Source organism: Pelophylax lessonae (assembly GCF_965119305.1).
Source record: "Pelophylax lessonae genome assembly, chromosome: 11".
Classification (NCBI taxonomy): domain Eukaryota; kingdom Metazoa; phylum Chordata; class Amphibia; order Anura; family Ranidae; genus Pelophylax; species Pelophylax lessonae.
The window spans coordinates 22,411,014-22,483,102 of NC_138778.1; positions in this window are offsets into that span (position 1 = coordinate 22,411,014).

The following is a 72,089-nucleotide window of genomic DNA, read 5'->3' on the forward strand; positions in this document are numbered from 1 at the left end:
CCCACATTTGCACAAATCAGTTCTGATCAGTTCCGTGCACATTGTTAGAAAATTTCATTTTGGGTTTTAGGTCTTCTGTGACTTTTTTTCATGTTTGTGTCTTGTACGCACTTTGTAACCTTTTGAGGTTGCGTTATTGAGATGGGTGGGTCGCATTCAGCGCACTACATACCAAGATCAATGACAGGAACAGGAGAAGAATTTTTTTTTTCCTACAACAAAACATCTGAAGTTTTAATGCAATTAGACTCTGACACAGCGATGCATAGACACGGGGAATGTGAGCGCGCTCAGTGTGAGCCCCACTATGTATAGAGGAGATGGAGCCAGATGTGTGTTCAGGCCGAGCGTCTTCTATTAAAATGTGAAAATATGAAACGTGTTATATGTGCAAGGCAAAATGTATATCAAATCTGTAGACAAAGAGAACCTGTCACCAGATAAAAACACAGAAAAATGAAATATTGTACATTTTGGTTTTTCCTTTCCATAAAAAATTTTGTTCACTTGCCATGTGCTTTTGAATCTGTAGGGGGGCACAAATGAGAATCTCTTTAACTTTTAAGTGGACTGTTAATGCAGCTTCAGTAACTTTAAGGGCCTGTTCAACCCCCCTGGAGGTATGAGGGAGTCCAAGAACCACTGCAGGTGTCACCGTAGAAGTAGTTTCCCATAGTCCCTGGCTCCCAGGAAGAATGAGAAAGCTCGGGAAACACTGCGGGTGCCACCATAGAAGCTGTTTCCTGTGGCCCCGGGCTCCCCAGAGGAACAAGAGAGCCCAGGAACCACTGTGGATGCCACCATAGAAGCTGTTTCCTGTGGCCCCGGCCTCCCCAGAGGAACAAGAGAGCCCAGGAACCACTGTGGGTGCCACCATAGAAGCTGTTTCCCGTGGCCCCGGGGTCCCCAGAGGAACAAGAGAGCCCAGGAACCACTGTGGGTGCCACCATAGAAGCTGTTTCCCATAATCTCAGGCTCCCTGGAGGACCAAGGGAGCCCAGGAACAACTGTGGGTGCCACCATAGAAGCTGTTTCCTGTGGCCCCGGGCTCCCCAGAGGAACAAGAGAGCCCAGGAACCACTGTGGGTGCCACCATAGAAGCTGTTTCCTGTGGCCCCGGGCTCCCCAGAGGAACAAGAGAGCCCAGGAACCACTGTGGGTGCCACCATAGAAGCTGTTTCCTGTGGCCCCGGGGTCCCCAGAGGAACAAGAGAGCCCCGGAACCACTGTAGGTGCCACCATGGAAGCTGTTTCCCATACTCTTAGGCTCCCTGGAGGACCAAGGGAGCCCAGGAACAACTGTGGGTGCCACCATAGAAGCTGTTTCCTGTGGCCCCGGGCTCCCCAGAGGAACAAGAGAGCCCAGGAACCACTGTGGGTGCCACCATAGAAGCTGTTTCCTGTGGCCCCGGGGTCCCCAGAGGAACAAGAGAGCCCCGGAACCACTGTAGGTGCCACCATGGAAGCTGTTTCCCATACTCTTAGGCTCCCTGGAGGAACAAGAGAGCCCTTGAACCACTGTGGGTGCCACCATAGAAGCTGTTTCCCATAGTCTTAGGCTCCCTGGAGGAACGAGAGAGCCCAGGAACCACTGCAGGTGCTGCCATAGAAGCTGTTTCTCGTGGCCGTGGGCTACCTGGAGGAACGAAAGGCACACTTTGGCACCCCATAAAAGTGACTGGAAAGCCCTTTGTGGTTAAAAGAGACTAAGCTTTCACAATGACACTAAGGACCCCTTTAAATTCTTGCGTATGCGTAGAGGTACCTTTTTTGCAGCATCGGGCAGGTGCATTGTCACACGTCAACGTGCTTTCCCTTTGTGCGTTGGCATACATTTTTATATTTAGAATTAGGAGTGGATAGAACTATCAGTCATTGACCAAGACTTTTAGCATTAAAAAATATTTATTCCCATACATTGCCGATGGCTTTAATGGGCTTCCGAACGCAATAAAATGCAGAAAAAATTTTGTATTTTTCAAAACGTGCTGCAGCCATGAGATGGGAACAGACATTATTTTCATTAAGGGGAAGCTGGACGCGCTGTGACGCCGGCGTTGAAACAGAATGGTGTAAATGGGCCCACAGCCGTAGGAAAGCTCGTCATATGGCCGCAGGCAGCCACTCAATGTTTCCCGCCGGGCTCAGCTGGCGATTCGAGAGCTCCTCCGGCACCCCCGGCTGGAGTTTTCACGTAAAATGGCCAAACAGATGTCGGGATGAATTTTCACACTCCCATTAACCCTTCGCATCCAGGGCAGTTACAACGCAGGCCCCTTCTGCTTTCTTTACTGGCAGCGGTTAAGGCTAGCGCTCCTCGAGGAATATTAGATTTCAAGCGCATTCATAAAACTGTCAAAGCGTTCCATAAATCCCGGTTATGGGACAATTTCTTAGAACACAGAAGTAGAATTGATTGTGTTCCCAAAAATCGTTTGTATTACAGCACTACTCTAAAATACACAAGCTGTGGACCGTCTCCCGCCAGGACCTGCCGATCGGTAGTTCAAAGAATGGAGATGAGCGCCTGTTACGTCTCTTTCGTCTTTCTGATGAGCATATGAAACTCAGCCTGTCATTTAAACTAGAAGACCCTTAATACATAATTGCAGAATTTTAAGAATTATTACCTCTTGATCCTTGTAGTTGCATCAAGTCTGCTGCTGGAGAGAGCGAGAAGACCTAACCCTTCCATACAAGTGGCAGTATGGTTAAAGCAGTGTGACTGCTTCCACAAATTACCTGGTCAGCCAAGTGAGAGTTTTCCTTATCAACTGTAAATAGTTTAGGTTGGAGTATCCTACTATTTCCTTCTCCCATCCAAGTTCCACAATAAATACCAAAAACCAAAACCCCTGGACTGTTTTTTGAGTAACGAGCTATTGAGAGTAAGGATGAATGTGTGAACTGTCCCTAAGTGACTGTCTGTAGGTAATCAGAGGAGGCCCAACAAGTCATCATACAGCAAGCCCTACGGGAACAGTGCTACATATATACAGTATCTCACAAAAGTGAGTACACCCCTCACATTTTTTGTAAATATTTTATTATATCTTTTCATGTGACAACACTGAAGAAATTACACTTTGCTACAATGTAAAGTAGTGAGTGTACAGCTTGTATAACAGTGTAAATTTTCTGTCCCCTCAAAATAACTCAACACACAGCCATTAACGTCTAAACCGCTGGCAACAAAAGTGAGTGCACCCCTAAGTGTAAATGTCTGAATTGAGCCCAAAATTTCAGTATTTTGTGTGGCCACCCTTCTTTTCCAGCACTGCCTTAACCCTCTTGGGCATGGAGTTCACCAGAGCTTCACAGGTTGCCACTGGAGTCCTCTTCCACTCCTTGATGATGACATCATGGACCTGGGGCTCCTCCACCTTCCATTTGAGGATGTCCCACAGATGCTCAATAGGGTTTAAGTCTGGAGACATGCTTGGCCAGTCCATCACCTTTACCCTCAGCTTCTTTAGCAAGGCAGTGGTCGTCTTAGAGGTGTGTTTGGGGTCGTTATAATGTTTGCATACTGCCCTGCAGCCCAGTCTCCGAAGTGAGGGGATCATGCTCTGCTTCATTATGTCACAGAACATGTTGGCATTCATGGTTCCCTCAATGAACTGTAGCTCCCCAGTGCCGGCAGCACTCATGCAGCCCCAGACCATGACACTCCCACCACCATGCTTGACTGTAGGCAAGACACACTTGTCTTTGTACTCCTCACCTGGTGGCCGCCACACACGCTTGAAACAATCTGAACCAAATAGGTTTATCTTGGTCTCATCAGACCACATGACATGGTGAGACCCTAGCCTTGAAAGTTTTTTTACAGTTACAAAAAAAGTGTACAAAAAAGTTACGAAAAAATGTAAAAAAATGTAAAAATAAAAAAGCCAAAAATGGTTGTCATTTTATTGAGTTAATTAATCTGTTCTTACTCTACTTTTCTACTCTTTCTACTTTTACAGTACTTTATAATATACTGTTATACTGTAATGTTTTATTGTTACTGTTTTTCATTGTTAACCATTGTTTGCTTTGCAGGTACACCCATCAGCCGCAGCACTGATTTGTTTAATCTGACAGCAACAGCGTTTGCTCTCAGCATATACGTAAATCAATGATTGCAGCGCTGTAGGAGGTGATTTCACTGCCGCAGTTAAAAAAAAGAGCATATATGGCAAAGCATAGGGGATGGGTTGGACACAGAGGGCGGATCTCCTCTATGCTTCCCCATATATTTTTTAACACTGTTCTTGGCAGAGATTTCTTCATCCACATTCATCGATGCAAATGGAGGAACCTGCTATGTTCTTTTTTCTTCCTTGGGCTGAAGGAAAAAAAAGATTATTGCATGCATGCCCATCATTAGAAGTGGGTGGATGCTAGGAGGTCTAATGGTAGGCATGTCACATGCTTTCTGGCAGAGATATCTTCATCCACATCGATCAATGGAATCTGTTAGGTTCTCTTTTTTTTTGTTTTTCCCCACTGGCTCCTGTGAGAGGCTTCTCATAAGGCAGTGTGGGAAGCTCAATCAGAGAACACATCCCAGCTTGTAACTACCCCAGAAAGCAGATTAGGCAGCAAAGGATTCTGGGAGTGGGTATAAGTTTGGGGGGAAGTGCGTGGCACGGTGTCTTTGGCTGGAGCCAAAGGAAGCAGAGTGCGGCTGTCTCTCCTCCTGTCTGAGGAAGGTGGATGTCTCAGGGTGTAGTCTGAGTGTCCAGAGAGTGCTGAGTTGAGCTGAGGGGATCCGGTGTGCCAAGAACCTGCGGAGAGAGAGAGGGGTCCAGTCCCAGGAAAGCCTCCACAGGTCGTGAGTACTGAGGATTGCCCCTGGGGGTCTGCCTGAAGTTAGAGGTGACCACTCCGGAAGAGGTTCTGGGATTCAGTGTCAGCTAGCTGTAAAGGGGATACCTAGGTTGAGGACCCTGAAGCTACAGAGGGGGTACATAGTCAGTGGACCCTGAAGAGTTCAAGGTTAAAGGGGGCACCTGCAGTTTGGGCCCTGAATTGCGCAGAGCGTACCCGTTAAAGTGACAGCTATACAGAGTTATACTATATACTACCTCAAGCTGTGCCAGACGGGGGAAAGTATTCAGTGACTTTCATAGTACAACAGTCTCAGGAGTTCTACAGTTCTCAGTCTTGGATCTTCTGGACTATAAGTCGAGGATTCATCACTGTTCTACAGAGGGTTCTCAGTGTTAGTGAGCGTTGGCTGGCGCCGGCTGGCGTCGAGGAAGCACCAACGGGCATTTCAGAAGTAAAGTCCCAATTGTAATTAGTTTAAGCCTCAAGGAGTATCCCACTCATTACCTTCTCCCATCCCCTAAGTGTCGGTTCACACTAGGGCGACACCACTTCGGGCGAGTTATGCCGTCGCCCATGCACCGCGACTTCGGCGCGGTTTGCAACGACTTCACATAGAGGAAGTCAATGCAAGTCGCTCCGATGTCGCCCCGAAGTAGTGCAGGAACCTTTTTCTAAGTCGGAGCGACTTGAGTCGCTCCTATTAGAACGGTTCCAATTGCACAGCACGGTCCGCTACTTGTCAGGCGACCAAGTTGCCTGACAAGTCGGAACAGTGTGAATCGGCACTAATTCCAATACAAACCACAAGCAAAGATGCCGGAGTTGTCGCTGCTTCAGTTGTCACACCCAGGGTCATGCTCACATGGGCTGGAGAGATTAGCGGTACTAATGGCAGACCCACAGCAGGCCATAGGCCTCGAAATCTTTCTACAAGTGGTTTTGCAGTGTACTAGTGGTGTAAAAATGTAGTAGCGATGTAGCAGTGTAGTAGTAGTGTAGTTATAGTGGTTTCTACTTCAGCGATTTTCATCTTCCAGGGTCATCAGCCAGGTATGGTATATACAGAACATAGCTACATTGGTCCAAGCTAGAACTGGAATTATGTAAAAATATACCATGCCTTGAATTAATCTTTTATGACTGCTGAGATCAGCTAAAAAAACATTCTATTGTTTTCACATCTGGGCCATAGACTTGCACTGAGAGAAGGAAGCAGGACCTGCCTATGTAACAAGCACAAATGCCTGCCCTGCGTATATTTACAAATAATCCAATCAAAAAAGAATATTATGACATGCACCTATTAGTAAGATAGTTAACACTGAGACGATCGCATTGACATGTGTATCTTACTAACAGCATAAATATTATATTTCCCCTTTAAAATAACCTCCTTTGGATCCCTGTAAATGATATCTGTTCCATCTCGGCGATCCTTGTTCTAATTAAAGCTTAGTCATCGACATAGTTGGGGTTTTTCAATATTGTTTTTTTTTTTTTTTTTTTGCCGGTGCCAGTATGAGCGTACAATTAAAATGTAAAATATGTAGGAATCGGGCCAACGCTTCTTACTCCAGCACATAAAAAATTTCCCAACAACACCCGAGGATTGGCATGTTTAGGTGGAGAACGGCTCCATCAACAGGAAGAGGTGGCTGGAGGAAGAGAGTGATTCAGCTTTGAGGACATTTTTTTGGGAATGTTTCTTCATTGGTTAAATGTCGTTGTTATTGCCAACACATGGAAGAAAAAAACCTCCACCAAAGAAGCGAAAAATTAAAGAAGAAACTGGAAACTGAAACTCTGGAATCTGAGGCCACCGGAGGATCTCAGTGAAGGCTGAGGACTATCTCTGATTTTAGCTGGAACCTCTGCCGTTGGTGGCAACATTTAGCTCTGTCTGAATCAAGGCCGATATTGGTAGATGGATTGGGTCAACGACTGAGTTAACGTTCCGTGGTGGGGAAGGAGCTCCAACAAGATCTGCCGTTTACTGATCAATTCTTACCTATAACCATGAGCTATAGATAATGATAAGTCCAGGGGTGTCCAACTCAAATTCATCGCGGGCCACATCAGCGTTTTGTTTGCCCTAAAAGGGTCAGTTTTATCTGTAAGACTAGATGTCCAGAGCACGCAGGGTCCTTACATCAGGTGTCAGCCCCCCACCATTAGAAGTCAAGAGTCCCCCACCCTCCCTTACATCAAAGTGCACCTCCCTTAAATTGTGCTGCTGCTGGGAGGAAGCTGGGGGTGTAGCTGGGAAGTAGAAAGAGCAGGGCCTGGAGGAGGATCAGAGGAGGGCTGGGGTCAGCTGCCGGAGTGTGGTAAATGCTGAGACCAGGGGAGGAGACGAGGGGGTGCTGTGGCTCCACAGAGAGATGGAGGATCTGTAGGAGGAATTCTGTCCTCCTCTCCGCTGCCAATTGCTGAGATGAGGAGGAGGGGCTGGCAGAGACAAACCTCTCCACACCTGTAGTGTTCTGTCCTCCTTTCTGCTGCTGATTGCTGAGACAAGGTGGAGACTAATGCCCCGTACACACGTACCGATCGTCGGCAGAACGATCGGCCGTCTTTTTCCAGGGCTGTCGGTGTCTGTTGAAAAGTGCAAAAGACTGCACAAGAATTTTGTCTGCCGACTACAGCCGACTGCAGAAGTGATGTCATGTAATGGTTAACTTTCCCTGTGTTTTTCCTTTTCTGAGCATGCCCAGTCTTGCAAATCTGCGGTCTGTCGGCCGAATTCTGTACTGACTGGCGAACAATCGGCCGTTCTGGTGTCGGCATACAAAAATTTTCATGCTTGCAAGACAGATTCTTTTCGGCCGAATGTGCGCTGTCGGCTGTCGGAGGCATCATACTAACAAGCCTACAATCGGCAGATCGGTCCTCGGCCGAAGCTTTTCTGCCGAAGGCCTGTACACACGTACCGATTGTCGGCCGTAAATATTCGGCCGACGACCGATCGGCCGATTGTAAGCTTGTTAGTATGATGCTTCCGACAGCCGACAGCGCACTTTCGGCCGAAAAGAATCTGATGTGCATGCTTTAAAATTTTTGTAGGCCAACACCAGAACAGCCGATTGTTCGCCAGTCAGAACAGAATTCGGCCGACAATCAGCAGATTTGCAAGACTGGGCATGCTCAGAAAAGACAAAACACACGGAAAGTTAACCATCACATGACATCACTTCTGCAGTCAGCTGCTGTTGGCCGACAAAATTTGTGTGCAGTCTTTTGCAGTTTTCAACAGACACGACAGCCCTGGACAAAAGACGGCCGATCGTTCGGCCGACGATCGGTACGTGTGTACGGGGCTATAAACAAGTGGATTGCCAGATCTGCAAGGGAGGCGGAGGGCCACATGAAATGGCCTGGAGGCTAGAGGTTTATAGAACATCCTAAAAGCAGAAGCTGCCTCAAACCTCAGACTCATTCGATCTCCGGTTAATTGAGACAGTAAGTAAATTTGCTCCATTCTACTTACTAAGAGTTTGCTATTGCAGTGCAGATCAACTTACTAGGTATAGAGGGCCTCTTCAAGATGTAGGAGGCCAAGGAGTTGCTCCTTAATATTCTCTGAATGTAATGCTACTGTGGACATAGTGACTGCGAGCTTGCTACAGGAGATGGTCAGAGACTGCATATATACTACAGGAGATGGTCAGAGACTGCATATATACTACAGGAGATGGTCAGAGACTGCAGACATACAACAGGAGATGGTCAGAGACTGCAAACATACTACAGGAGATGGTCAGAGACTGCAGACATACAACAGGAGATGGTCAGAGACTGCAGACATACTACAGGAGATGGTCAGAGACTGCAGACATACAACAGGAGATGGTCAGAGACTGCAGACATATTGTAGGAAATGGTTAGAGACTGCAAACATACTACAGGATTTTGCCAGAGACTGCAGACATATTGTAGGAGATGGAAAAACCTCATTAGTGTTTAAATACCACCAAAGGAAAGCTCTATCTGTGTGAAACAAATGATATAAATTTTGTTTGGGTACAGTGTTGCATGACTGCACAGTCATTAGCTAGCACGGTGCTGAATAGCAAACAATGGCCTGGTCATGAAGGGGGTACAACCTTGTTGAAGTGGTTATGAAGAAAGATTAGAGTATTTATTTTCAAAATTTTATAACAGAACCGAAGAAAAACTAATTATTTTTTTTTAATTGTTCATTTATTTAGCAAAAAAATAAAAAACCCCAGTAGTGATTAAAGTGGAGTTCCACCCTAAAATTTAACTTCGGTCCATCTTCTTGCTCCGGGTCACCTGAAAAACAAATGGATAATCGCAATTTTTTTTTTTTTGTTTACTTACCTTGTTTTAGAAGAAAATATACTCACATTACTTCCTCTTCCTCCATCTGCGGCAACGGCGATTCGTCACTACCTGGCTGGCAATGATTCCTGGGAGCTGAACGTCATCGCTCCCAAGAATCAATGCGCCTGCACCGGCCCCGACGTCAGTTCCGGTGCAGGCGCCGTCATACCTTGCTAAACAGCTACTGGGCATGCCCAGAAGCTGTGCAGGGATGACGCTGCAGCCCCGGAAGTGACGGCGGGGCGGGTGCAGTGCATCGTGGGACCGAAGAGGACGGAAGAGGACGCAGAAGAGGATCGCGCTGGCTTCAGCTGCCCACATCTGAGATGGCAGCGCTGGACAATACATTTTCAAGGTAAGTATTTCTTCTAAAAGGTAAGTGCAACCTGGGACAGTTCAGAGGCTATCCATTGTGGAATGCACTAGCCCTGACTGTCCCGGGGGCAGTGTTGGGGGAAACTAGTTACAAAGTAACTGATTAAAGTAACTACATTACTTTTTTTGGTAACGAAGTAAAGTAACTAGTTACAATACTAATATTGGTAACTACACTACTTTACTAGGCTATAGGAAAGCACTTTCCTGCGTTACCCAAGCCGTGCGATACAATCGTTATTTCGAAGAATAGAGAGGGATGAAGTTTATGACTTTTTGTTGCACTTTATGTTTTATTCTGTTTTTTTCAGGTTTTGTTCTCATGTTTCCCAAAGCCTGTGTTTATACAATAAACTCTATGTAGAAAGAGCGTCATGTATCTTCTTCTACACGGTCAATTAAAGCGGAGTTCCGGGCACAAAATCGACCTAATCGATTTTGTGCCCATCCACTGGATCTTCTTCACCTAAAAAGGAATTGGATAGTTAGGTATATTTTTTTTTTTACTCACCTTGTAATTCTAGATAGAAAATACTCACCTATTCTGCACTTCCTCCCTCTGTGCCGCGACTCCGCCGTCGCTTCCTGTCTTGCGATGATTCCTGGGAGCTGAACGTCATCGCTCCCAGGAATCAATGCGATGGCACCGGCCCCGCTCGTCACTTCCAGGGCGACGCCGCATTCCCTGCTAAACAGCTTCTGGGCATGCCCAGAAGCTGTGGAGGAATGCGGCGCCGCACCGGAAGTGACGAGAAGGGCCGGTGCAGGCGAATTCTGGGAGAAGAAGACACGGAAGAGGACGCAGAAGAGGATCGCACCGGCTTCAGCTGCCCACAACAGAGATGGCAACGCTGGAGAAGAAATTTTATAAGTGAGTATTTCTTCTTGCAGGTAAGTGCGAACCGGGACCGATCAGAGGCTAGCCATTGTGGAATGTACTAGCCCTGACTGTCCCAGGGGTATGTTTAGTGAAAAAACGTTTTCATGCCCGGAACTCCGCTTTAAGAAAGAGGAAAGTAAAGTAATAAGTAGTGAAGTTACTTTTCAAATGCAGTAACTAGTAAAGTAATCTCGTTACAATTTACAGAAGTAACTAGTAACTAGTTAAATTTTTTGAGTAACTAGCCCAACACTGCCATGGGGTATTTTTATGTATTTTTTTTTTTTGTTTAGGGTGGAACTCCGCTTTAAATATCACCAACAGAAAGCTCTATCTGTCTGAAAAAAGTGATAAAAATGTCATATGGGTACAGTGTTGCATGACCGCGCAATTGTCTTTTAGAGTGTGACAGCGCTGGAAGGTGGTGAAAGTGCCCGGCATTGAAGTGGTTAATTATTTCCTATGGTCGGTGTCATATATGGAGAATAACATAGACAATACTAGAAGGTCGTGTCAGTCAACCACTTCCTCTCTTGGCCAAACTTTGCTTCCTCTACAGAAGCCAACCAACATAAGAGGAATAATTCCATTATGGCCAAGGGAAGTCCATCCTCTCTTGTTGTGTCTAGGCTTGTCTTCCCACAACGTTCATCAGATGTTCCTCATAGGCTGCAAAAACCCCATATCCTCCGATTTTTATTATCTTCCTTGGAAGGGCAAAAGGCAAAGAAAGCATGAATGAATGTTTATCCTGTCATGTGCCAGGGACATCCAATAACGTCTCGAATGCTTTTCATACCGTGAACATGCCGCAGACATGAACACACCATCAAGGCCACAATTAGCAGTCTTTTCTTTGGCTCGGAAACGTTGAGTCGAACTGAACTGAACACGATCAGAAACAAATGAACAGCGAGGTGTTTTTTGGGTTTTTTTTCGCTCTCGACTGTCCCGGTCATGAGACCTCGGCTACCGCTGAGAAGCGCAGAAATCGCTCTGGGGCGTCCGTAGACACTTCGGTTATTAGCCCCAACTTAACCGCCTCTTAAACAACTTCCGAAAGGAACTCACCAGCTTTATTGTCCATCCAGAAAAGTTTTCCGAGGAAGGGGAGACTCTCCACACCCAAATTCCTGCAGGTTAGAGGACGGAAAATTCATCTTTCACTGCTGATTTTGGAAAAGCTCTTTTACAGCCTACAAAAATAGACGCTTTTCTTTGGTTGAGAGCTCCTCTGCTCTTCGCTCAGGGCTGGCCGCGCTGGAAATATTTAGAAAAGCGAGGAGACGGCTTTTCATCAAAGGGGTTTGTTGATAATCATCATATTAACAAAGCAGATAAAGCCGTTCCTCATCGAATTCAGATTTCTTTGTCTGGACCCAAACCTCAGAACCTTCCTGAACTTTTCTTTTTTACTAGCAGCTGAAAGCAGAAATAATATTATGGCGGCTATGAGTGTGCCGGAGGACACAAAGAGGTCAGAGCAGGCAGAATCAATAACAGACAAATACAGTCTCATATATTACATTATATTAGAGTACAGATTGTAAAGTGCAGAGACCAATCACATTGGATGGTTGGTGGCTTCTGGTCATGTTGTTGCTTCAAAGTTACAGCAAATGACCCCATGGCCCACAATGCACGGACTGGGATGTAATTTAAAGGATCATTCCACCCAGTGCTGAAATTCAGTGCCTGGGTGATGCTGGGAAGTTAAAGCTCCCAACAGTCTCATCTAGTTCTTGGGGTTTCTATTGGTGAGATCTCTGTGATGAGTTCCCGTGTCAGTCAGGGCCGGTGCTACTACTAGGAGAACTAGGCAGCCGCCTAGGGCGCACTGCTGCCTAGGGCGCATCCGTGGCCAGGAGGACTCTGAAGGCCCTGATGTAAGGTGGGGCTATGGAGACCCTGATGTAAGGGGGGACTTTGGGGATTCTAATGTAAGGAAAATTAAAGTGGGGTCTCTGTTGTAAGGGTGAACTCTGGGGACTCTGATGTAAGAGGGGGGGACGCTGAGGACCCTGATTAAAGAAGAGGGGACTCTTGGGACCCAAATGTAAGGGGGAGGACTTTGGAAATCCTAATGAAAGGAGGTCAGGCCTGGGGGGAACAGGCCTAAAGCTGTAAGGGGCCCCAAAATTTCTGATAACTGCTCTGTTCCCCATACACTGCGCCGACGTTCCGCATACCACTGCAGGGTTGGGTGATGATACCTGGAGACAAAGCCATCTCCTGCAAACTTCAGCCAATCCATGAAGAAGAGGTATCCTGCCACTGAGGTGCCATGCTGTGCTCAACATTACTACCTCCCAGCTCCCTAGTCATTCTGCACATGGAGCTAACATTGACAAGGAGGGAAAGAAAGAATTCCTGTACAGGCTGCATTTGGAGCCCTTATTTTTATTTATTATTTTTGGGGGCGGGGCGGGGGGGGGGGGGTAGGGTGCCAGTAGCTGGTCTTTCCTAGGGCGTAAAATATTCTAGCACCGGCCCTGGGGTCAGTACACCTGCTCTGCACATTATGAGGGGTTCCCACCATCCCTGTGATGCCTTTCTGAGTCTTTACACCTTCTGTGCCTATTATGAGGAGTTCCCACCTTTCCTGTGCTGAATTTCCGGGTCTGTACACCTGTCGTGCCTAATACGAGAGGTTCCCACCATCCCTGTGCTGAGTTCCCAGGTCTGTATACATGCTGTGCCCATTATGAGGGGTTCCCACCATCCATGTGCTGAGTTTCTGGGTCTGTACACCTGGTATGCCAAATATGAGGGGTTCCTACCATTCCTGTGCTGAGTTACTGGGCTACACCTGCTGGTCCCATTGCGGCCACTGACACCAATGATATAGCTTTTTTCTTCTTTCACTTTCTCAGTGCCATTGAAAGGTCTGAAACCACCACCTCTGCATTGATGTCAACCTGGACTATAGACTACTAGACTATAAACTATGAACTATGGACTGTACACTTTGGATTATGGACTATAGATTTTAGACTATGAACTATAGACTAGACTGTGGACTATGGATTAGACTATGGACTATAGCTTTGACTATGCTGTGGACTATGGACAATGGAGTATGGACCATAGACTGGACTATCAACTATAGACTGGACTATGCTGTGGACAATGGACAATGGATTATGGACCATAGACTGGCATATGCTGTGGACAGCGGATTATAGACCATAGACTGGACTTTGGAAAATTGATTATGGACCATAGACTGGACTATGGAAAATGGATTATGGACTATAGACTGGACTTTGCTGTAGACAATGGATAATGGACCATAGATTGGACTATGGAAAATGGATTATGGACCATAGATTGGACTTTGCTGTAGACAATGGATAATGGACTATAGACTAAACTTTGCTGTAGACAATGGATAATGGACCATAGACTGGACTTTGCTGTAGACAATAGATAATGGACTATAGATTGGACTATGGAAAATGGATTATGGACTATAGACTGGACTTTGCTGTAGACAATGGATAATGGACCATAGATTGGACTTTCCTGTAGACAATGGATAATGGACCATAGACTGGACTTTGCTGTAGACAATGGATAATGGACCATAGACTGGACTTTGTTGTAGACAATGGATAATGGACCATAGATTGGACTTTCCTGTAGACAATGGATAATGGACCATAGACTGGACTTTGCTGTAGACAATGGATAATGGACCATAGACTGGACTTTGTTGTAGACAATGGATAATGGACCATAGACTGGACTTTGCTGTAGACAATGGATAATGAACCATAGACTGGACTTTGCTGTGGACAATGGATAATGGACCATAGATTGGACTATGGACTTTGAAGTGTACATAGATCAGTGCACACGTCCACAACTAACGTGCAATGCTCGTTCCAAACAAATGGAGGTAAGAGGGAAAAATTAGAGGTTCCTGAGCTCACAGAGAATGTTACAAGGAGGCAGAAAAACACAGTAAGAAATTATTTATTGAGAAAGAGATTTACAGGACCATTAAGTATTGGACATGTATGGATGATTTTTGAAGAATAAGGATTTTGTCACTTCAATATAAACTTTTGAGTTGGGGGTCACACCTTCATATTGCTGGATTTAACTCCAGGTGACCCCGGCACCATCCAACAAATTTCACACACTACCTGGACGAAGGTTAAAGAATCTTGACTTTTCCTGGTGGAAATCCACGAAATTCCTCATCAAGAACTAATCTTCTGTTCCATCGGATTTCAGGGTCTTTCATGTTCCGCCAGTACAGGAAGGGAGGCAGGTCTGCTGCGCTGGAACTACCACAAGACAACAAAAGGTTTTCGCTTCACAATCACAGCTGAATTTCTCTGCATGTCACCTTATAAAATAACGATATTCTCCCATTTAGAATTTATGATGTAACTGCAATTTGAAAAGTTAGTGGTAATATTTGTAAATCTGCATGCAAGAGGGTCTTCAAGGTTAGATGTATTTGGTGCTACGAGCACAAGTCCCCATCTCTGCTCCTGGTCCCACACTATCCCTCCTGCTAAGGGTGAACCCTCCACCATCTTGTGCCCCACTCCATGCCAGAGACCTCCGCACAACATTCCTGGCTTTTGACCTTCATACAGTGCCTTGCGAAAGTATTCGGCCCCCTTGAACTTTTCGACCTTTTGCCACATTTCAGGCCTCAAACATAAAGATAAAAAACTGTAATTTTTTGTGAAGAATCAACAACAAGTGGGACACAATGATGAAGTGGAACGAAATTTATTTGATATTTCAAACTTTTTTAACAAAAAAAAAACTGAAAATTGGGCGTGCAAAATTATTCAGCCCCCTTAAGTTAATACTTTGTAGCGCCACCTTTTGCTGCGATTACAGCTGTAAGTCGTTTGGGGTATGTCTCTATCAATTTTGCACATCGAGAGACTGAAATTTTTGCCCATTCATCCTTGTAAAACAGCTCGAGCTCAGTGAGGTTGGATGGAGAGCAGTTTTCAGTTCTTTCCACAGATTCTCGATTGGATTCAGGTCTGGACTTTGACTTGGCCATTCTAACACCTGGATATGTTTATTTGTGAACCATTCCATTGTAGATTTTGCTTTATGTTTTGGATCATTGTCTTGTTGGAAGACAAATCTCTGTCCCAGTCTCAGGTCTTTTGCAGACTCCATCAGGTTTTCTTCCAGAATGGTCCTGTATTTGGCTCCATCCATCTTCCCATCAATTTTAACCATCTTCCCTCTCCCAGCTGAAGAAAAGCAGGCCCAAACCATGATGCTGCCACCACCATGTTTAACAGTGGGGATGGTGTGTTCAGGGTGATGAGCTGTGTTGCTTTTACGCCAAACATAACGTTTTGCATTGTTGCCAAAAAGTTTGATTTTGGTTTTATTTGACCAGCGCACCTTCTTCCACATGTTTGGTGTCTCCCAGGTGGCTTGTGGCAAACTTTAAACAACACTTTTTATGGATATCTTTAAGAAATGCCTTTCTTTTTGCCACTCTTCCATAAAGGCCAGATTTGTGCAGTATACGACTGATTGTTGTCCTATGGACAGAGTCTCCCACCTCAGCTGTAGATCTCTGCAGTTCATCCAGAGTGATCATGGGCCTCTTGGCTGCATCTCTGGAAATTCAGGAAATGGCATAACAGTCCCACTCCCATCACTAGAAAACACATTCCAGAGTCACGTGACATTACATAGTCAATCATATTTAGTGGACGGTCTGCAGTAATCACTTGTGAAAGCATATGCAGAACCTTGACAGCCACCTCCCCTACAGTCTCTCCTCTACCCGGGGTCATTAGTACTCACCAGTTACCTCTTCTTTACGTACACCTCTCCCGATTCCCTCCAAGGAAGCGGCCTCATGCAGGGATCTCACAACCTGGTCTAAAAGGCCTTTTGCAAGCCCCCACCTCCATAAAGGGCAGAAACTGACTCCTCCTGAGTACAATCCCACTCCTCCTGGCCTCCTGCCCTATACAAGGCCTCCACAAACTGGTTACATCCACATAGCTGTGGGGTATTTATCTCCTGTGCCCCAAGTCCTGCTGCCCCCCCCCCCCCCCAACCTGGACTTATAACAGGGTACTAACTCACCTATGACATCACAGCAAGAGGGCTCTACCTAAATAGGGCCTAGCAGCTGATGATCCTACGTATTGTAACCAGACACTATTTTGGTATAGAGCAACCTAGCGGCAAATAAGCTTACTGAACCTACCTACATGCAGATTTTGTTTAGAAGAGTGCCTGGTGATCCTGCCATGAAAGTCCTTTTTCAGGCACTTCACGTTATAGGGTGACAATTGTCTTTCACTTTGTCACACGCACCATTGGTGGAGAATATAAGTGGCTGTGTCAACACACATTGCCCAGGCATGTTCTACCATTATCATCATCAAGGAGCCGGCCCAGACAAGTGGTGTGCAGTCAAAAAGCCGCCCTAAATTAGATCTAAAGCCGAACACTCAAATCTCATACACTATATTACCAAAAGTATTGGGACGCCTGCCTTTACACGCACATGAACTTTAATGGAAACCCAGTCTTATTCTGTAGGGTTCAATATTAGTTGGCCCACCCTTTGCTGCTATAACAGCTTCAACTCTTCTGGGAAGGCTGACCGCAAGGTTTAGGAGTGTGTCTATGGGAATGTTTGACCATTCTTCCAGAAGCGCATTTTTGAGGTCAGGCACTGATGTTGGAGAGAAGGTCTGGCTCGCAGTCTGCACTGAGGTCAGGACTCTGTGCAGATGAATCAAGTTCCTCCACCTCAAACTCGCTCATCCTTGTCTTTATGGACCTGGCTTTGTGCACTGGTCCAAATCTTTTGGTGGAGGGGGGATTATGGTGTGGGGTTGTTTTTCAGGGGTTGGGAAGGCTGTCCACAAGGTTTAGGATCTGGCTATGGGAATGTTTGACCATTTTCCCAGAAGTGTATTTGTGAGGTCAGGCACTAATGTTTGATGAGAAGGCCTGGCTCGCAGTCTGCACTCTAATTCATCCCAAAGGTGTTCTATCAGGTTGAGGTCAGGACTCTGTGCAGGCCAAGCAAGTTCCTCCACCCCAAACTCACTCATCCATGTCTTTATGGACCTTGCTTTGTGCAGTGGTGCGCAGTCATGTTGGAACAGGAAGGGGCCATCCCCAAACTGTTCCCACAAAGTTGGGAGCAAGAAATTGTCCAAAATGTCTTGGTATGCTGACACCTTCACTGGAACTAAGGGGCCAAGCCCAATCCCTGAAAACCAACCCCACACCATACTCCCCCCTCCTCCAAATTATTTGGACCAGTGCACCAAGCAAGGTGAATAAAGACATGGATGAGCGAGTTTAGGGTGGAGAAACTTGACTGGCACAAGTCAGTAAGCAGGTCCCAGCCAATGATTTATGGATGGGACCTGCTGATCGGTTTAGGAAATGAGAGTACAGAGCCCTGTGTTTACTAACAACATAGAACTCTGTACACGGAGCTGAGATGTGGCTGTTTTTTTGCAGGGAGAAAAATCAGCCAACATGGATTGGGAAAAGCATCACACAGTACACATATTACACAATGGGGTTGATTTACTAAAGGCAAATAGACTGTGCACTTTGCAAAGTACAGTTGTTGCAGAGCTTAGTAAATGAGGTAAAACTTTGCAAAGAATATCCAATCACGTGCTCATTTACTAAGCTGGGCCCAAGATGGCAGGAAGGGGGCCCACTGCAGAACTTGTGAAAGGGTCCTGCTGCAGGACCGTAATAAAGGGCCCCACAATGAGAGTAAAGGGCCCCAGGATCAATGGGAAGAGTCCCAGGCTTGAAGGAAAGCCCCCAGCCAGGGGTCCAGGGGACCCTTCATGGTTTCTTGCACCGGGGCCCTGAAGGTTCTAGTTACGCCTCTGTCTGGAGCTGAAGTGGTTAAGGCAGCCTATTGAAATGTATAAGAAGAACCAAAAAGGAATATGCCTGTGGGGGCTTTTTCTGGATAAAATGGTACAACAGGATATTTAAAAAATTACAAAATTGATTTTGAAGTACATAAAAAACACATACAATTCAATTTTGGTAGCATGTTCAATATTGACAGCTCAAACATGTATATATACAAAGTACCACCTATAGTTGGTAGAGCATGTAATTCCTTATTCATAAGGGCTGTGATCTCTACGCATTTCATGGGGACAGCGCCCCCTCCTTCAGTAGACAGCCAAGATTTAATTTTGCGTCATAACAAAAGTAATGATAATTTAAGAAATTTTTAATTCATGCCTTTGCATTATATAGGTCACAGTGTGCAAAAATAAATATACTCACACAAAAGTTGTTGAAGTAAAGCTAAACAAAAATGGTGCAAACACACAGAACAGATTTATTAGCACCAGGATCCCAATACTGTGGAAAAGATATCACAGGAGAGGTTTAAAACTGATAGCTGATGATGGTGGATGGACTCAGGGCCAGGCACTACAAGGAGGGGAGGTCAAAAAATACAATACCCTTGAAAAGAGGGGGAAAAAGGTAGGGCTCACACAATGAAGTAAAAATAGAAAACTGGGTGGTGACAGGGCATGCAAGATACATTGCCCTTTGTTGCAGGGTGTAATGGATCGGAACCTCCACCTCAACCTCAACCTCAAAAAAGTGTTCATTACATTCCTTCACAAGGGCACTGCATTTTCTTAGTGCTTTGGTTTGCCATTCAGAATGAACAACACCACAATGCAGCAATGAATGTAATGGACCATATACAGAATGTAAATTTCTTGTTTATTCAAAATCTTACAAACATACAACATAAGAGCGGCCATTTATCGGGCATTTTTTGGGCGTCTTTGGAGGCAGGCATGCCTCCAAAGACGCCCAAAAAATGCCCGATAAATGGCAGCAAAAAAACCGCCCAGGTGGAGAGGAGCCACTACCCTGCCCTATTAATAATTCTAAGAAAAATTATCTTTTTTTTCTGGTTCTGGACATGCTACAGAGATGAAACTTCACAGGTAAACTTTTTAGACCCCCCAGACACTAAATCCAAAAAAAAGTAATGCCTGCCTCCAAAAACGCCCGATAAATGCCTGCAAGAAAAACGCCCAGGTGGAGAGAAGCCATATGCCTGTGCTACTAAAAATTATAAGAAAAATTATCTTTTTTTTCTGGTTCTGGACATGCTACAGAGATGAAACTTCTCAGGTACACTTTTTAGACCCCCCAGACACTAAATCCCAAAAAAGTCATGCCTGCCTCCAAAAATGCCCCATAAATGCCTGCAAGAAAAACGCCCAGGTGGAGAGAAGCCATATGCCTGTGCTACTAAAAATTATAAGAAAAATGATCTTTTTTTCTTGTTGAGAACCATTTTAATGGAAAGTCGGATCACAAGTCGCTTCAAATAAGATAAGGAGGCGACTCCCATTGAAGTCTATGGGACAAGTCGGAAACAAGTCATCTCAAAGTAGTACAGGACCCTTTTGGGAAGTCGGAGCGACTTCAGTAGTGCCAATTAAGACGGCACTGATTGATTAACATTGCTTTTGTTATGTCAAGCGACTTGGGGCGACTTGAGGGCACACAAGTCGCCTCACAAGTCGCAGCAGTGTGAATGGACTCTAAAAAAAACATATTTACATATATAAAAAATAAATAAAATTATATATAATCAAACAAAAATAGCTTAAATTTTAAAAGTGCAGCGCTTAATAAATCTGTAATGAAAAATAGGTGCATATAACTGTGATAAGTCAAATAAAAAACAGTGCATCTATATCACAAAAAATGAGCCAATAGTTCACACAACATGGTGAAAAAAATACTGGAAAACCAAAATGTGAAGCTGAAGTGTTCAGATGTCCAAACTCGTCGGTGAGGAAGAACCCAGCACCAACATGAAAGGCATATGCGCTCACCAGAAAATATGGACCCAGGTACTTTACAGTAAATGGGTCAAACAGGTCAAGTAATCCTCATAGAAGAAAGTGGCTCGATCGTGAGTGATGATCATTAAATGGATCAGTATACTCCTGGATTATGGTGACTTGGTCTCCCGGGAGCACACAGATATAAAAAAATAAGCCAAAGTACACGTACATAGTGTAAAACTGCTTCAATTAAAATGTATTCCAATGGTAAAAATTAACACTTGCAGAAATCCGCAGGTAACCAGCATGAATTCAACAGAGTAATTACTGACAAGAAATAATGGGCTGACGCGTTTCGTCATAGATTACTTTTTCAAAGAGATTACCAGTCAAACTGATCACTTTTAATATATATATATATATATATATATATATATATATATATATATAACAGAACTAAATGTACAAACCAAGACATATGTTATTATTATTATTATTATCATCATTATTATTATAACAATAACGCATCACAAAAGAGCCCTAATCTAAACCTAAACACACCCTCAGGCTAAGAAACGATTACACATATAACCCATGCATGCAGCCTTTTTCCAAAAATCTGACTTTCTAAAAATCTAGGGGATGTAAAAGGACAGAAAGAAAATTTGCACACCCAGAGACTGACAGACAGCAGCTATGGGGACCTGAGATTCCTCCATGTCTTTGTCCAGGCCCCTGACCACCACCTGTCTTTCTCAAGACCTAAATCTTCCCAACCTCACCCAGAATGTTGCACACCACCACCTCGACAGGTAGGACTTTTTTTTCGAGTGGAAACCTGACATCATGCATTCCATGTGAAGTAACGGACTACTAAGCTGACGAGAAAAAGTGTCCCAAAATCAAAATCCCGATGCATCTCAAAAGACCCGTACGACCACTCCGCATAACTCAAGCTGGAAAAAAGGGATACCCAGAGCCCCACCCACCTGCTTATAGACTTCTATATTGAAGGGGCACTGAAGCAGGAAATGGTCCATCATCTCCTTCACCCCACCACACTCACTCCACTCTTGGACAGCCACGGTTCTCCGCAGAGCAATGCTTCAAGTTGCCCTTCACATATAGTCTGCCGTGGAATAAGAGCCAGACCAAATCCTGAAACTTTAAAGGGATTCTCTCCAGATTATTGAAACACAGACCCTCCCTCATAACAGGGCCTGGGCAATCCCTCAAGGCTAGTGGCTCGCTAAAGGCAGAATCAACAACTCTCCTCTCCAGGGCCTTCCTAGGAAGAGACCTAATTTCCTCCACCATTACTCACCATTGCCGAAGAATTTTCGGGCATGGGGCAACGTAAGCCAGGAGCTTGCCATGTCGGACCCTCAGGCTACTGGCCCACCATTCTCCCAGCTTCGCAGAAAAGACCTAAACCAGGATTAAAAAAATACCAACCTACCCAGGCGGTTTCTCTGCCAGCATGTTACCAAAATTTTGTTTCAAAAACATCAGAGAAAAGAATACCAACTGGTTGACCATACCTAGGCCACCCATCCGCCCGGGAAGGTAGGTTATAGACCTCTTAATGAGGTTCAGAATGTATTCTCCTGTTAATGTGCTCTGGATACACTCGTCATAGATCAGCTTGGAATTACTGTGTATTCATGTGATAAATGAATGTATTTCTTCTACATGACATTTGCAGTGATGTATGAACAGCCGTATTTGTTTATTGCATTTGCACATTCTGTATCCTGCTTTCCAATGCTACACAAAAGTTGTTCTCTTCTCACAATGCAAAGTCCCATTGAATGCTCTTTATGTGTGGCTGACACCTCAATGGTTTTTAAGAAATAAGCAGAGTAATTGAACTGAACCAATGAGAGCTGCCTCCAGTGACGAATCTACAAATCTCTATATTTAAACCTGACGTTTAACCTGCTTAAATTTTATACCATCTGGTCTCCTCTCCTCTCTCAACAACATGATAATTACATTTTTAATAAAACCTTTTCATTTTCATTACATACCTTATTTTAGCCCCAGAGATATCCTCATTGGGTCTCTGTGATTCCCTATGTAATACAGGCAGATCGTGGCTGGTGGGAGGGGCCAGCAGGGTGCTGTACATAACAAGAGCCCTTAGTCCCAATGCAAGCAGTGTGCCAGCTTTTGGGAGTGATGATGCTGGTTGAAAAATGAGGCTGGCTCTATCTGACTTGATGCAGCTTCTAATGCACATTGTGAGAAGCTCACAGTGTGCAGTGAACTCAAAGGAAGCCATTTCAGTGAGAGGAGAAGAGCTAGTACAACTGTGGAAGACTGAAGAGAAGGCCAGAGGTCAGATTTAAATGTAATGTAAAAAAAAATTGAAAGTCAACTAAAAGTAAGAGCAACATATGTGCTCACTGAAATGCATTTCAATTTCCATTAAATGTAATTACTGGCTGTGTGCAGGAAGAATTCCTCCCAGCAAGATAAAGAGTAACCCCATCGACCAAGCAAACTGGTCAACTGCTTAGGTTGTCATAATCAGTAAATCTATCTAATTTATCTGGAATTTTCCATATAGTCTCAAGGCAGGATGGCTGCCTCTGGTTCTGTGCCGTGCAATCTCACTCTCACCATTGTGCATGTTCGAAGAGAGGGTATACTGGACCCATAAGACACCCTTGACCCTCATATTCATGACCATGAGGATGCCATCAGAACAACTTTTTTCCCCTGTACATGCCTCGCTCTTGATATGTTGTCCATAGGTGTGCGCACAGGGTGTGCCAGGTGTGCCCAGGCACACCCCAATCACCCTGTGCAGCACAGATTCTCCCTACTGCCCTGGCTCCCCTCCCCCTTACCCCCACAGCTCTTCCGGCTTCCCTCCTCTCCTCTCCAGCCGGCTGCTGCGGGGATGTTTTAGGATGAGTGGGGAAAGGGGCCAGTAAATATATAATTCACCGGCCCCCTCCCTTTCTGAATGAACATCGTGAGTGATCGGTAGTGTGTGTTTGAGCTTTGGTGTGCACACCCAAATACATTAGGCTGCGCACACCTATGATGTTGTCCATTGTTGACCTGTCCCCCTCTTGACATAGTTACATAGTTAGTCTGATTGAAAAAAGACACAAGTCCATTTAGTTCAACCAATAAGTCAACTTTCCATTTTGACATGTTGCTCACTGTTGACCACTGCCCCTTTTGACATGTTGCCCACTGCTCCTCTTTACATGTTGGTTACTACCATTCTTGACCTGTTGTCCACTGTTGACCACTGCCCCTCTTGACCTCTTGTCTACTGTTGGCCACAGCCCCTCTTGACAACCTATTCACTGTTGGCCACTGCTCCTCTTGACCTGTTGTCCACTGCTGGTCACTGCACCTTTGGCATGTTGCCCACTGTTGGCCACTGCTCCTCTTGACATGTTTCCCACTGTTGGCCACGGCCCCTTTTGACCTGTTGCCTACTTCGGCCACTGCCCCTCTTGGCATGTTGTATACTGTTGGCCACTGCCCCTCTTGACATGTTCCACACTGTTGATCATGGCTCCTCTTGACATGTTGTCCACTGTTGGCCACTGCCCCTCTTGACATGTTGCCCACTGTTGATCACTTCTCCTCTTGACATGATGACCACTGTTGGCCAATGCCCCTTCTGACCTGTTGCCCACTGTTGGCCACTACACCTCTTGACATGTTGCCCACTGTTGATCACTGCTCCTCTTGACATGTTGTCCACTGTTGTCCACTGCCCCTTTTTGACCTGTTGCTTACCGTTGGCCACTGCCCCTCTTGGCATGTTGGCCACTGTTGGCCACTGCCCTCTTGATATGTTGCTTACTGTTGTCCACTGCCTTTCTTGACATGTTGCCCACTGTTGGCCACTGCCCCTCTTGACATGTTGACCACTGACCTCTCTACATGTTGCTCACTGTTGGCTACTGCTCCTCTTGAAATGTTGCCCACTGCTGGCCACTGCCCCTTTTAACATGTTGCCTACTGTTAACCACTGACCCGTTGCCCACTGTTGGTCACTGCCCCTCTTGACATGTTGCCCACTGTTGATCACTGCTCCTCTTGACATGTTGGCCACTGTTGGCCACTGCCCCTTTTTGACCTGTTGCTTACTGTTGGCCACTGCCCCTCTTGGCATGTTGGCCACTGTTGTCCACTGTCCTCTTGACATGTTGCTTACTGTTGTCCACTGCCCTTCTTGACATGTTGCCCACTGTTGGCCACTGCCCCTCTTGACTTGTTGACCACTGACCTCTCTACATGTTGCTCACTGTTGACTACTGCTCCTCTTGGCATGTTGCCCACTTTTGACCACCGCCCCTCTTAACATGTTGCCCACCACCCCTTTTGACATGTTGACCATTGTTAACCACTGTCCCCTTTGACATTTTGCCCACTGCCTTTCTTGACATGTTGCCCACAGTTGGCCACTGACCCTCTTGACATGTTGTCCACTGTTGGCCACTGCCCCACTTGACATGTTTCCTGGTGACCTCATGAGATTCAAACAAAGTAACAGTAAAGTAACAAAATAACAAGAAGTGTGATCTCCATTGTGTTATTTTACTTTCAGGTTGGACACATTGTGATGGGTCGTATTCGCACAGAAGGCCTTCGGGGGCCTTCAGCATGCTATAGGAGTATACCTGTGTCGGCTTGTATATTCGTTATCCTCATTGGCCGATATTAGTCTTTAAAAGTGGCTACAAATAGCATGATGTCACTGAGTCCTGAGCAGTCTTTTGTATCCTGATCACTGTCCATGGTACTGACAGGTCAGAGGACAGTTCACAAGTCATACGAGCTCCACAATGCCAAAGTCTCCTCATTTCTAATCATAAATGTAATTTCCAGCCAATCAGAAAAGTGCTTTATACAATTGTTTTCTTATAGCAGGCCAACCTTTTCTGCAAAATCCTGTTGTAACCATTTTGACACCTTGTTCTGATTTCTTAAACATACTCCCCCATAGTTATAGTGAAAGCGTAATATGATACATTTACATATATAGGTAGTGGCTGCATTCATTTTCACTTTTCAGGATAAGCTGTTCACTTGTTGGTTGTGTTCACAAATGTCTGACACAGATCAGACCCATCTGCAGCCTCTCACTTTGTAACTGCTACAAAGATATAATGTTGCAGATCAGCCCTTCTTTGCACTTTGTGTCTAGCTGCTAAGTTACAATGTTGCTGTCTGATCACCAGCTGAAGAGATGATACTTCCAGCTGAAGAGATGATAAGGTAATACTTCCTTCTGTCTGCAACAGACTGGTGTCATCCACTGAGCCTAGACAAAGTCACCAACTGAAGCTCAAGGACAGCTTTTTAATTATAAACAGTAGACATTATATGTCTGACACAGGCCAGTCCCTGCTGCAGCTTCTTACCCTGTGACTTAGTACAATATTGCAGTCTGATCACTGGGGAGAGAAGAGACTAAAGAAATATTTCCTTCTGCCTGCAGCAGACCGATGACATCATCTGAGCCTAGGCAAAAGCACTGACTGGAGCTCAATGATAAAAGGTGGAGGTTTTCTGAACAATGATCCTGAGGCTGTATGAAGCATCCTCCTAGTTTAGAGTAGGCTGCTAGACAAATTTAGTTTAGCTCCTCTGTAAGCGGTGGAGCAGTGGATGATTGCTTTGGGCTGCTCATTGTTTCACAGGCGGCTGTTCTGCAGCTTCTCCCCTGTCTTCTGGAGACTACAAGCATAGTGGGAGGGGGAGCAGAGCAGGCAGCCTGAACGTTTATGGAACTCCAGCCAATCCCTGGGGAGGTGTGCCCAGAAGGTGGAGAGAGAGCCCATAAGTAGTCAGGACCTGAGCAGCAAGGTGCAGTGTTCCTGGGTCCAGTTCTGAAGGAGGAGAGCCCTGTGCAGGGGCTCTGCCCGCTGGTGTAGAAATTCTGTGAGGAAACCAGCCGAAAGACATTGAGGTCCCAGCTATGCCTAGTTGGGGGGGGGGGGCTATTTGCAAGACCTAGTACAAGGACCTAGTTGGGTCAGGAGGAAGCTCATGGAAGAGAGCTGGGAGGAAGTTGTGGGAGAAAGCCCAAGCTGTCCAGAGGCTCTGAGGGTCTACATTTCCAACACTGGGAAGAGCCTCGTAAATATTGACAGTAGGCAACCGATGATCCTGGAGCAAAGTGAGTGCAAGACCTCACTGTTGGCCACTGCTCCTCTTGACATGTTGCCCACTGCCCCTTTTGACATGTTGCCCACTGTTAACCACTGCTCTTCTTGACATGTTGCCCACTGTTAACCACTGCTCTTCTTGACATGTTGTCCACTGTTGACCACTGCTCTTCTTGACATGTTGTCCGCTTTTGACCACCACCCCTCTTAACATGTTGCTCACCACCCCTTTTGACATGTCCTAGTATAAGGATCTGGTTGGGTCAGGAGGAAGCTCACGAGAGAGAGCCAGGAGGAGGTTGTGGGAGAGAGCCCAATCTTTCCAGAGGCTGTGATGGTAGGCAACCAATGATCCTGTGGTTAAGTGAGTGCAAGACCCCTTTAAACTCTGGAAAGAGCAGGGTTGTGGATAAAGGGGTGCAATCAGTCCTCCTGTACAGGGCCTGGTCAGCAAAGGGGCCCAAGCAGCAGGGAGAATTGGATGTTGGCAGGGAGGGTGATCATTACTCGTGCGGGGGGCTAATACTGGAACCAACCCTCTGCATGGGGCACTCTCTGCAGCAGATGAAAGCTGGCTTCTCCTCCTTTCCCTCCCTTTGGGTTTTAGCTCCTGCAGAGAGAGCCATATAGGACATCTGATTCAGTAAATGCCCCCCCACTGCCACACCAATCACCCTCCCTGTTCACAATATGTTTTTCCATGCTGCCCAGGCCCCCTGTGTGCCCCCCCCCCCCCCTCCAACCCGGCAATGCTGCCAGGCTTCCCTACTCTCCTTCGCACCTGCAGTTGCAAGCACACAACAGGATCCTTCAAGATGGAGTGGAGTAGAAGGGTCTGTTAAATACAGTATGTCATATTCACCAGCCCCCTCCATTCCTGAATAAACACAATGAGTGAACGGTACCGATTATCACTGTGTTCAATCATTCCTTAAGCATTGACTGTATGGGGCCCTGTGTCAGCTTGTCTGTATGGGGCCCCATGGTTTCTAACAGCAGCCCTTGGAAGGATTAAAGGAGTACAGGTCACAGTCAGCCTAGAGATCCAGTGGGACTTTTCTTTTGTTCAAGTGCAGCCAGAAGTGTGTGCAGCGCAGCCAGAAGTTGGAGAGTCCTCAAGTTTCTCAGCCATATCGGTTGTCATTACAAGACAGCCGATGGATGGACGCCGGTACCGGGGTGATGCCTCTAGCTGCAGGTATCACTCCGGTACATGTACTTTCCCAAAATATCGGCAATATTGGTAACCTCCGGGGCTGATTCTGATATATCGGGGAAAGTGCATATCGGACCTCTATATATCAGCATTGCCGATAATCAGTCGATCCCTACTAACAAGGTGTACCTAATAAAGTGGCCGGTGAGTTTATACGCCAGGACATATTTATGCGCACAGACAGGTCCACTTTGTTAAATACAAAACCAGAAAGATTGCCCCCATGACCTCTGTGTTTCTATTGGTTATTAGCTGTACTGGTCGCTCGGTGCTAATTTGATGCGATCGCGGTTCTGCGGCGAGAGGAAAGGCAGACACCGTCTATAAATCTCTGTACGTACATCTGGTCGGAAATGTATAAAACATCCTTGAGTCTGTAGGAAAAAAAAAAATCTGAGCAGGCCGAGCGATCGCTCTCTACTCCCCCTCAAATCGTTTTCTTAGAAAGCAAACGTAATCGCCAATATCGCTGTTTGTACGTCTTCACAATAAAATAAAGGAATCGAAGGCTGTTGGTGAAAGGTTGTAAATTCTAATAGCAAACAGATTCCATACTTAGCAATAGACTAAGCACAATTAGGCATCGCATTCCTCCATTGGCTATAAATAACTTGGCGTTTCCTATTCGTGTCTGCAAATTTCATTAAAGGGGGCCGCAGAGCGCCGGCAGACCCAATCACTCCATCAGCAACTTTGTTCAGCTTGGGGGGTGCGAAGCAGGAAAACGCTCCCCCTTCTCCCATCCCCCCCCCCCTTTACTTTTCTCACAGCCATGTGCGTTTTCTGCACTGTGCAAATCTTCAACAGATGTGAGTGGAATTCACCTGCTGAGCAAAGACATTAGACGCGGCCACTCACGCTATACTGCCGAGCCTAAAGGGCGACTCTGGAGAAAAGAAAAGCGATTTAGGATGGCGTCTGTCACAGCTTCAATGGCTATTTCCAGGTCTGCAGCCATATTGGGATATAAGACTTTATATTTTTTACATTTCCCCATTCGCGTGGCTTGTGGCTCCGTTCACACTCTGCAGGTGCGACAGAGCGCGCACGGAAACGGCAGCACTTTGAGATTTCACACGCGCGAAAATGCACACGTTAGCCAAAGCATGGGGTGTTTGGGAATAAAGCCTCAGTTCACATTAGAATGCGTTGCGGGAAACCCCTGATCTGTGTGCGTTTCCCGCACTGCAATCGAATTACACTGCCCTTGCGATCCTGCAGCAGGTGTCAGTGCTATCTTCTTAACGACACCCTAAACGTGGGTCGCAAGGTCGCAGTGTATTTGCCTGCACCAGATAGCACAATACAAAACGACCATGCGATCCGAGTTTCCGTGCGATTTCTGCGCATTTCATTTCAATGGGCATGAAAAATGTGCACAGGAAGTCCCTGACCCTTTTGCAAAATCGCGCCGCACCAAAATGCATGGAGCTGCGGCACTATGAGATTTGACACACGCGAAAATGCGCACGTTAGCCAATGCATGGGGTGCTTAACCACTTCTGGACCTGAAGATTTCCCCCCTCAATGAACAGGCCATTTTTTGCGATTCCTCACTGCGTTACTTTAACAGACAATTGTGTGTTTGTGTGACACTTACTTAAGTAAAATTGATTTCCTTTTTTCCCCACAAATTGAGCTTTCTTTTGGTGGTATTTGATCACCTCTGCGATTTTTATTTTTTGTGCTATAAACAAAAAAAGAGCAACAATTCTGAAAAAAAAAAACTATATTTTTCACATTCTGCTATATGACAATCTCAAAAAAAAAATAAACAAATAAAAAATCTAAATTTTTTAACATTTTAGGCCAATTTGTTTTCTGCTACATACTTTTGGTAAAAATAAAAATCGCAATAAGAGTATTTTGATTGGTTTGCGCAAAAGTTATCGCGTCTACTAACTACGGGAAAGATTTATATCATTTTTATTGTTTTTATTTTTTTTTTACTAGTAATGGCGGCGATCTGCGATTTTTAGCGGGACTGCGACATTGCGGCGGACAGATCGGACCCCTAACTGACATTTTTAACACTTTTGGGGGGACCAGTGACATTACTACAGTAATCAGTGCTAAAAATATGCACTGTTACTGTAATAATGACACTGGCAGGGAAGGGGTTAACCCAGGGGTGATCAAGGGGTTAAATGTGAGCCTAGGGGAGTGATTCTAACTGTGGGGGGGCGTGGATTGTGAAATGATCATAGAGACCTGTGATCCTAGATAGAAGGATCACAGGAGCTTTGTGATCATTCCAGGGAGAAGAACGGTCAGCTGTGTTTACAACAGCCAACCGTCCTTCTCTCTCAGCGGGGAACGATCGCGGGTGTCAGGCAGCAATCGGAGCTACCTGCCCGCTGCATCGTCTTCCCCGATGCTAAGTGAGGGTGGGAGCGCGCCTCCAGGCGGCGCCCGCTTGCCCCCTAGTTGTCACCAAGTGACCAACGTATGACCGATACGCAATAAGCGTATTTTGATTGGTTTGCACAAAAGTTATCTCGTCTACAAACTACGAGAAAGATTTATGTAATTTTTATTGTTTTTTTTTTTACTAGTAATGGCGGCGATCTGCGATTTTTTGCAGGACTGCAACATTTCGGCGGACAGATCGGACCTCTGACTGACATTTTTGACACTTTTGGGGGGACCAGTGACATTACTACAGTAATCAGTGCTAAAAATATTCACTGTTACTGTAATAATGACACTGGCAGGGAGGGGGGGTTAGCATTATGGGGGATCAAGGGGTTAAATGTGAGCCTAGGGGAGTGATTCTAACTGTGGGGGGGCGTGGCTTCTGAGATGACCATAGAGACATGTGATCCTATATAGAAGGATCACATGGGCTCTGTGATCATCCGAGGGAGAAGAACGGTCAGCTGTGTTTACAACAGCCGACCGTCCTTCTCTCTCAGCGGGGAGAGATCGAGAGTGTCAGGCAGCAATCGGAGCCGCCTGACACACGCGCCAGCTTCCCCGCTGATGATCGGGGGCAGGAGCGCGCCGCCGGTGGCACATGCTCGCCCTCTAGCTCCTCCCAGGCGAGCGACGTAGATCTACGTTGTTTTGCCTGTACGAGCCAGCCTGCCACAGTAAATATACTGTAAGCGGTTCGGAACTGGTTAAGAAGATCTATCATTACATTTTTATTTCTGTCTACAGATTGTATGGCTGAATTCGCATCGCATTTAGACCAAAGTCGCACAGGACCCTTTTTTTTGGTCTGCACCAGAATCAGATTGCATGGGTGTTCATGCGATCCGATTCCTGCCTGAACTGACAGTTCGTACTGCGATATGCAAACTGATCTGGGGGTGTCGTTAACTCTGTATTGACACCCCCAACGATTCCCATATGGCAGTGTGAACTGCCTGAGAGTCTAGCGCAATGCGGGAACCCACAGTAGATTTCGCAAAAGGTTCCCGCATCGCATATATGTGTACCGGGACTTAAAGGGTAACCCCACTTATGTGGGGAAAAAAATCAGCAAATTAAGAAAAAACAATATATTGTATACAATTGTGACACAAATCATATTGTAATTGAATGTTATTGAAAATTTCCTTTTCAATCTGCAGCTGTTGTAATTTTCTGAAAATGCAATACAATATGGCCGCCTGTAGCTGTTCTGTACACAGAATGTATACTGACCACACCCCCAGAAACATCATTTCCTGCTTGTGTGATTGGCTCACCAATTTTCCCAGAAGTCTGCACTAAGATACAAGTCAGATTTATGGCATCCCCTGCAACAAAAATGTCATTTTTGGTGAGATTCTCCCAAAAGGAACACATCTAAAGGGATGCAGAGCCAGCAGATTTCCTCATTAGAGCCCTGCAGCTGCCACAGCTGATTATGAAACCCCTCCCATTAGACCCACTCAGCACAGAGGAACAAACAATGATTTCTTCACAATAACAAAAGGTAGGAATCTGCAATAAAGTTTGTTACAATACCTGCAATGTACAGAGATCACCCAGAGGGGAATGTTTTTTCTCAACAAAAGCGGAGTTACGCTTCAGTGCCGGTTCACATTTGTGCGATCACAGAGATCGCATGTAATTCGGAGCGCACTGCTCCTAAATTACATGGGATCTCTGTGCGGTGCGAATTCAGCCATACAGTTTGTATGGCTGAATTCGCACCGCAATCGCACCTAACTCGCACAGGACCCTTTTTTTGGTCCGCAACAGAATCGAATCGTATAGTGGTTCACACCAGTGCGATTCGATTCATGTGCAAACTTTCAATATGCGATCTGATCTGGGGGTGCCGTTAACTTTTAATTGACACCCTCAGCGTATCGCATATGGCAGTGTGAACTGCCAGCAGGGGTGCGGATGCGATGCGGGAACACGCTGTATATTCGCAGTGTTCCCGCATTGCAGAAATGTGAACCGGCACTTAACCCCTTGCCGACCACCGCACGACTATATACGGCGGCGGTCAGCCCCTCCTGGGCAAAGTGACGTATATATATGTCACTCGCCCATGAGCCAATAGGGGGTGAGCGCGCGCCGCCGGAGGCGCGCTCCCGCCCCCACTTGTTCATGGACATTCCAGCGCGAGTGACCGGTGGCTCGGATGTCCACCGGCCACCCGTGATCGTCCGCTGCAGAGGGAGAAAGGCAGGCGGCTGATGTAAACAAAGCCGCCTGTCATTCTCCCTGGTGTAACTGCAGAGATCATACGATCCTGCTATTTAGGATCGTATGTCTCTGTGCTTACATCAAAAGCCACACCCCTTTACAGTAAGAAGCACGCCCCTAGGGACACATTTAACCCCTGCCTCTCCAATAAAGTTAACCCCTTCCCTCCCCGTTTAATTTTTACAGTAACAGTGCATATGTATAGCACTGATTACTGTAGTAATGTCACTGGTACCCCCAAAAATGTCAGTCAAGGGTCCGATCTGTCCGCTGCAATGTTGCAGTCCCACAAAAAAATCGCAGATCGCCGCCATTACTCGTTAAAAAAAACACACCAAAAAATGACAGAAATCCTTCCCTCAGTTAGTAAACGCAATAACTTTTGCGCAAACCAATCAAAATACGCTTATTGCAATTTTTTTTTACCAAACATAGGTAGCAGAAAACAAATTGGCCAAAAATGTTAAAAAAAAATTTATTTTTCCATTTTTTTGGGGGGAATTTCATATAAAAAAAAATGAAAAATATTGTTATTTTTTCAGAATTGTCGCTCTTTTTTTGTTTATAGCGCAAAAAGTAAAAATTGCAGAGGTGATCAAATACCACCAAAAGAAAGCTTTGTTTGTGGGGAAAAAAAAGGACATCAATTTTATTTGGGTACAGCGTCGCAAGACCGTGCAATTGTCCGTTAAAGTCACGCAGTGCCGAATCGCAAAATAGGCCCTGGTCAGGAAGGGGGTAAAATCTTCCGGGGCTTAAGTGGTTAAGGTGGGTTTTAGAATCCTCTGTTATACATAAAGTGGATCCCCCCCCCATGTAAAATAATACTGCGGTGACATTTGGAAGCTCTGCTCCTGGAAGGCGATGGCGAGGGATATCTCTGGGATGGTAATCCTGAGGAAATGAAATTGATTTTCTCCATCAGATTTGGCGGTGAGCGAACGTCTCTACAACTATCTGACTCCCTCTCAGGTTTCCGCGTTTTTTCTTTTTTTTTTCCCCCAATTTGTCTTCAGCATTCGGTATCATGACACCTCCGCTGAGTCGCCTTTTGTCTTCACTCCCCGAAATATCCTCTTTATTAATCTTTTGGGATAGTTTCTGGCGCAGATGCTCTAGATTTTTTTTTTTCTCATCATCTTTTTTTTTTTTTTTTTTTTTAGCTTAGCGCCATCGTGGCCGAGGATATTCGTGATTCTGCCGGGGGAAAGATCACGTTTTTTAAAAATATTTATTTGTACAATGGTATCATAGAATGCCATACTTGGCAACTGTCCCGTTTTTGCCGGGACAGTCCTGGCATATAGGAGCCTGTCCCAGGTAATTTAAATTGTCCCTGGAAGCGCCCGTTAATCATAAATGTTACACAGAAGTAGTGCAGCTGAATGGGAGAATTATTCCAACTCTGCTACTTTGGCCTTAAGTTTGAAATTCCCTTTTTAATTTCCTGTAATTCTCTCTAAATTGAGTAGACCCTATAATCTGATGATAAGTAGGCGGAGATATATTATGTGGAGTGGGCGGAGCTTCAGGGAAGTGGGTGTGGTAAGTAATTGATAGCTGTGCTGCAAAGTGACCCTGGAAATTTTTTTCAAATGTTGGCAACTATGGAATGCATTGGTGGTCATTATAGATCTGCCCCCTGACAGTAGGGGGAGGGGTGATTTTATGATAAGTCTTATACAAGTCATCCAATACCATAGATTTTCGGCACCAAAAACCCAACAAAGACCCTTATTTTAAAAGTACACGATATTACCAAAAGTATTGGGACGCCTGCCTTTACACACACATGAACTTTAATGGCATCCCAGTCTTATGCCTCGTACACACGCACCGATTGTTGGCCGTGAATTTTCGGCCAACGTCTGATCGGCCGATTGTCGGCTTGTTAGTATGATGATTCCGACAACCGACTGCGACTTTTCGGCCAAACAAAATCTCCTGTGCATGCTATAAAATTTTTGTTGGCCGTCAACAGAACGGCTGATTGTTCATCAGTCAGTACAGATTTCGGCAGACAAACATCAGATGAGCAACACTGGGCATGCTCAGAGAAGAAAAAACACAGGGAAAGTTAACCATCACATGACATCACTTCTGAAATTGGTTGTTGTTGGCCGAAAAAATTTGTGTGCAGTCTAGAGCACATTTCAACCAACACAACAACACTGGACAATCGGTCGGCCAACAATCGGTGCGTGTGTACGAGGCATTAGTCCGTAAGGTTCAATATTGAGTTGGCCCACCCTTTGCAGCTATAACAGCTTCAACTCTTCTGGGAAGGCTGACCAGGTCTACGGTCTACTGTATGATCATCACCGATCCTGCACATGCACCAACTTCATATACACTATATTGTCAAAAGTATTGGGACGCCTGCCTTTACACGCACATCAACTTTAATGGCATCCCAGTCTTAGCCCGTAGGGTTCAATATTGAGTTGGCCCACTCTTTGCAGCTATAACAGCTTCAACTCTTCTGGGAAGGCTGTCCACAAGGTTTAGGAGTGTGTCTATGGGAATGTTTGACCATTCTTCCAAAATCGCATTTGTGAGGTCAGACACTGATGTTGGACAAGAAAACCTTTGTGTTCTGTCTATTGAAACGCATAGCGGCCATGTTGAAACGCATAGCGCATGCGTAATTAGCAATTTTGTTCGCAACGCCACTTCCGTTGCATTTTCTGATGGGTAGCGGTATTCTGATAGAATATCGTCATCTACAAACAGAAGTAGAAGAGGAAGTTTGTGTTTAGTATCACTTTTATTTTACTTTGTAACTTTTTCATCCTAAGTAAATTTTCATATTTATTTACCATGAAGTGAGGTTGTTGTTTTCCTTATTTACTCCCCCAGTCACTGCACACTTACATAAGAATTGCTGAGGTTGACTCACCGGTCTCTCTTCAGCTGGAGATTCTGTGACTGCGAGGACGCGTCTTTGTCCATGTTATAGATCCGTGCCCTTCATCATCTTCATCGCCTCTCAGTGCTCATTGATTTCATACAAAGTAGGTTAGTAGAACACTGACTCATCCGATGCATAGTACACCTCCTGAATACGAATCTTCCACCCACACAAACATCTCTATTATTACATATGATGTCTGATATCACATCAATGTCATGTGACGATCACATATTGTCCTATTTCTCAGCTCCAGAATTTTCTTTGTACATTTTCTTCTTTAACCACTTCCATATCGCACGATTTCCGGCACTCCGCTCCTACATGTAAAAATCATAATTTTTTTGCTAGAAAATTACTCAGAACCCCCAAACATTATATATTTTTTTTTTTTTTAGCAGAGACCCTAGAGAATAAAATGGTTGTCATTGCATCTTTTTATGTTCAAGAAAACAAGCAGTGGCGGCTGGTGCTCCATGGCCCGTGGGGGGGTGGCAGACGAACAACACCAAACCCCCCCCCCCCTCGGACCACACCAGCTCCAGTCCACACACCTAAGCCCCCGGTCACCCGCTCACTCACCCTGGGCAGGCAGCAGCAGCTTCCCCCTCAGTCTACAAAGTGGGCTTCCCCTTCGTCTCCTCCCCCTCCTTCTCGGCCAATAGCATGGCCTCTCCTTTCGGCCAATCGGGTCCCAGGACCCACTTCCTGATTGGCCAGGAGGAGAATCAGTGTGGCAAAAGCGAATATTCATTCGCTATTGTCACACAACTGGGTGGGCTCAGGGCGCAGTGCTATGCGCCCAGAGCCCACCATTTTTTGAAGCCTATTAGAGCCTTCAAAACCCCTTTGGAATCCATGCGTTGGGGGCCCTGCATGTAGATTAGGGGGACGCATGGATAGGGGGGGCAGCACCCCTGCGCGCCCAATGGACGGGCCGCCACTGAAAACAAGGCACCTCTAAGTGCAGTATATACCATTTAATGAATCATAAAAAGTTAAAAACACTTACAAGAAGTAGTACACTAAAATCCAAGAGACAAGCTGGAGTTGCAACTTTTTATGGCACACGGTACTTGTGCAGAAATTTTTCAAACACGTTTCGTTTTATGAATTAAAAAAAAAAAACACTAAAGTTAGCCCAATTTTTTTGTATAACGTGAAAGATGATGTTACGCCGAGAAAATAGATACCTAACATGTCACACTTTAAAATTGCGCACGCTCGTGGAATGACGCCAAACTTCGGTACTTAAAAATCTCTATAGGCGACGCTTTACAGGTTACCAGTTTAGAGTTACAGTAGAGATCTTGGGCTAGAATTGTTGCTCTCACTCTGACGTTTGCGGCGACACCACGCATGTATGGATTGAACGCCGTTTGCATATGTGGCCGCGACGAACGCATGCGTTCTCTTCCGCGCGCGAGACGGTGGAGAGACGGGGGACACTTTACATTTTTTTTTTGTTTTATCTTTTATTTTATTTTTTTATTTTTACACTTTCCCTTTCATTTTTTTTTATTTTTGATCACTTTTATTCCTATTACAAGGAATGTAAACATCCCTTGAAATACAGTGGGAATAGTGAATGACAGGTCCTCTTTATAGGGAGATGTGGGGTCAATAAGACCTCAGATCTCTCCTACAGGCTAGAAAGCCTGAAATAAAAAAAATAAAAAAAATAAAAAAAAAAAACAATCTCAGTTATTCAGCCGAGATCAGTGCAGTATTGAAAACTACCATGCCGGGCGTGACTTCATCACGTCGCGCCCAGGCCTTCGAGAGTCATAGAGACTGCAGGCTGAGTCGCGGCTCGCGCAGTGACTGATGTCGCCTTCATGACATTGTCAAAAAGGGGCAGAGCATGAGTAACCTTAAAATGATGCCCCCCCCCCCACCCCCCGCCTTCCCCCCTGAACATCATTCGGCGGACGCCAATGCCTGAAATACAGTTCCTTTTTCCCATAAGGATCCTCTGTATGCAAAATCTTCCTCCCATCGGGGTGTCTCTCATATCATAAAAGAAACAGGGTCATAGCATAATTCCATCCTAAAATGTATTAAGTACAACCCCCCCCCCCCCCCCCCTTTATAAATGCACTTACAAGAAGCAAGTACAAACAAAGCATGTACTCGTAACATCCAACTACTCAGCTAGGGAGTTTTACTCTCACCGCTCCTGCAGTCATGTTGGGACAGGAAGGGGCCATCACCAAACTGCTCCCACAATTGGGAGCACCAAATTGTCCAAAATGTCTTGGTATGCTGACGCCTTAAGATTTCTCTTCACTGGAACTAAGGGGCCAAGCCCAAGCTCTAAAAAAACACCCCCACACCATAATCCCCCCTCCACCAAATGATTTTGACCAGTGCACAAACAAGGTCCATAAAGACATGGATGAGCGAGTTTGGGGTGGAGGAACTTGACTGGCCTGCACAGAGTCCTGACCTCAACCGGATAGAACATGTTTGGGATGAATTAGAGCGGAGACTGCGAGCCAGGCCTTCTCGTCAAACATTAGTGCCTGACCTCACAAATGCACTTCTGGAAGAATGGTCAAACATTCCCATAGACACACTCCTAAACCTCGTGGACAGCCTTCCCAGAAGAGTTGAAGCTGTTATAACTGGGGTGGGCCAACTCATTACAGTATTGAACCCTACTGACTAAGACTGGGAAGCCAGTAGCTCATTAGCACTGGACCCCATTTGGCCACATAAACTCGATAGAATATATTAAGAAGAACTTTAGTAAAGGGGAGTTCCACAAAGTGTTTCTTGGGTACCATAAGACCAACTTCTTTAGGTGCAGTTAAACTATTCACCAAAAATCAATATTTGCTTCAAAAAGTTTTAACATTCACATATACTTACTTTTCTTTGTTAGCTATCATATATGGAATTGGAGGGATGATGGTGTCCTCAATAACCAACATTGCCAGTATTTATCAGTACAGAATAGTAACCTGGAGGACTTTTTCCAACTAAATTTGGAATTGAATCAAAAAATCACCACCTTGTTCTCTCCCCAGCTGGGGATAACCTTATTAACTCACCATATACTTACAAATTAATTAATGGGATATATTAGCCTTTCTCAACTTTTTCAACACAGAGAAATCTTTCAAAAAACATTCCAATCTTAGGGAACACCTGCTAAGAATGACTATACCTACAACTCATGATGCATTAGTTGGGTGGTCAGTGGGAAGAATGCACCTTACGCTTCTGATCACTGGGAGGAATTACTTCCTTACAGATAGCTAAAAAGCTTATTAGTGTCAGTGGGAACTTATCTGAGTGGCAGAATTTGCTCATTGCTCAAGGAACCCCCTAACAACCTTTGGAAGAACCCTAGGATTCCATTAAAGCCTGGTTGAGAAGTACAGATTGACCAATTATCGACAAAGCCGATATATCGAGGGCTGATCTGCACTTTCCCCAAGGTGACCGATATTGCCGATATTTCGGGAAAGTGCATGTACCAGAGTGATGCCTGCAGCTAGAGGGATCACCCCGGTACCGGCGTCCATAGCCAACGGTCGGCTGTCTTGTAATGACAACCAATGCGGCTGAGAAGCCACTCAGCTGTCATTACAAGGACATCCCCCCACCCTCCCGCCACCTTCTGCAGCTCGACCGGGTCTCCTGTCCCACCGGGAGACCCGAGCAACCAGCCTGCACAGCCACCGAAGACCCGATCAAAGCTGCATTCGGCTCTGATTGGGTCTCCATGCAAAAACCCGGAAGTGATGTCATGAGTAACATCACTTCCGGGTGCTGTCTGGCACCAGATTCCAAAAAAATGACAGCATTCAAAACAGCCAAACTTAGCGTTTTGAATGCTTTTAAGTGCAGAGGAGGGGTTTGGGGTCTTTTAGATCCCCAGATCCCTCCACAAGAAGTACCTGTAAAAAAAAAAAAAATTTAAATGTACAAAATATCGGCTGATACCGATATGCATTGACCAAAATATCGGTATCGCAACTAAAAACCGATATCAGTCGATCCCTATTGGGAAGCCCTGGGATAGACCATTAAAAAAGAGAAGAAAGAGGATATTGTAGGCACATAAGGGACAAATATCAATAGTGCAGCAGGCAAACTTCTATACAATAGAAATCTACAGTATATAATGAAAGTTAGTCCAGAAAAAGTCCTTAAACATTCATTGGAGTTTGGTTGAAAAGCCCATCCACTTAGGGTCAGCTCATCCAAGAGGAAGTCAACTCACTGAAGAAAGAGAGAGAGCCTCTAAGTGCAATAGATCATTGGTTTATGGAGAAAATAAAAAAGCCATCCACATGTAGGCAGCTAAAAACAGACATTTCGATATAGTGGGCATCTTCTAGGTCCCGTCTGGGCATTCAAACAGGGCTCTTACCCAGCCATACACACGGGAAGGAACGCTGGCCACTCTCTTCTGCATCGTGGGCAGCCAGAGGTCTGTGAATAGCTGGAAAACATGTTGCGCCTCCCCTATCTAGTGACGTCATCACGCCACGTCGCGCTGAATTCCAGCCATCTATTAGCGGATCTCTGGCTGCCCGTGACCTGGAAGAGAGTGCCCAGAGTTCCTTCCCAGCTGTGCGGTTTTAGCTGCCTACATGTGGATGGCTTTTTTATTGTCTCAATCAACCTATGATCTATTGCACTTTGAGGAGCTCTCCCTTTCTTTTGTTACATTAAAAAAGAGAAGTTATTAATGAAGATTATGGGGACGTGACAGTATACATAAAAATTCCATAAAACACAGAGATTATTAATATTATTATTGTTATACAGGATTTATATTGTGACGACAGTCTGCGCAGCGCTCTACAACATGAGGGCAGACAGTACAGTTACAATACAATTCGATACAGGAAGAATCAGAGGGCCTGGCTCATCGAAGCTTACAATCTAGGAGAGAGGGTCAAGTTATAAAAAAGGTAATAATTATGGGGGATGGATAAAAAAAAAAGTACATTAGTTAGGTCGGGGCAGAATAGGCTTCTCTGAAGAGGAGGGTTTTAAGGGATCATCTAAAAGCAGAGTAGGTACAAGACCTTCTTTGGGGCGTCATGCGACCCACGATTTTGTTTGCGCGATGCTACCGCGATTCGGCAGGCGGAAATCGCGGCAACATCGCACAGCGTTTGGGGTGCCATTGCAAATCTACAACAACGTACAGGCGTCCCGCGATTTGCAATGATTTCCGGATCGCAGGCAGAATCGAGGTGATTTTGCCCGCGGTCCGCTGCGTTAACATGTGAACGTAGCCTTAATCATAGCTATAAATTTAACCAGCTCTCTACGTTGACTTGTTTTTTAGTTTATATGTTGCCTGGAGTTGCTCTTCAACAGTTTCTGGTAAAAGCATTTAACGCTGCTACGTGTTTTGTACTTTATTATAAAACTGGGCTATAAAATATTCCCTCGGTGTTCCTTTTTATAGCGCTGTAAATGAAAATACCCCTTCCTCTGGGGGTGATACATGTGGAATTTATCATATACCTGCAGTTCCCCCGAAGCACGCAAGCTTCAAGCTGTGTACAGACGGCTTCAGGAGATCGAAGGTGATGTCTACAACTCAAAGGACACCTCGTATGATGAGGTAACGATGAGTAACTTCAGAGCTGGTACCGTCTGTGCGTCCGCCGCCGCCGCCGCGCTCCCCCGCCATCATTCTTCATATAACTCACTGGACCTAAGTATAGTTTAAAGGGGAAATAATCATATATAAGCACGGCCCTGTTCATAGACGGGGGAAGAGGGGGAACAATAAAAAAATAACCGGCTTTACTACAAACAGATATGAGATGGAAAAAAAAAACGCCCAATTTATCCACCAAAAATCTGCGACGGATTCTTTTGTGTTGAACATCAGTGAAAAAAAAAATCAAACTGTAGCAATGTTTTCCAAATTTTTCTGCAGACAAAACTTCTCATGTGTCTATTTGTCCATCTGAAGGTGATCCTGCTATGGCATCAGGGCCATCTTACCGCATGGACACGCTGGGCAGTGGCCCGGGGGCCCCACTTGCCCGGGGGGCCCCAACTGCCCTGCGACCCAGCCAAGCCCCAGTCCCAATTCCTGTGTGCATCCCGCTGCCCAACTAAGCAGGTGGCAAGCGCCTGTCAGCCCTGCGCTGCTGTCAGGCCACTTGGGCCGTGGAGGGGGAGCCCACAACTGCCGGAATGCCTGCCCGCCACCATGGGAACAGGCACCCACAGGACAGTGGAGTCTAAATCCCGTCCGTGTGTGTGTCACCGGACCCAGCTGCCGAACTTGGAAGCTGACATTAGCCTGGCACTGCTGTGCCAATAAATATCGCCTTATCCATAATTTGCATTTTTATTCTCGTGGGTGATTGTGTAGGCGGGGCCCCAGTGCACTGCATTGCTGGGGGCCCTTTAACCACTTGCCGACTGCCTAACGACGATTTACGTCGGCAGTCAGCCCCTCACAGGCAAAGTGACGTAGATCTATGTCGCTAACCTGTGAGGGTCTAGGGAGCGAGCGCGCGCCGCCGGAGGCACGCTCCCGCTCCTGCGTGGTCACTCTGCGATCGTCGCTGCAGAGGGAGAAAGGCAGGCTAGTGTAAACAAGCCGCCTGTCATTCTCCCCTGTGTAGAAACTGTGATCACACGGTTCTACTATGTAGGACCGTTGATCACTGTTTCTACAGCTCAAGCCACAGCCAATCACAGTTAGAATCACGTCCCTAGGGACACACACAGCCCCTCCCTCTCAAATAAAGTTAACCCCTTCCCTGCCAGTGTCATTTTGCAGTAACAGTGCATATGTATAGCACTGATTACTGTAGTAATGTCACTGGTAACCCCAAAAGTGTCAAAAATGTCAGTCAAGGGTCCGATCTGTCCGCTGCAATGTCGCAGTACCGCAAAAAAAATCGCAGATCGCTGCCTTTACGCGTTAAAAAAGAAAACAACAAAAATGACAAAAATCTTTCCCTTTGTTAGTAAACGCGATAACTTTTGCGCAAACCAATCAAAATACGCTTTTTGCAATTTTTTTTTTACCAAACATATGTAGCATAAAACAAATTGGCCGATAATGTTAAAAAAATTTGATTTTTACATTTTTTTGGGGGGGGGGGAATTTCATATAAAAAAATGTGAAAAATATTGTTATTTTTGCAAAATTGACGCTCTTTTTTTGTTTATAGCGCTTGATCAAAAAATTGCACAGGTGATCAAATACCACCAAAAGAAAGCTCTGTTTGTGGGGAAAAAAGGATGTCAAATTTGTTTAGGTACAGCGTCGCACGACCGCGCAATTGTTTAATGCTCTTAAGATGGCACTGTATAGCATACCATTCTCGCCACATAATCTGCACCTAGAAGTATCCACATGATATCATATAAAACTGGATGTATTCTACAGTGAAGGGTCCTGGTAATGCTCCATCATACAAAGACATGGTAGAAAAGTGTGCTCTTCCAACCTTGTGGTAACAGCATAGGTGTGCACAGCCCATTGTATTGGGGTTTGCACCCCAAATCTCAAATACACTGCACTGGACAATAAATGAATAGGAAGTGGTCTCTGCTGAGCGAATTCCTGTTCATTCACAAACTGAAGCATAGTAAACAGTTTGCTATGCTTCAGTTGTAAATTGAAACAGTGGGTGAGCAGTGTGTTCATTTAGAAAAGGAAGGGGCTGGTAAATGACATACACTATATAACCAAAAGTATTGGGACGCCTGGCTTTACACGCACATGAACTTTAATGGCATCCCTGGTTCATTATTGAGTTGGCCCACCCTTTGCATCTATAACAGCTTCAACTCTTCTGGGAAGGCTGTCCACAAGGTTTAGCATTGTATCTTTGGGAATGTTTGACCATTCTTCCAGAAGCACATTACTGAGGTCAGGCACTGATGTTGAAAAGAAGGCCTGGCTCGCAGTCTGCACTCTAATTCATCCCAAAGGTGTTCTATCAGGTTGAGGTCAGGACTCTGTGCAGGCCAGTCAAGTTCTTCCACCCCATGCTTCAGACAGCTTCTATCTAATGCCTCGTACACACGCAACGATTGTTGGCCGTGAATTTTCGGCCAACGTCCGATCGGCCGATTTTCGGCTTGTTAGTATGATGCTTCCGACAACCGACTCCAACTTTTCGGCCGAACAAAATCTGGTGTGCATGCTATAAAATTTTTGTTGGCTGTCAACAGAACGGCCGATTTTCCGTCAGTCAGTACAGATTTCGGCAGACAAAATTCAGATGAGCAAGACTGGGCATTCTCAGAGAAGAAAAAACACACGGAAAGTAAACCATCACATGACATCACTTCTGAAGTTGGTTTTTGTTGGCCGAGAAAATTAGTGTGCAGTCTAGGCACATTCCAACCAACACAACAACACTGGACAAAAGACGGCCGATCGGTCGGCCGATAATCGTTGCGTGTGTACGAGGCTTAAGCGATTTCTTGATTCAACAGGTCTGGCAGTAATCAGGCCAGGGTGTGGCAAGTGAAATTTAGCTCAGCTTTCCAAAAAATTTAATTAATCACAGTTCATTCGTGATTTAGCAAGGGGGGGATTACTTTTTCACGTAGGGCCAGGCAGGATTGGGTAGTATTTTTCCCCGTAATAAATGAAAACATCAAATTTGTTTGATGATCTGAATTATTTAATTGTGACAAATATGCAAAAAAAAATTTAACATCAGGAAGGGGCAGATACTTTTTCACAGCACTGTACAAAGCCAACTCCATAAAAATATGGTTTGACCAGTTTGGTGTTGGAGGAACTCAAGTGTTATGCACCCAGCCCTGAACTCAACCCTACTGAACACCTTTGGAAATACTGATAGTGATCCAGGTCTTCTCATCCAATATCAGTACCTGACCTCACGAAGGGGCACAAATTCCACCGCAACTCGCGGGATGTGTATGAATGTGGAACTTCCGGTCACGGCCGTAGACACGGAAGTGACGTCACCCGACTCCTCCCGACGCGTTGCGTCACACACCTCGTGACTTTCTCAAGGATTCCAGACTGATACATGTCAGTAACTTTGTTTCCCATATGTTCTTGAATTTCTTTAGATTACAGCATGATGTGTTGCTTTTTGAGATCTTTTAGCATGCTTCAGACAGCTTCTATCTAAGCCATTTCTTGATTCAACAGGTCTGGCAGTAATCAGGCCTGGGTGTGGCAAGTGAAATTTAACTCAGCTTTCCAAAAAATTTGATTATTAAACAGTTCATTCATGATTTAGCAAGGGGGGGTTACTTTTTCACATAGGGCCAGGCAGGATTAGGCAGTTTTTTTTCCCCATAATAAATTAAAACATCAAATTTTTTGGATGATCTGAATTATTTAATTGTGACAAATATGCAAAAAAAAAATTTAACATCAGGAAGGGGCAGATACTTTTTCACAGCACTGTACAAAGCCAACTCCATAAAGATATGGTTTGACCAGTTTGGTGTGGAGGAACTCAAGTGTTCTGCACCCAGCGCTGAACTCAACCCTACTGAACACCTTTGGAAATACTGATAGTGATCCAGGTCTTCTCATCCAATATTAGTACCTGACCTCACGAAGGGGCACAAATTCCCACAGACACAGACTAATGGCCCATACACACGATCCGAAAATCGGACGAAAAATAACGCTTGTGAAAAGATCGGATGATAATCGGATCGTTAGTACACAGCGTACGAGAGGCGATCACGACAGTACGCCCGATATTATCCGGTCGTGCAAGCATAACAATTTTGATCGTATTATAACACATCGTACGATAATCGCATTATCAGTATGTTGTTTATCCGAAAAAAATGGTGAGCAGTAGACAGCGCATGAGCAGTAGACATCATTTCCCCTCACATGCTACAACGTGGTTACGCATACCGGCAGCTTTTGAATAATCGTCCGAGAAAATTCGTATCGTAAGTAACCTCTCCCATTTGCGAATATAATTGAGAGTTCCTAGCAACCAAACAAAAACGGACGGAGCGTCGTCCGATTTTCGGATCGTGTGTACTGGGCATAAGATCTTGTGGAAAGTCTTCCCAGAAGAGTGGAGAATGTTTTAGACCAGTGTTTCTCAACTCCGGGGCTCAGGGCACACTAACAGGCCAGATTTTAAGTATTACCTTGAGGAGATGCAGCTTAGAATTCTGCAATCACTGAGCAGCAAATGATATCACCTGTGATGTATTTCAGTTTTCTTGCAAACCTGGCCTGTTAGTGTGCCCTGAGAACCAGAGTTGAGAAACACTGTTTTAGACACAAAGGGGGCAACTCCCTATGAATGGCCATGGTTTTGGAATTTGATGTCCAATAAGCTCATATAGGTGTGATGGATAGATGAACAGGGGTGTCTGACCTAAACCCTATTTCAGTGCTGTATCTTGGCCTAGGCCAACAAGGCCCAGGCCTAGGGCAGCACGTTGTAGGGGGGGCAGCAAAAGAGTTGGACTTGGGTTTGCTGCCAGTGATTATTTCACTTATTTGTATAAGGACTATGGACTTTCTATTTATTATACAAATAAGTTACATAATCCTAGGACTACAATCAGTGGCAGCAAACACAAGTTCAAATATCTTAAAATAACTGATGGGGCTGCACTGATATGGCAGCACTGATGGTCGCTAATGAGTTGCCAATGGTGGGTACTGATAAACTGCACTGATGGGCACTAATGAGGCTGCCCTGATGGGCACAAGGCGGCACTGATAAGCTTCACTGATGGGGCTGAACTGCTATGGTGCCCTGATGGGCACTGATATATTGCACTGATGGCCACTGATGAGGCGGCACTGATAAGCTGTACTGATGGGCACTGATATGATGCACTGATAGGCTGTACTGGTGGCCATTGATGAGGCTGTACTGATATGCTGCACTGATGAGGCTGCACTGATGGGCAGTGATAAGGCGGCAATGATGGGCACTGATAGACTGTGGTAGTGGTTTACAAATGACAGGGCGGGTCATAAACAGGAAGGAGTGTGGCCTTTACAGGAAGGGGTGGGTCATATTGCAATTAGAGGGTGCACATTTAGTCAGGCCTAGGGCAGCACAAAACCTAAATACACCACTGCCCTATTTACCACCTATAGGATGAAATATAACACCAATTGTCAGACAGGACTTCTTATCCAACATTACTATCTGACCTCTCAAATGGGCACAAATTCCTACAGATGCTTCAAAATGTTGAGAAGAGTGGATGATGATATAGCCACAATGGGGGGAAGAGCACCTTTATATTAATGGCCACGGGGGGTGTACTCAGGGCCGGTGCTACCACTAGGCAAACTAGGCAGCCGCCCAGGGCGCACTGCTGCCTGGGGCGCAGCCACAGCCAGGGGGACTCTGGATACCCTAAAGTAAGTGGGGCTATGGGGACCCTGATGTAAGGGAAGATTTTAGGGATCCTAATCAAAGTGGGGTCTCTTTTGTAAGGGTGAACTCTGGGAACTCTGATGTAAGGGGGGGGGGGGCTTTGGGTACCCTAATGTAAGGAGTAAATGGGGTTTAGACCTAAAGCTGTGTAAGAGGCCCCGAAATTTCAGCAAGTAGCTGGTCTTGCCTAGGGCGCAAAATAGTCTAGCCCTGGGTGTACTCCATGGCAATGGCCAAGCAGGCCAAGCAAGGGATGGGGTAATGGAGTGGGGATGTAACTCAATATTAATGGTCATGGGAAAAGGCAGCTCCATATTAGTGGTAATGGGGGGTAATTCCATGCTGATATTCATTAGAGAAGGGGGAGGGGCATCTCTATATAAATGTCCATGGCTTTGGCCAATAAATTCATATTTTCCCGCATAATTTCAGCTTTACGAAGGCGTGTTCATACCTTCTATGACTGTATTCAGCCATCCTATTGCTGGTCATCCTATTCATGTGAGTAAATTGGTCGGTGCGAGTTATAATTTAGAGTGAATACAGCAGATTCACTTGTGAACATGATTTTCTGATACACGGTCTACATGGTCCAAATGAACCCTTACCGGTTACTCTATGTGCTGCACAGTGCCATCGGACCCCCCCACACTCAATACCTGCACTCCAAGAAGGCTCTGTGTCCCTAGATGACCTCTCTGGGATCTAGACCCACCCTATTCTATCTAATGGGGATCCTTCTTTTAACACCACAGGGGCTTATGAATGCCTGCCCATTTGGTGACATCACTGCCTCTTGTGATGTCATTATCTTTATAAAGATCATTCACTTGGCAGAACAAATAATGGAATCCCTCAGCAGATTTTCCATTATTCACTCATCTCTTAGGAAGTTAGTGCTGAGGATCAATCAAATTTACTCTCAAGCTCTTTGCCACATTTGCCAAACACAAGGCCAAATGTGGCCCGCCATGCCATTTCACAAGGCCCTTGCACCTCTCCTGCAGCTGCAGCCCCCCTCGTCTCTGACCCTACCTTGTCTCAGCAGTCAGCAGCAGAGAGGGGGACAGAACTTCTCCACCAGATCCTGTGTATCTCCGTGCAGCTGCAGTATTCCCTCGGCTCCGCCCTCCCTGGTCTTAGCATTCAGCAGACTTCGGCAGCTGACTCCAGCCCTCTTCTGGTCCTCCTCCAGACCCTGCACTTTCTGCTTTAGCTCTAAGCCCAGCTTCTTTGTAGCAGCAGCACATGGTAAGGAGAGGAGGGTTGGTACACTGTGATGTAAGAGGGTGGGGAACTCTTGACTTCTGATGGAGGGGGGGGTTTTGAAATCTAGTTCTACAGATATAACCGGCCCTTTGGGGGGAAACATAATGCTGATGCAGCTGGTGATAAAATTGAGTTTTACACACCTGCTCTATGCAGTCTTTGAGGGATAGCACATCTCCAATTGAAAGGATGAGCTTTCCTATCTAAAGTACTATTGCCATGCTTGTCAGGAACAATAATTATATATTTGTTTAACCGCTTGCCGACCGCTGCACGACTATATACGTCGGCAGTCAGCCCCTCACAGGCAAAGAGACGTAGGTCTACGTCGCTAGCCTGTGAGGCTCTAGGGAGGGAGTGCGCGCCGACGGAGGCGCGCTCCCGCGCGGTCACGGACGCCCCCCGCGCGTGTGCCCGGCGGACCCGATGTCCGCCGGGCACTCACGATCGTCCGTTAGAGCGGGAGAAAGGCAGGTGGCTAATGTAAACAATGCCGCCTGTCATTCTCCCCTGTGTAAGAATGGAGATCAGACAGTTCTACTATGTAGGACCGTTAATCTCTGTTCTTACACTAGTAGCCACAGCCAATCACAGTAAGAATCACGCCCCTAGGACACACTTAACCCCTCCCTCTCCAATACAGTTAACTCCTTCACTGCCAGTGTCATTTTTACAGTAACAGTGCATATGTATAGCACTGATTACTGCAGTAATGTCACTGGTAACCCCAAAAGTGTAAAAAATGTCAGTCAAGGGTCCGATCTGTCCGCCGCAATGTCGCAGTCCCGCAAAAAAAATCGCAGATCGCCGCAATTACTCGTTAAATAAAAACAACAAAAATGACAAAAATCTTTCCCTTTGTTAGTAAACGCGATAACTTTTGCGCAAACCAATCAAAATACGCTTTTTGCAATTTTTTTTACCAAACATATGTAGCATAAAACAAATTGGCCGAAAATGTTAAAAAATTTTGATTTTTACATATTTTTTGAGGGGACTATCATATAAAAAAATGTGAAAAATATTGTTATTTTTGCAAAATTGACGCTGTTTTTTTGTTTATAGCGCATGATCAAAAATCAGCACAGGTGATCAAATACCACCAAAAGAAAACTCTGTTTGTGGGAAAAAAAGGACATCAAATTCGTTTAGGTACAGCGTCGCACGACCGCGCAATTGTCCGTTAAAGTCACGCAGTGCCGAATCGCAAAATAGGCCCTGGTCAGGAAGGGGGTAAAATCTTCCGGGGCTTAAGTGGTTAAGATTATGAATATAATTGCTAGTTGTACGTTGAGCTGAAAATGCAGGTTTTTATTAATAACTTATAACATGGCTTGTGCAGGAATGATTTTCTAGTGAAAGTAACATTTCTTTTAACATTACCCCTCTGATAATGTCCAGGAATCATCTTTGCTTCAACTAAACTCCCTGTGAATAGAAAGATTGCAAAACGCATTACCCTTCCTTGCAAAATGCTCTCCCACTCGCTTTTTACGGCCTTCAGGTTCCGTCATGGTAAAGCTCGCTCGGGTGACCTCTTGTCCTTGTTTCCTTTCTTGTTAAAGTCTTCTGTAAACTTTATATTATATCCATATTTTATGCTTTATGCCATTTTGCTCCAATTACCTCAAACCACTTAGACTCTCGACCTCCTCCATGTAACAAAACGCTCTGTGTTTTCCATGGCGTTTTCGAAAAGGAAAATAAAAAAAAAAATGTGCTGTATTTTTTTGCGTGGTTTACTTTCACGTGGGTAAAGTTCCAGCTCTTTGAGAAAATGATCTGCAACACAGTGTATAAAACATTTACAGTCCTACAGAAACAAACCACAGCGAGTTTATAAAGTAATTTGCTTCATGGAACACGCCATGGACTAAAGTGGCTTGAAAGGGCCTTTTGCGTTTGATGAAATTACCCCCGGACTTCCACTCTTGGAGACGTCTTGTCAGGCTTGTCCCTCTCCTACATATTGTGACTGGAAATATAATTTCATCAAGGCTACAGAGAACATTTTCCATTTTTACAGTAGGAATTTTATTTTGTGGCGAGAGATGGAAAGTCAAAGATTATTCTGTGTGGCAGGAGGAAAACCCAAAGAGAACAATGTCGTGTGAGGACAGTTTAGACGATAATCTTACGAAGATACAAAGGTCAACCACCCAAGAAAACAGAGTCGTCCTTGAAGCATTTTGAAATCTGATTTTCTGTAACCTGTGGTTAGGTTACTGCCTGCTCTTGCACAAACACCAAGAAAATTTTTTTTCTTGTGTTTGATGTAATAGAATTCAAACCCAAGAAAAGCATTTAAGAAAGGTCAGGGTAGGTAGGAGAAGTGGGGTAATGATAGAGCCTGAGTGTATGATGGAGAAGAAGAGGACTTTAGAAGGTCAGGGTAGGTGTCGGTAGAGGCAAGACGATAAGTAGAGTATTGGAGGGCTTGAGTGTATGATGGAGAAGAAGACTAGAAAGTCAGGGTAGATGTCAGTATAGACAAGTAGATAAGTCGGGTAATGGTAGACCCTGAGTGTATGATAGAGAATAAGAGGACTCTAGAAGGTCTGGGTAGGTGTTGGTAGAGACAAGAAGAAAAGTGGGCTAATGGTAGGTCTTGAGTGAATGATGTAGAAGAGGACTCTAGAAGGTCAGGATAGAGGTCAGTATAGGCAAGAAGAAAAGTCGGGTAATGGTAGACCTTAAGTGTATGATGGAGAAGAAGAGAACTATAGAAGGTCAGGGTAGATGGCGGTTAAGGCAAGAAGAGAAGTGGGATAGCAGTAGACCTTGAGTTTATGATTGAGAAGAGGAGGACTCTAGAAGGTCAGGGTAGATGTCAGTGGAGGCAAGAAGAAAAGTGGGGTAATGGTAGACCTTGAATGTACAGTATAATGGAGAAGAAGAGGGTTCTAGAAGGTTAGGGTAGCTGTTGGTAAGGTATGAAGAGATGTAGAACAATGATAGCCCTTGAGTGTATGATGGAGAAGAAGATTCTAAAAAGTCAGGGTGGTTGTTGGTAGAGGCAAGAAGAGAAGTGAGGTAATGGTAGACCTTGAGTGTATGATGGAGAAGAAGACTAGGAAGTAAGGGAAGGTGTCGGTAAAGGCAAGAAGAGAAGTGGGGTATTAGTAGACCTTGAGTGTATGTTGGAGAAGAAGAAGACTCAAGAAGAGATTCTGGACAGCTCCTGGACACTTCATTGGACAATCTTGCCTTGAACCTTGTTTCTAGTGAACCTTGAAATTTGGTTTGTTTCTAGACTAAGCTTCAGTTTGATCCCAACTTTCAACCACTCGTTACCGACCTTTGGCTTGTTTCTCGAGTACACTTCTGCTTGATCCCAACCTGCAACAACTCGTTACCAACCTTTGACTTGTTTACTGACTACGCTTCTGCTTGATCCACCTCTGCTATATATGCTACCGGACCCTGGCTCGGTCACCTGCTGAAAGGGCAATTGTGAGGACTATGACCTTGTACTAACATGCAACAAAACCCATCTCCATCATCAGGAGCTCTGGAGAAAACAGGTTAGTACTTCGACCCCACACCTTGAGTGAGCACGCGTCATCCACCAGGGTGACCTGCTTGTATACTTATTCTGCTGGTCAATGGGAGAATTTTAACTGCTATAGCTACTGGTCTCCCTGACCCCTGACAAGACATCAGGGTAACTGTCAATAGGTTATGTCAAGGAGTTAGGCCTTAGATACCAAATACAGATACATACTTATACTATAACTGCTGTTTTATTCATTATTTTTCAAACCTGTGTGTAACCTACCTGGGACCTTTAGATAGCTAAAATAAGCAAGCTAAGAATGTTTTATGACTTGGCCATCTGTGATATATGTTTGTTGCTTATCTTGTGCCATACTTGTTGTGACATACTATACTTGGCAATCTATCCCAAATCAGTGATGCTGACAAAACTGCTAATATGTGTAAACATTGTCAACCAATCAGATGTGTGCCTAATACAGCCCTGTGAAATGACAGTGGGGGGGGGGGGGGGGCTCCTCCCAGTGAGAGGCTCCCTACACGTGTAGCTGAATAAACGTATTTTTGTTCACCGTGAGGATGAGTGGTTTTGACTAATTCCACAACAGTTAAGAAGAGAAGTGGGGTAATTGTAGACCTTGAGCATATAATGGAGAGGAAATGTACCCTAGAGGGTGAGGGAAGATGTCAAAATAGGCAAGAAGAGAAATGGGGTAATGGTAGACCTTGAGTGTATGATGGAAAAGAAGACTCTAGAAAGCCAGGGTAGGTGTTGGTAGAAGCAACAAGAGAAGTGGGGTAATGTGAGACTTTGAGTGTATGATGGAGAAAAAGACTCTTAAAGGTCAGGTTGGGTTTCAGTAAAGGCAAGAAGGGAAGCGAGGTAATGGTAGACCTTAAGTGTATTATGGAGAAGAAGAGGGCTCTAAAAGGTCAGGGTAGGTTTCAGTAGAGGCAACAAAAGAAGTTGGGTAGACCTGGAGTGTATGATGGAGATGAAGACTCTAGAAAGTCAGGGTAGCTGTCGGTAGGGCAAGAAGAGAAGTGGGGTAATGGTAGACCCTGAGTGTATGATGGAGATAAAATATATTCTAGAAGGTCAGGGTAGTTTACAATAGAGACAAGAAACAAAGTAGGTTAATGGTTCACCTTGAGAATATGATGGAGATGAAGCAGACTCTAGAACAGGGGTCTTCAAACTATGGCCCTCCAGTTGTTCAGGAACTACAATTCCCATCATGCCTAGTCATGTCTTTGAATGTCAGAGTTTTACAATGCCTCATGGGGTGTGTAGTTCTACAACAGCTGGAAGGCCGTAGTTTGAGGATCCCTGCTCTAGAAGGTCAGGGTAGGGGTTAGTAGAGACAAGAAGAGAAGTGGGGTATCGGTAGACCTAGAATGTATGATGGTCTTAGAGCTTTCTTGGTTGAGTGAGGTACCTCTGTCTTTTCCCAGTTGGCCTGTCCATTCCGAAAGCATGAGGCTAAAGGTAGACAAAAAATAACATGAATATGAGCTCTAGTGGTCATTAATGGGTTGGTGCCATGCCCAATCAGAAGTCAAACAAGTGTGAAGCCAACACAGTACAATAATGTATAATCCTCCTGGTCATAAATTACTTTTTTTTTTTTTTGCATTCTTAGCTGACCTTTAGGTTTTACATTTTTAGTTTTAGCTTTTTCTTTTTTAATTATTGTATTGTTGTTTTATGATTCTCTGGTATTATCAGAGAGTTAAGGTTAACTGTAGAGTTTATAGTTAGGAGTTAAGGTTAGAGGTAGAGTTTAGAGTTAGTTTAGGGTTAGGTTTGGGAAAGCTGTTTTTTTTATTAGGTTTTTAAAGTGTACTTAGACTTTTGCTGTCTCTTACACATAGAAAGCCTTATATATGGAAGTGTTAGTTCTAAGAAATTCCGTGTGGCCACCACAAGGATTCAGAAGTTCCTTGGATCTAGAAAGCAAAGAGCACCCAAATATATGTAACGTTTTCAATTATGTGTGGCACGATTTTCCCTATTTCTGACGCGCATATTGCGTTTAACATGAACATGCACTGGGAATTGTTCTTTATTTGTTGCTCTATATGACATTTCTCTCCAAACATTTTAGTACGAGGGCCACATTGCATATTTTATAAATATTTGTGAGCTGAAAAAAAAATCAGTTTTCAGATGTATGAAGACTTCAGATGTATGAAGACTTCTGTAATCTGTTGCTATGATGCAAGCTAGACCACCTTAAAAGACCATCTTGGTATAGAGCAGGGGTCTCCAAACTTTCAAAAAAAAAGGGCTAGTTTACTGTCCTTTGGACTTTAGGTGGGGGGGGGGCTGACTGTGGACAGTGGGAGTACAAAATGCCCTATCTTTGGTGTCAGCATGAGGAATAGTGTCCACTTGTTGGCTGTCACCTGGAGGAATAGTGCCCTTTCGTTGGTGTCAGTGGGAGGAATTCTGCCCCATCTTTGATGTCAGTGGGAGGAATTTTGTCCTTTTATTGGTGTCAGTAGGAGGAGCAGTGGCCCATTGTTAGTATCATTGGAAGGAATTATGCCCCATCAACGGTGTCAGTGGGAGGAATTGTGCCCTTTTAATGATGTCAGTGGGAGGAATTGTGCCCCATCTTTGGTGTCAGTGGGAGGAATTTTGCCCCTTCATTGGTGTCAGTGGGAGGCATAGTGCCCCAAGGGCTAGATTAAGGCAAGCAAAGGGCTGCATCCAGGCCCCATGATGCAGTTTGGACACCGCAACCATTGAGGATTGGGGTTTGCACCATGGAAACACCATGCAAATATGGGACCAGTTGCTGTGGACTGGGTAAAATCTGTAGTGGGCTAGATGTGGCCCCTGGGCTGTGTTTTGGAAAACCCAGCTCTAGTAAAAAGGTTGCAGTCTGCACTATTTTAATGTTGCAACACTGATAGCTTATCAGGCCAAATCCACTTCACTTAGGACACCAGGATTTTGCTGAAACTCTGAATTTTGATCATTCCCGCTCCAAGGGGGGGATGCAAATGAAAAGATGAAACGGGGTTCTAACCCTCCCACACAACGTTAAGATTAGAGATTACTGTAAAGTAAATTGCTCGTTCTGGTTTTCACCCCATCTGTTAGATCCATCCAAGATTCCCTGATGGATCTTACTAGTCACCTTTAAATCCCGTTACCGTGTTCCACTGGAATGGTTACACCCCAAATTGGGAATTAGAAATCTTTTTCCAGGATATTGCATGGAATCATTGCTAGGTGCTGTACACATTTATCAAAGGAAGGATCACAATGTATTTGACATTAACGACAGTTACTCAGACTTTTTTTTGTGTCAATCTTGTCTATCTATCTATCTATCTATCTATCTATCTATCTATCTATCTATCTATCTATCTATCTATCTATCTATCTATCTATCTATCTATCTATCTATCTATCTATCTATCTATCTATCTATCTATCTATCTATCTATCTATCAATCTTCACTATATTGTCAATAGTATTAGGGCGCCTGCCTTCACACAAACATTAATTTTAACCCAGTCTTAGTCCGTAGGGTTAAATATTGAGTTGGCCCACCCTTTGCAGCTATTGAGGTCAGGACAGTCAATTTCCTCCACCCAAACCGCTCATCCATGTTTTTCTGGCCCTTGCTTTGTGCACTAGTGTTCAGTCATATTGGAACAGGAAGGGGCCATCCCCAAACTGTTCCCTCAAACTTGGGAACATGAAATTGTCCAAAATGCCTTGGTGACACCTTAAGAGTTCCCTTCACTGGAACTAAGGGGCCAAGCCCAACCCCCAAAAACACCCCCCCCCCTCCACTAAATGATTTGGACCAGTCAACAAATCAAGGTCCATAAAGACATGTATGAGCGAGTTTGGGGTGGAGGAACTTGTCTGGCCTGTGAAGAGTCCTGAGTCCTGACTTCAACCCAATAGAACACTTTTGGGATGAATTAGAGTGGAGACTGCGAGCCAGGCCTTCTCGTACAACATCAGTGCCTGACCTCAGAAATGCGCTTCTGGAAGAATGGTCAAACATTCCCATAGGCACACTCCTAAACCTTGTGGACAGCCTTCCCAGAAGAGTTGAAGCTGTTATAGCTGCAAAGGGTGGGCCAACTGAATATTGAACCCTACGGACTAAGACTGGGATGCCAACAAAGTTCATGTGTGTGTAAAGGCAGGCGTCCCAATACTTTTGGTAATATAATGTATCTATCTATCTATCTATTGATCTATCTATCTATCTATCTATCTATCTATCTATCTATCTATCTATCTATCTATCTATCTATCTATCTATCTATCTATCTATCTATCTATCTATCTATCTATCTATCTATCTATCTATCTATCTATCTATCGATCTATCTATCGATCTATCTATCGATCTATCTATCTATCAGTCTTATCTTTCTCGAACCCTCCTACACAAAGTTTAGATTAGAGATTACTTTAAAGTAAATTGCTCTTTTTGTTTTTCACCCCATCTGCCTGATCGATCCAAAACTCCCTGATGGATCTCACTTGTCGCCTTTAAATCCCGTTAGCGTGTTCCAGTGGAATGGCGCAGGTTTCACCCCGAGAGCGTGATGTGCATTTCATAAATTGGAATTAGAAATCTTTTTCCAGGATATTGCGTGGAATCATTGCCAGGTGCTGTACACATTTATCAAAGGAAGAATCACAATGGATTTGACATTAACAACACTCTGACTTTTTTTTTTTTCCTCTCTCTGCCAAAACAGCTCAGAATTCAGTTTCTCATCATTTGCAGAGAGGAGGTCGGAAAAAAAAAAAAAAAAAAGGAGATTCAAGACGTTTTCATGTTTTTGAAAGGAAACAGCTTGTTTCATAACCCCGCGCTGCACTGCCGTCTTTTCGAGAAAGTCATGTGATGCAAATTTCATAACTGCCTGCAAGATTATTGATAATTAAGGAGGGAGACAAAACAGTGATGTGTTCGAAGGCATGCGTTAAAGAGGAACTCCAGCAAGATGGTGAACCAGCATATATGGCAGCCGCAGAGTCCTCTGAGTTCGTACTTTAGGAAAAACTCCAGCCAATTAAAAGATTAAAAAAAAAAAAACCTGCTTTTGCTGCAATTCTCACCTTCTTCCTGGAGCTGTCTCCTAAAATATTTTTTCCACCACAAGTCAGCCAGCATTATTTAACCTATGTCCTCTGAGCCCAGGTCATCTTGGACCCTCCACCACCCTGTGACTGGTCAATGAAGGAGAACAAACCAATAATACCTTTTAGTGTATATGGGACCTTATAGGCTACATAATAAGTGTTTTTTGTATTTAAAAAAAAAATCAGTTTTTATTGATGCAACATATTAAAAAGAATATATTTTTTTAAAAATGTAAAGACATATATAAGTCAAAAGGTTGAGTCCATACAAGAATTGCACAAATAAATTACAACATCATACATATCAAACTGCATTGATAATAGGAGAGCGTGGCACCCGACGTGTTTCCAAGTTCCCTTCTTTTCCAGGGGTGATTTTTTTTTTTTATGCAAATAAGATGTACTACAATTCAAAATGTATATTATTATTATAAAGCCTTATTATATCAACTATAATATTTTAACATAAAAAGTCATTACTGATATTGATGTGCAATTCAGAAAATATACATTCACCCGCCACTTTGTTAGTGTAGCACTGCCCCCTTGGGCTTGTAATTGTATGTTCTTCTGTGCTGCTTTGACCCTGTGAACTGTCCAGCCCTCCTTAGACTCGGTTCACACTACGGCGATCCGACTTAGGGGGCGACCTGTGAAGTCGCGTGCACTGCGACTTCGGCACGATTTGCACGGACTTCATAAAATTAATGTCTATGCAAGTCGCTCCAGGTCGCCCCGAAGTAGTACAGGACCCTTTCTCTAAGTCGGAGCAACTTGTGTCGCTCCTATTAGAACCGGTCCTGTACTACACTATGGGACGCGACGGTGCGTGACTTGTCAGGCTGACCAAGTGGCCTGACAAGTCGTACCAGTGTGAATGGAGACTTACACTCTAGGTTGTTGTTGTATACCTTTAAATGATACACTGACACAATGCAGATAGGTTTTAACTCTTTATCTTTGCTTTACTCAAAAAGAAGGCTTGAAAAGAGTATTACTCAATTAGGCTCTGGATAAACAGATAAGGCTCAGTTGAAATAACATTAAATAACTGTTAATAATCAGGTATAGTAACAAGTAAATACACCAATATACACATTATCTTACAGTAAGTGAATGAATCTCTCAGAAAGCTATACATTTCTATGAGAAACACTCTTACTAAAGGGGAACCCCAGGCCTGCGTATAGTACCTGTATCCTAATGAGAGATGAGGTCATCTAGATAGCAGTAACGTGTCCCCTTTAAAAGCAGTGAGATAGCAATGTTCAGAATGCAAGGTCTTGCTATTATCTTCACCGGCAGTTGGAGCTCAAACAACAAATGATTGCCCAGTATTGCACAGTGTGAGACAGGCAATGCAGGATTACTGGTTCTGATTAGTGACACTTGATTAAAATGCTGGCACTTGACTAGAATGCTGAGCTGTAGAATGAAAGTTCATCAGAACTTTCTCAAAGGGTGTCGTATGTTAGTCTTTTGGGTGGATGGATTTCTCGCCTAAGCCTGGAAAAAATGTTAACTATGGTTTTAGGGTCATGTCCCAGGCCCCAAAAGCTACAACCAGGCTCTGGTTCTTCTAAGCTATTAGGAGCAGTTCCTTCTCCTTCATCTTGGGTGGAGGGGATTGGATCTTCTGCAACATGTGGCATTTCAGGGTTGTCAGCTGGTTCTACCTTAACCCCTCCAGTCCCCCTTTCAGGAGATAGTGCAAGTCTCTCTGTGTCAACAGGCTGGTGTTCTACCCCTTCAGGTGGCGACACTACCCGTACATCTTCCATTGAAGGCTGAGAAACTCTGGTGGTGTCTTTGGATAGGGGAACCCACAACCAGTCAAGAGTCACTCCTCTCCCTCATTCTCTTGGAGTGTAGGTTTAGGTGTCTGACAGGTCCTAGGCCTCAAATTAGGGGAGCGAAGTTTATCAGAACAAGGAGGTGAATACACCTGAATGGCCTCAGATATGGGCAAAAGATGGTTTCGATGCCAGGTTTTAAGCTGACTGGTGTGATCTGGAGATGTTTCAAAGGCTAAATCTGCTGGCAGGCGGGCCTCCCTCCTGAACATCAGCCGGTTGGGAGAGTACCCAGTAGAGTCATTCACCCTGCTATTATAGGCGTGGACTACAGTGGCAATATGATCACCCCAGTGCTGTTTCTTCTCTAATGGCAAAGTTCCCAGCATGTTCAACAAAGTGCGGTTGAAACATTCAGGTTGCAGATCCCCTTGAGGATGACAAGGGGTGGTTTCAGACTTTTGAATACTTAACAGTTCACAGAGCCAGTTTACTGATTTACTCTCAAAATCCCGGTCTTGTTCCGAGTGTAGACGATGGGGCAGGCCATAATGAACAAAGAACTTCTCCACCAGAGTCTTTGCTCGGGAAAGATTGAGGATAACAGGTGAAATGATCTGTCACAACTAGGACATTACTGCGCCCACTCAGGTCAGGTTCTGGACACAAGAAATCGATGCACACCAGGTCCATTGGCCCTTGACTTTGTAGATGGCCTATTGGGGAAGGTCTGCTGGACAAAGTCTTTCTTTTTGCACCGAATGCAATAACATTCAACTTCTGTCCTCATGGATGGCCAATAGAAATTATCCCTAACTAGCTTAAGGGTTCTATCTGGTCCCAGATGTCATGAAGAGCTGCCAACACTGTTAAACAGTTGTCAAACGCCTTCTGGTTCTTCAGATGGGTACTTCCAATATATTATCCCATCTTCCAATTGTATTCGTTCCCATTCTTTGTAAACTACTTTAGTGCCATCGACTGAACTTTTCAGCAGCATCTGAGAGTCTCGAGCCACCAATGCTTTCTTGACAAGGTCACATAGTGGATCCTTCCGCTGGTCCCTTCTCACATCCTCCCTTGTCAGGTGAGGCAATTCTTGACTGCACATTTGAGTCAGATCACAGTAGTATCAAGGTAGTCCAGCAGGGGTGACCCCCATGGCTTCAGCTCCAGTGGCTCCCTTATGATGATGCTCTACCCCTTGACACATTGCATGATCTCCTTTGGGGGTCAAATGTATCCAATTCCGGGCACCATCATCCGAAACATATGGTCTTCAGGATAAAACATCTGCATCCTGATTTCATTTCCCTGGCCAATACTTCAGGCTGAATTGAAATTCGGACAGTGCAGCCAACCACAGATATCTAGTGGCATCCAACTTAGCAGTAGACAACAGATAGGTCAAGGGATTGTTATCTGTTTTTACCACAAACAAAGCTCCATACAAGTAGTCTTGCAGCTTTTCTACTACTGCCCACTTGAAGGGCCAGAAACTCTAGCTTGTGTACAGGGTAGTTCTTAGAGGGAGTAAGACTTCAACTCACATAAGCTACTGGACTAAGCTTCCCTGCCGTCTCTTGATACAGCACTCCTCCAAGCCCATCTCGGCTAGCGTTCACATGCAACTCATAACGCTTGGAAAGGTTAGCGTAGGCCAGGACTAGGGCTTCTGTAAGGCTCTCCTTCAAACGTCTAAAAGCCCATTCATACTTCGGAGTCCATTGATCCTGAACAGACTCACGCGGTCTTCTAGGCCCCAACGACCGTTGCTCCCCCGAACTCAACTTCTGTGACTCTTCATTCCCTTCTCTCTGTAACAACTCATTCATGGGTCTTGCGATTTTCACAAAGGTCTTCACAAACCTTCTATAATAGTAGCAAAATCCTAGAAAGGACCTCAGTTCTATAACTGTCCTTGGCCAGGGCCAAGTGGTAACAGCTTCCAGCTCATGCGGGTCAGTGGCCATTCCATTGGCCGAGACCACATGCCCCAAGTAACTGACGTCTGATAGAACTGGCATTTTTCCAACAACAACTTCAGCCCCTCTGCATGGAGCCTCTGGAACACCTTTTCAAGTCGTGCCTCGTGTTCCTCTAGGTACTGCCAAACACAATAATATCATCCAGATACACAAGTACCTCTATATGATTCATATCTCCCAGTTGGCGCCCACGGTCTTACCGTTTACCAGCCACTCTTCACACTACTCTCCTTATGTTTAAGGGAGTCCTGACACCCGTCTTTCGGTTAACACCGTTTTAAATTGACAGTCAGAGTTACCCCTATAGGAAGACTTCCAGTGGTAGGTACCTTTATTAGAAGATGATGATACTTCGTACAATAAATGGAACTCCTTTTTGAATATGTTTTTTCTTATGGTATACTAAATCCAATTTATATTCATATAGGTACAGTTAGTGCATTGAACTTTGGTTGACCCCTGAAGAAGGGTTTTTATACCCGAAACGCGTAGGGTCCTGTCCGGTTCTCTCCACCAATGGTGCCTAGGAGTCTTCTGTACGGATACTGGTCTGTCCTTGCATGCAAGTTTTAACTTTATGTATATCCAGTTGTCTGCTGGATATATAAAATGTATGTGTATGCAATCAATGTTGGTTTTCTTGATGTAATAACATTTTATTTTTTATATACTCATTTGTTTAATCTTTTCAGTGTCTCAGTGGCATACAAAGTCCCAAACCATTGGGGGTACTTCTCTTTTTTTTTTGTATCATATCTCCCAGTGTGTTCTTAATCAACCTCTGAAAGGTGGCTGGGGCTCTTGCCAATCCCTGCGGTATGCGATCAAACTCGAAGAATCCTAATAGGCTAAAAAAACATCTTTTCTCAGTCGTCAGGGTGCATTGCTAATACCCGCTCTTCAGATCTAACACACTGAACCACTTTGCTCCAGATAGACACTGCAAAGCATCTTCTATCCGAGGGGCACTGCACTGATCAGGTATGGTTCTTCGGTTTAGAGTTTAGTAATCAATACACATCCAAATTGTTCCATTTTTCTTGTGCACCACCACAATAGGGGACGCGTAAGGGCTTCTGGATTCCCTAATGACCCCAGACTTCTTTAGCTCCACTAATTGCTCCTGAAGGTCTTCCAGGTCACTCAGAGGGATCCACCAAGCTCTCTCCCGAAAAGGCTTGTCTTCACTCAACTGAATTCAGTGTTGGGCACTCTTGGCACAACCCACATTAAAGTCATTCTTGGAAAACATCTCCTCCCATCTTGCTAGCTGGGCTTTGTTCCTCTCCCTCCACTTGAGAGGAATAGCAGGACGTTGAACCTGAAATTCTCCTTCCTGGTCCTCTCCAGTGGCCTTCTGAACCAGATCAACCAATGTCACAGCGGTGGCTGCACTCACCTGACCTAGCATCATCCGAGACTTTAGGCTGACAGGTTGATCTGTAATGTTGCGGATACTGGCCGGGACTCTCCCCCCCCCCCCCGGTTTTTGACAACATCTTCGTGGGCACAATTTCTGGGACCAATTCTATCCCTCTCTCTTCCCCCAATGGGTCAGCTTCCAATACCACGAATGGACTTGGCTGGTCCCAAGACAACTTGACAGTGGCTTTCATACATACTCTCTCTCCGGACTGCAACACCTTCTCTCGAGTGTCCAATTGCCACAGCTCTCCCACTCCTTCAGCTGGTGCCCTTTGTTCCTGGGCCACACGTTGGAAAGTTTGTCTCAACTGTGGGTGTATCTTCTCTGCAAATGAGCCCTTTGTGGCTAACGGGATAAGTAGTCTTCGCACTAAGTCAGTGTTGGTTCCTATCAACAAGGAATTCTGTCCTGCTCCTGGGGGCCGAGGACAATCAACCGCTAGTTTATCGAAGGTCTCCGGCTTCCCTGCCAATGAAGTGTCAAAGGTTATCTTTATAGGTATGTATCCATCGTACAGAAACTTTTGGGTGCCAATGCCCCAGATCTCCAACTCTTCCAGCTTGCAGAGAGGGATATACTTCAAGTGTTTGTTATAGAAATCCCTGTACAACAGTGTTACTTGGGGGTATCAAGCAAAGCTTTAGTGTAGATCCCTTCCACTTGCAGCGAGGCTAATGGAGAGGGTCCTACCAAGTTCTTCGGCACAATTTATGGCTTGTGCAGCCATGGACTGGGTCCTGACTAATTTATTTCCTGCCACTGAAGTTCGTTCCACCACTTGTTTTGGCACATTTCTCACTTGTGACTCCGTAGTCTTAGCCCTAGCTAACTTCATCCTTGGTGATAAAGTCCTCTTTCTCTTTTGTTTAGGAGAGGGTGCATTGACCTCTTGTGTCTTTCCCTCCAACCTGGGCAACTCATTTTTACATACAGGTGATGAGGTAGGAGGACAAACAGAAGGCCTCGCCCTTTGCCTTTTCTTCTATACTTTTCTAACGCTGGAGCTCTGTTTGGTCTCAGGACGCTCAATTGGCTCCTTCACGAGGTCCCCGGAAGTTTCCCTCCTTCTTTGAGAAGAAACATATTGAAGTTTGGGACTTTATATGAGATGTGTGGCCCTATGTGACTGATAATTGTGCAACCATAATGAACAAAACAGATCATGGTAAATCACATTTTATTATACTCGTATCCAAGGTGATGGATGATAGTACTGGCACAACATGTGAAGAACAACATTGAAGGGTATGGATATTACATGGATGTACAACAATGGCAAAGCAATGGTAACATCAGTACATGCATGTTGTTAAACAACATGAATGTCAACAATAAATACAAGTAAAATAACAATACAGTAAAATGCATAATGAAACAAAATTGATGATATAAAATTTGCTTCATGAAAGGCTCGACGCGTTTCGTGTAAAAACACTCATCAGGAGCAGATGTAGTTCGTATATCTAGAGAAAATGATGTATATGAATACATGTATATATGAAAGAACATGTGTATGGCTGTGAAACAGCTCAGTATACCCAGCCCTTATATTGAAACTCACAAGTTTGTTCCAAGTGGAGTTGCAGGATGTGTAGAGATGTGCCAACGGAGGGTACCTCCATGTCTTCATGGAGGTACTTTTCATTTCTTCCTTCCTACACACTTTCACCTTGTCTCCTATCCAGTCCTAGATGGACTGACACCCTTACCTACTTGCACAATTTCATCATTTTAATTGGGATATTCATTTCATATGACCCTCCTTATTAATCATTGGTCTCGGTTACCAGCTATACTTTTTTGAACCACACATCTCACTGGTCTATCACCAATCATTTTTGCTTTTCATCTACCCTTGCACTCTTGGTACTCCTTTCTCCCTTTCTTAGTCTGCTTCACGGTTCATACACTCTTCTACACTCCAACTACTCTTCATCTATTACTTTTCTATTCACTCCATGGCTGTTGGCCTTGGCGGCTTGGTCCTCTGGCATGGACAATTCACCACCTCTCCTTACTTGCATACGTGCTAAGCTTTTTATATCTTTAATATTTCATTATGATACCATGATATTATCATTCTAGAAACCCATTGTGGTCAATTGGAGATTTTGGTGGTCCCCACATGAGGATTCATAGCATCCATAGATCCAACACTACAGTCACCTACGTGTGCAGGCTTTGCCCCCTCAGCTCCCGTGTCAGGCATACCCTCCGTTGGCACATCTCTACACATCCTGCAACTCCACTTGGAACAAACTTGTGAGTTTCAATATAAGGGCTGGGTATACTGAGCTGTTTCACAGCCATACACATGTTCTTTCATATATACATGTATTCATATACATCATTTTCTCTAGATATACGAACTACATCTGCTCCTGATGAGTGTTTTTACACGAAACGCGTCGAGCCTTTCATGAAGCAAATTTTATATCATCAATTTTGTTTCATTATGCATTTTACTGTATTGTTATTTTACTTGTATTTATTGTTGACATTCATGTTGTTTAACAACATGCATGTACTGATGTTACCATTGCTTTGCCATTGTTGTACATCCATGTAATATCCATACCCTTCAATGTTGTTCTTCACATGTTGTGCCAGTACTATCATCCATCACCTTGGATACGAGTATAATAAAATGTGATTTACCATGATCTGTTTTGTTCATTATGGTTGCACAATTATCAGTCACATAGGGCCACACATCTCATATAAAGTCCCAAACTTCAATATGTTTTTTATCGTGCGATAATAGGGATGGAGGCACATGCCTTTGTGTTGCCTCATATAAAGTCCCAACCCCCTCTTTCTTCTTTGCCAATTACCCAGGGATGGAGATGTGTGTCCCGAGTCACCCCTTTTTTCTGATGACTCAATGTGCCTATTGTGACAATTTTTGGTTGAGCCCTTCATATATATGGACTCACCATCACCATTTACGATATAAGTTATGTTACTCTCAAAACTTTCTTTTTTTGTCTTAGTTGGTGAGGGTAGTTTGTGTATATGTGTCCACACCTGGGCTCTGTCTGGTTTCCGGGAGCTGCGATGCGCTCCGCCCGCCTTCCCCTCCCTCCACCCTCCGCTCTTTGGGGCGGGAGTGGGGGGCGGGGTTTGCGGCCGCAGCGCATCGGCGTCACACACATCCGTGCAGGTCCTGACGTCATGATTGGCGTCGGCACATTGACACGTGTTTTCCATCAGCGTTCCCACATATGGATCTCTGCTTCCGGCTCACATAGCCGTTTGCTGATCCCTCGTTGTGGTTGTAGCAGTGTGACGTTGGGAGCATACCCTGCTCATGTCTTCATGGAGGTACTTTTCATTTCTTCCTTCCTACACACTTTCACCTTGTCTCCTATCCAGTCCTAGATGGACTGACACCCTTACCTACTTGCACAATTTCATCATTTTAATTGGGATATTCATTTCATATGACCCTCCTTATTAATCATTGGTCTCGGTTACCAGCTATACTTTTTTGAACCACACATCTCACTGGTCTATCACCAATCATTTTTGCTTTTCATCTACCCTTGCACTCTTGGTACTCCTTTCTCCCTTTCTTAGTCTGCTTCACGGTTCATACACTCTTCTACACTCCAACTACTCTTCATCTATTACTTTTCTATTCACTCCATGGCTGTTGGCCTTGGCGGCTTGGTCCTCTGGCATGGACAATTCACCACCTCTCCTTACTTGCATACGTGCTAAGCTTTTTATATCTTTAATATTTCATTATGATACCATGATATTATCATTCTAGAAACCCATTGTGGTCAATTGGAGATTTTGGTGGTCCCCACATGAGGATTCATAGCATCCATAGATCCAACACTACAGTCACCTACGTGTGCAGGCTTTGCCCCCTCAGCTCCCGTGTCAGGCATACCCTCCGTTGGCACATCTCTACACATCCTGCAACTCCACTTGGAACAAACTTGTGAGTTTCAATATAAGGGCTGGGTATACTGAGCTGTTTCACAGCCATACACATGTTCTTTCATATATACATGTATTCATATACATCATTTTCTCTAGATATACGAACTACATCTGCTCCTGATGAGTGTTTTTACACGAAACGCGTCGAGCCTTTCATGAAGCAAATTTTATATCATCAATTTTGTTTCATTATGCATTTTACTGTATTGTTATTTTACTTGTATTTATTGTTGACATTCATGTTGTTTAACAACATGCATGTACTGATGTTACCATTGCTTTGCCATTGTTGTACATCCATGTAATATCCATACCCTTCAATGTTGTTCTTCACATGTTGTGCCAGTACTATCATCCATCACCTTGGATACGAGTATAATAAAATGTGATTTACCATGATCTGTTTTGTTCATTATGGTTGCACAATTATCAGTCACATAGGGCCACACATCTCATATAAAGTCCCAAACTTCAATATGTTTTTTATCGTGCGATAATAGGGATGGAGGCACATGCCTTTGTGTTGCCTCATATAAAGTCCCAACCCCCTCTTTCTTCTTTTCCTTCTTTGAGAAGAGTATCTTCTGTAAGGCTTTCAATACGTCCACCAGCAACCCAGGACTAACTACCTTCTTGGGGTACTTAGCCATGAAATGTCCAACTTCTCCACATTAAAAACATCTCCTTTCTCTGGTGGGGAATAGCCCTGATCCTCCAGGGTTAAATCTTTTTTCCTGTGTTTTCCTTGAGTCTCCATCACTCACATCAGCGCCTGATATATCTGAGTTTGAACTTGAGCAACTTGAGTCATCAACTCTGCCGATTTTGGAGTGTCAACCGACTTTTTGCTGTTTGGGCTCTCACGTCCTTCAGGATCTGCTTCTATCTCACTGTCCTCATCTGAGAAACTAGGTTCTGCATAAACAACACAGGCAGAAGCTCTCTCCTTCTTCCCCTCTCTGGCTATTAGCTCTTTCGCCCCTTAAATCTTTCCTTCCAACAAAGCTTCCTCCTCTCTTACTTCTCTAATCAGTTCTGGGTAAGTAGGGACCATCCGTGCTCCTTTCAGCAGTCATTTCAACACAATGGGATAATTTCAACGGGCCCCTTGGTCAGCGTCTTTAGGGGTCTATGCCCCTCTTGGGAATGATCTGGTGTAACATTCTATCCACTCAAGAGATGTATTTAGAAAGTCTCTTCATTCTTTGTTGGTGGGTGTGATTAAACTCTACTCTACCCTTCTAAAAACAGCATACAAAGCCCCTGTCTCTTCACAGTCTCTGGCACACTCCACTCTTCTACTGCCTGAGTGACCTGACTCATCTAGGTCTTGAATTTTTCTTCTCCAGCCGGAGTCTGCAATTGCCCTGAGAAGAACCAGAGCTTCCTATATCCTTGCCCCACATTACTGGAACCATTCTCCACCAAGCTCTCGACTAGCCGGCTCATTTCCGTATAGAATAAAACGGGGGGGGGGGTCCCACAGGAGTCTGCACTAACTGGCCCCGTTATCCTCGCTCTGTCTTGCGGTGATGGTAGCCGCTCTTTGGTTTCTTCCCTCTCTTTCAGCGAGACCAACCGAGCAATTACTCCTTCTGTCAAGGTTACCTCTTCTTCCCGGAAACAGACAGGTATATCTTCCTGCCTCTCCATCAACACCCACACATAGTTCAGCGTAAACTCCGCCTTCCCATCCAAGATGTAGGCCCTCTGCTCTGGTACTAAGGCCCTCACCCACTGTCGGATATCCTTCTCTGTACACTCACTTCCTGAGATCTCCAGGACAGTGCTTCACTCCATCCAGGCTCCTTGAGCCCTTCCCCAGCAACTAAGTCCATCTCTTTCTCTCTCTCATTGACTCGTGACTGGGCTGACTAGGGCCTGCAGCAGTGAAGAACATCCTGGATGCCCCCAAATGTAGCACTGCCCTGTCAGGGGTTGCTTGCAATTGTATGTTCTTCTGTGCTGTTTTGACCCTGTGAACCGTCCAGCCCCCCTGACACTCTAGGTACAGACATGTTGTGTATACCTTTAAATGTCACACTGACACAATGCAGATAGGTTTTAACTCTTTATCTTTGCTTTACTCAAGAAGAAAGCTTGAAAAGAGTATTACTTAACTAGGCCCTGGATAAATAGCCAAGTCTCAGTTGAAATAACACTAAAGAACTGTTAATAATCAGTTATAGTAACAAGTACACCAATATACACAGTATCTTACAGTAAGGGAATGAATCTCCTATAAATTGCTATAAATTGCTATGAGAAACATTCTTACTAAAGGGGAACCCCATACCAGCCTATAGTACCTGAATCCTAATGAGAGATGACGTAATCTAGATACCAGTAACGTGTCCCCTTTAAAAGCAGTGAGATAGCAATGTTCAGAATGCAAGGCCTTGCTAAGATCTTCACCGGCAGTTGGAGCTCAAAGAACACCGATTCCCCAGTATAGCACAGTGTGAGACAGGCAATGCAGGATAGCTGGTTCTGATTATTGATGACCCACTAACTGATCCAAGTGTAGAATGTCTGTGTTCAGTGTTTAAGTGAAACTGTAGCAACTGGTAACTGGACTCTGAGCAGGTGCTCTCTCACCAATCCTGATGTCCCTCCTATGAGTTCTGGAAGAACAGACAACTGCAACTCTCCGCACTTTGAGACACTGGGATGGCTGCGCTCTGCTGTTTCAGTGAGTCTTGCCAACATTCAACTCGATCAGCGATGCTGCAGGGATGTGCGCGATGTAGCGATTATCATCCGTCCCGTCTGGCCTGAGTCTGCAGACAGCTGGGTGGTGTGCAATAGGGGGCAGTCCTCTCTCTCTGCGGCGGACCGATGCACACACGATGGATCCCGGGAAGCAAGACAGTGTGGGCCTGTGCAGCAGATCCTTTTATAGTCTCTCCCACATTTCTCTCCTGGAGCGAATAGTCTGCTGGGAGGTGTAGTTTATAAACAGTTCAGCAGTGCAGTAATATCCTTCTAGAAGACTACAGTTGCCACAATGCTTTTCTTCCTGTCTCAGGAGTATGTCCAAGACCAACAGGAGCATAGAGACAGTCTGAGAGAGCAGAGAATAAGTCTGCAGTGTCAGATAATGGTAGTCCACTCCCGGGTACACCTTGCTAGTGCCGGGTTGGACCCCCTTTTGCCTTCAGAACTGCCTTCACTCTTCCTGGCATAGATTTAACAATCAGAGATTTTGATCCATAGTGACATGATGGCATCACGCAGTTGCTGCAGATTTGTCGGCTGCACATTCATGATGCCAATCTCCCGTTCATCACACCCCAAAGGTGCTCTATTGGATTGAGATCTGGTGAGTGTGGAGGCCATTGGAGGACAGTGACCTCATTGTCATGGTGAAGAAACTAGTGGTGAGATGATTGGAGCTTTGTGACATGGTGCATTATCCTGCTGGAAGGAGCCATCAGAAGATGGGGACACTGTAGTCATAAAGGGATGAACATGGTCAGCAACATTACTCAGGTTGGCCGTGGTGTTTGAACCATGCTCATTTAGTACTTAGGGGCCCAAAGTGTGCAAAGAAAATATCCCCCACACCATTACACCACCACCACCAGCCTGAACTGTTGATACAAGGCAGGATGGATCCATGCCTTTATGTTGTTTATGCCAAATTCTGACCCCACCATCCGAATGTCACAGATGAAATCGAGACTCATCAGACCAGGCAACGTTTTCCAATCTTCTATTGTCCAATTTTGATGAGCCTGTGCCAATTGTAGCCACAGATTCCTGTTCTTAGCTGACAGGAGTGGCACCTGGTGCAGGCTTCTGCTGCTATAGCCCATGTGCTTCAAGGTTCCATGTGTTGTGCGTTCAGAGATGGTATTCTGAATACATTCTGCATTCAGCAAATTTACACTGTTATACAAGCTGTACACTCACTACTTTACATTGTAGCATAGTGTCATTTCTTCAGTGTTGTCACATAAAAAGATATTTAAAAAAAATTACAAAATGTCAGGGGTGTACTCACTTTTTTAGATAATCTATCTATCTATCTATCTATCTATCTATCTATCTATCTATCTATCTATCTATCTATCGATCTATCTATCTATCTATCTATCTATCTATCTATCTATCTATCTATCTATCTATCTATCTATCTATCTATCTATCTATCTATCTATCTATCTATCTATGTCACCCTAGCATTGTTTTTTCTATCCAGCCCCCTAGTGGTAATGGACAATAATACATTAGTATGATAATATTGTACTTACATATCATTTATATTGAGGTGATAAGATGACATACTGTACCCGGGTTTGGCTTGGTTCAGCAAACTTGACAAAAGTTTTGGGTACAAATCTGAATCCTATTGCAGTCAATAGGAGACAGATGTTTAAAAAAAAAAAACAGATTTTAGGATAATAGGCAAAGGATTGTTCAATCATGGGCATAAGGCACATTATGTGAAATTTACCTTAGAACGAAGCCCTCCACTGCCACTGCTGAAGGCGCTTCCATCCTCACCCAGTCTTCCTTCTGGGTTTGTGGACTCCGGCTTTGTAGATGGCCAGAGCCGCAATCATGTTTTAAGGCACAGGACTCTGAAGGCACAGCACGGGTGGCCGTTCCTTCAGAGCCCATACAGTATGTCGGTGATGTCACTGGCTGCATGTACACTAAATATCTCCCAACCAGAGCACGTTTAGGAAATATTTACAGTGTCTATAGGTAAGCCTTATTATAAGCTTACCTATAGGCAGGGCTTTTTTTCAGCGGGAACGCGGGGGAACGCAGTTCCGGCACCTCCAGTCTGAATGTATGCAATGGCAAAGGGGGTGCTGGGATCAGTGGGGTGAGCTGAATGGCCTATTGATGCCGGAGGATCTATTGTTGATGGGGTGAATCTATTGTTGCTGGAGGGCATTTTGTTGTGGGGGGGGGGGCTATTGTTACAGTGGAGGATTTATTGTTGCTTGGGGGAACTATTGTTGCTGGGGGGGCTATTGTTGTTGGGGTGGGGTTTTTGTTGCAGGGGAGGATTTATTGGGGGGGGGGGGCGATTGTTGCAGGGGAGGATTTATTGGAGGGGGGGCAATTGTTGCAGGGGAGGAATTAGTGTTGCTGGGGGGCTATTATTGCTGATTGCAGGGGATCTATTTTGCTGTTTTTTCTATTGTTGCAGGGGAAGATTTATTGTTGCTGGGGGGATCTATTGTTGGGGGTCTATTGTTGGGGGGTCTATTGTTGCTGATTCCAGGGGATCTTTTTTACAGATTTTTTAGTTATTAACAAATTCTACACAAATTACCTAGAACCACAACATTGATACTTGGTTCTGTATTCTCTAAAAGGGGGGGGGGGGTACTGGGAGGTGGGTAGAGGGTGGAACCAAAGGACAGCGCTCAGGGGTGGGTAGGGGGTGGAGACAAGGGGCGACTCTGAAGAGGGGAGTACCTGCACCTATTCTCTGAGAAAAAAAGCCCTGCCTATAGGTAAAAATCCTGTATGGAAGTTTACTCCTACTTTAAAGTGAAAAAAATGCTAAATCCCTTCTAAAAAATAAAAAAAAACATGTCTGTGGGATACCCGGACCCTGCCTGTGATGCGCTGTGCAACCTCTTTACACTATAACACATCCCATAATATCCATCCTAATAGATACAGTACTGGGATCGAAGGTTATTTACGTCATTTATCAATTGGTCAAAAAATGACGGGCAAAAAACCCCCCAAAAAACTGTCATCAGAAATCAACTGTCCTTAAGCAGAGTATCGGCAAAGATCCTCTCCATCTAAAACGTGTTTGGCACTTTATAACCCACTGAGATGTCCTGAACTGATAATTTAGTATAGTTGCTGGAGGACTCCCAGGACAGTCTCTTCATGTCGTGGAGATTCTATTGATGAGTTCCCGGGTCTGTACACCTGCTGTGCCCATTATGAGGGGTTCTCACCATCCCTGTGCTGAGTTCCTAGGTCTGTACACCTGCTGTGCCCATTATGAGGGGTTCACACCATCCTTGTGCTGAGTTCCTGGATCTCTACACCTGCTGTGCCCATTATGAGGGGTGCCCACCATCCCTGTGTTGAGTTCCTGGGTCTGTACACCTGCTGTGCCCATTATGAGGGGTGCCCACCATCCCTGTGCTGAGTTCCCAGGTCTGTTCACCTGCTGTGCCCATTATGAAGGGTTCCCACATCTCTGTGCTGAGTTCCCAAGTCTGTACACCTGCTGTGCCCATTATGAGGGGTTTCCACCATCCCTGTGCTGAGTTTCTAGATCTGTACACCTGCTGTGCCCATTATGAGGGGTTCTCACCATCCCTGTGTTGAGTTCCTAGGTCTGTACACCTGCTGTGCCCATTATGAGGGGTTTCCACCATCCCTGTGCTGAGTTTCTAGATCTGTACACCTGCTGTGCCCATTATGAGGGGTGCCCACCATCCCTGTGCTGAGTTCCTGGGTCTGTACACCTGCTGTGCCCATTGTGAGGGGTTCCCACCAT